Genomic DNA, 72,089 nt, shown 5'->3' with positions numbered 1-72,089 from the left:
TTACAAAGGTGTGGCTGGGATGTAGGAGAATTGCAAAAGATAGTGTCATGACCTAAAGTAGTAATATTAGACCCATCATTACCCATCACATGAAAATAAAACAAAAACAAAAACAATAGTGACATAGAAGGGCTAGTAGAATCTGGAAGGAGAGAATCACATAATGAAATGAAAAGCTACCCTGAGAAAGCCTTGGGCCGAGAGACCAGCCAGCCCTAGACAAGGACCGGCAAGGAGGGGCCTAAAGAATAAATTTTTCTACCACCCTTTTTGTTTCACTCAGGGTGCTCCAGAGAGAAAAAACTGATAGAATAGACAGAAAAAATATATATGAGAAATGATTTATTAGGGGAATTGACTCACTCTATTATGGCGGCTGAGAAGTCCCACGATAGGCCATCTGTAAGTCAGAGAACCGGGGATACCAGTGGGGTGGATCAGTCCAAGTGCGAAGGCCTCAGAACGAAGGTCTGAGAGCCTGACCCGGGGGAGGCTGCTTTCTGGACTCAGGTGCAAGTCCTCAGTCCAAAAGCCAGAGAACCTGGTGTTCTGATGTCCAGCTGCAGGAGAAAAAGAGCATTCAGCCTTCAAAAGAGAAAACCAGAATTCACCTTCTGCCTTTTTGTTCCCTCCTGGTTCCCAGATGATTGGAATGTGCCTGCTCACATTTAGGATGGCTCTTCCTCACACAATTTACCAACTTACACATGGATCTCCTTCAGAAATACCCTCAAAGACACAACATGGGGCAGCCCAATTATTCTAATCAAATGCCAAACCACCTGGGTTTCACTTTCAGTAGAAGAGGGATAGGTTCCGTGCCTGATGAAGCAATGAAAATAATGCAATGATTGAGAATAAATACCGATGGCAGGGTGCGGTGGCTCAAGCCTGTAATACCAGCACTTTGGGAGGTTAAGGCGGGCAGATCACGAGGTCAGGAGTTCGAGACCAGCCTGGCCAATATGTGAAACCCCGTCTCTACTAAAAATACAAAAAAAAAGAGCTGGGCATGGTGGCGCACACCTGTAGTCCCAGCTACTCAGGAGACTGAGGCAGGAGAATTGCTTGAACCCAGGAGGTGGAGGTTGCAGTGAGCCGAGATTGTGGCACTGCACTCCAGCCTGGGTAATAGAGGGAGACTCTGTCTCAAAAAAAAAAAAATGCTTTACCAGCTATCTGAGTATCCCTTAATTCAAATTGACACCCCAAATCAACTATCACACTCTTCTTCCTCCCTCTAATCTCTTGACAGCATTTACAATTTTATGAACCCAATTAGAAACACAAGAGAACCTTCAATGTTTTCCGCACAGTCAGTTTCTAACTGGAGAAAGAGGGTGGAAAGGGATGGAGGATGGATCTAAAGGGCCAAATAGAGGGCAGAAATATATAGAAAACTAAATGAATAAAAAAGAAATCAAATTATTAATGAGGGAGCTTATATAGGAAATCATATAATCATCTATCAGATGTCTTGGCTGTGAACATGATGTATCTAGCCACATTAAATAAACACTAAGCATTGAGATATTGAGATAACTTAACAATTGAGATGAATGTGTAGGGTGGGGGAGAGTAGTAGTATAAAAGTGTAAAATTCTTACTTGACAAACTGGAATTCAATAGATTATCTTAGAAAACTGAAAGAAAGGCCGGGCGCGGTGGCTCACGCTTGTAATCCCAGCACTTTGGGAGGCCGAGGTGGGCGGATCACGAGGTCAGGAGATCGAGACCACGGTGAAACCCCGTCTCTACTAAAAATACAAAAAATTAGCCGGGCGCGGTGGCGGGCGCCTGTAGTCCCAGCTACTCGGAGAGGCTGAGGCAGGAGAATGGCGTGAACCCGGGAGGCGGAGCTTGCAGTGAGCCGAGATCGCGCCACTGCACTCTAGCCTGGGCGACAGAGCGAGACTCCGTCTCAAAAAAAAAAAAAAAAAAAAAAAAAAAAAAAAAAAAAAAAAGAAAACTGAAAGAAAGTAAGTAAATAAGGATGCTTTCCAAATAGATGGAATAAAAAACAGAAAGAACATGAAAATTTTGCGTATGATTGACTTGGGAGAGGAAATCAGGAGGTGAGGAAGACTACATAAAAGATCTTGGTGTCAGCTTTGGCAAGGAATTTATGGCTAAGCTGTCAAAAGCAACAACAACAAAACCAAAAACTGATAAGTGAGACCTAATTAAACAGCTTCTTCAAAGCAAGAGAAACTATCAAAGGAGTAAACAAACAATATACAGAATGGGAGAAAATATTTGCAAACTATGTATCTGACAAAAGTGTAATATCCAGAATCCATAAGGAACTTAAACAATTCAACAGCCAGAAAACAACCTCATTAAAAAGTGGGTAAACAACATGAACAGGCTACCTGTGAAAGAAGACATACATGCAGCATATATGAAAAAATGCTTATCATCACTAATCATCAGAAAAATGCAAATTAAAACCACAATAAGATCTCATACCAGTCAGAATGGCTAGTAATAAAAAGTCAAAAAAATGACAGGTGTTGGCAAGGTTGTGGAGAAAATGGAACACTAATATACTGCTGATGGAAGTGTAAATTAGTCCAGCCACTGTGGAAAGCAGTTTGTAGATTTCTCAAAGAATTAAGAGTTGAACTACTATTCAATCCAGCAATCCCATTACTGGGTATATATTCAAAGAAAAATAAATTATTCTACCATAAGGACACATGCACCTGTATGTTCATCATAATGCTATTCACAATAGAAAAAAATGTGGAATCAACCCTAGTACCTATCAGCAGTGTACTGGATAGAAAAAATGTGTTACCTATATACCATGGAATACTATGCAGCCATAAAAAAGAATACAATCACATCCTTTGACGCAACATCGATGCAGCTGGAGACCATTATTCTGGGAGAACTCATGCAAAAACAGAAAACTAAACCTGTACATTCTCACTTCTAAGTGGGAACCAAACATAAGTTACATGTGAACATAAAGATAAGAACAAGAGACTCTGGGGACTACTAGATGGGGAAGGGGAGGAGGAGGGCAAGGGCTAAAAATCTACCTATTGGGTACTATGCTTACTACCAGGGTTATGGGCTCAATTATACCCCAAATCTCAGCATCAAGCAATATATGTTTGTAATAAACCTGCACATGTACCTCCTTATTCTAAAGCAAAAATAAAAGTTAAAAAATAGGTATTAAAGGAGTAGTAATAGAATATATAAATTTAAAACAGTAGATAAGAGGAAAAGTGAAACGTCATTCGATCCAATGGAAGTCTAGAAAAGATTAAAATGAAAAAAGAAAATAAAAAAAAAAAAATGCTGAAGAACAAAATAACATTGCAAAAATAAAAATATGTCTAAATACATACATAAGGATCATCTGTAGAAGCTGGAATTGCATAGTGCCTGGAGTAAGAGTTCTGGATCCCAGCCAGGAGATGGGGAACCTGGGGCCATAAGAGGTGAAATGATGAATTATACAAGTCATGCAGCTAATTAAGTAGCAGAACTGGGATTAGAACTCAGGTTTCCTGCCTCCTAAGAATGTTAAAATGAACCTTTGGAAGCAAACCTCCAGTGCCTTCTTAAAGCATATCATCAGAAGACAAGTTGTGGTAAAATTAAATCCGAGAGTGAATTATTGAGGGGACCTGGCTTGCCTGGATGACTGCTTGAATATAGCCCTGAGAAGGCAGAGGAATATATAAGTGGACAACCGAAGACTAAGTATGGGTATGCATTTGTGTGAGGAAACAGCATGTCGCACATCAGTACACAGGAGAGAAGGATGTGAAGACACCTGGAGAGCCACACTTTTCAGAGCCGGATATATATTTACACATTTTTTCCTATTTTTGTTATTTTGTGGTATAATTTGTCTTGTTTTTATAATAGTTAATGATTTTTCACTTTTGTAAGATAAATGTATAATATTGTGGATTTAAATGTGAAGTGTTCTTTCACATTTAAGTTTCAGTCATTTACTTTTGCCTCTGTGTCAGTGTATAGAATGATAAAAGAATTTTAGAAGATTATATATATGATAGAGATACATAATAAGAATTATTTAACATGGATTAATCTCATTGAGAGGCAGAGGCTATCAAATTAAATTTTTAAAAAGCAAATCCAGCTGTCTTCTGCTATAAGTGTTATTTTTAAAGCTAAACAGCGTAGAAAGATAAAGATATGAAAGGAAATATATGAAGCATGACTAACCAAAAGAAATATTACATATATAACTTATAAAAAAGAAAGCTGGTATAGAAAGTCAACAATTTTAGATAAAATGAATTCCAGACCAAAAACAAAGATCAAGGCAAAGCCCCACAGTAACTGGAACAAAAAAAGAATGCTGCAACATGAAAAAAGAAACAACTAAAAATAAATAATAATTATGACCTGTATTACTAAAACATGTAATCTTAATATATATAAAGCAAAACCTGAAAGATTTACAACAGGAAATTCATATAACCACAGATCTGGAGACCTTAGTAGAAATCAACTATTAAGTGATGGTCTGAGCAGACAAAATGCTGGAAGTTTTTAACCCATAGAAAAACTCAAAATATTAAAAAAAAAATCTATTGTACAAAATAATTTTTCTGATAATGCCTAAAACTTTGAATACAAAATTAAAAGAAAATAAAGAGCAGTATGTGTTTTGATAGTTAAGAATGTGGAAAAACTTTTCTAAGTAACCTTTGGAGTAAAAAAGCTATCATGTTAGAAATTTTAAAAAGATTTACAATTTATGGCAATTTTACTACACAAGAAATCTATGGTATTCAGGAACATGGTACTTTGAAAATAATTATAGTTTTAAAATTATTTATTCAAAAAACAAGAAAGACCGTGGGTGGGGGTGAGCTAAGTAAAGAAGCTTCTGGTAATAATAGTATAAATCTAAGTAGAATGATGATAAACATAAAAATAGATAACATTTTGATTTTTACTAGTTTGCAGAAAAGCAGATAAACTTTTTCCAGTGTTGACAGAGATAAGAAGAAACAGTCACTCTCATTCACATGGTTGGTAGAAGTATACATTAACTTAATATTCCAGATGGCTGTTTTATAATGTGTGTATTTTAAACCGGATATTTGAGATTATTTTTCTGGAGGAACTTTATATCAAGGAAAAATATCAGACAAGTATATGAAAATGAATCCTCCTTCCCAGATGAGGGCAAAGTGAAAAACGTAATGTCTAGTAAGAAAAAAAATTGGACAGAGTCACTATATAAAATACAATATTACTCAATCACTTAAAATGGTGATATATAGCTCTATTTATTGGCATGGAACTATGTGCAAGATCTATTGCAATACAAAAAACATCAGCTTATAGAATGATACATGTAGTTTCAATTTTGTCAAAAACCAAAACCAATATACAGTCAATAGATAACATATTATTATGTAAGAATTAAAGGGAAGTGGGAAATTGTACTGGCAAAAGTGCCTCTAATACTCATATCATTATGAAAAATCAAACACTCAGAAATAACACCGCATATCTACAACTATCTGATCTTTGACAAACCTCACAAAAACAAGCAATGGGGAAAGGAGTCCGTATTTAATAAATGGTGCTGGGAAAACTGGCTAGCCATATAGAAAGCTGAAACTAGATCCCTTCCTTACACCTTATACACAAATTAATTCAAGATGGTTTAAAGACTCACATGTTAGACCTAAAACCATAAAAACCCTAGAAGAAAACCTAGGCAATACCATTCAGGACATAGGCATGGGCAAGGACTTCATGTCTAAAACACCAAAAGCAATGGCAAAAAAGCCAAAATTGACAAATGGGATCTAAGTAAACTAAAGAGCTTCTGAACAGCAAAAGAAACTACCATCAGAGTGAACAGGCTACCTACAAAATGGGAGAAAATTTTCGCAACCTACTCATCTGACAAAGGGCTAATATCCAGAATCTACAATGAACTCAAACAAATTTACAAGAAAAAAACAAACAACCCCATCAAAAAGTGGGCAGAGGACATGAACAGACACTTCTCAAAAGAAGACATTTATGCAGCCAAAAAACACATGAAAAAATGCTCATCATCACTGGCCATCAGAGAAATGCAAATCAAAACCACAATGAGATACTACCTCACACCAGTTAGAATGGCCATCATTAAAAAGTCAGGAAACAACAGGTGCTGGAGAGGATGTGGAGAAATAGGAACACTTTTACACTGTTGGTGGGACTGTAAACTAGTTCAACCATTGTGGAAGTCAGTGTGGTGGTTCCTCAGGGATCTAGAACTAGAAATACCATTTGACCCAGCCATCCCATTACTGGGTATATACCCAAAGGACTATAAATCATGCTGCTATAAAGACACATGCACACGTATGTTTATTGCAACACTATTCACAATAGCAAAGATTTGGAACCAACCCAAATGTCCAACAACGATAGACTGGATTAAGAAAATGTGGCACATATACACCATGGAATACTATGCAGCCATAAAAAATGATGAGTTCATGTCCTTTCTAGGGACATGGATGAAACTGGAAATCATCATTCTCAGTAAACTATCGCAAGGACAAAAAACCAAACACCGCAATGTTCTCACTCATAGGTGGGAATTGAACAATGAGAACACATGGACACAGGAAGGGGAACATCCCACTCCGGGGACTGTTGTGGGGTGCGGGGGGGCGGGGAGGGATAGTATGAGGAGGTATACCTAATGCTAAATGATGAGTTAATGGGTGCAGCACACCAACATGGCACATGTATACATATGTAACAAACCTGCACATTGTGAACATGTACCCTAAAACTTAAAGTATAATAATAAAATAAAATAAAGAAAAATCAAACACATCAGCTGCACAGAATAACAAGCCCATTATAACTTGCAGTACTTTTTTCTTTTGTCACTTTTTTCTTTTTTTTTTTTTTTTTTTTTTTTTTGAGACAGAGTCTCGCTCTGTCGCCCAGGCTGAAGTGCAGTGGCGCGATCTCGGCTCACTGCAAGCTCCGCCTCCCGGGTTCACGCCATTCTCCTGCCTCAGCCTCTCCGAGTAGCTGGGACTACAGGCGCCCGCCACCACGCCCGGCTAATTTTTTGTATTTTTAGTAGAGACGGGGTTTCACCATGGTCTCGATCTCCTGACCTCGTGATCCGCCCGCCTCGGCCTCCCAAAGTGCTGGGATTACAAGCGTGAGCCACCGCGCCCGGCCTCTTTTGTCACTTTTTTCATATACTCTCCCTTATGTTTATTTGCATTGATGTGAACTGGCTGGATACCTTAGCTATTTTTTGGCCCGGATAGTTAAAAACTGTTTTCAGAGACTTACTCCTTAAGGCAGTCAGATAACCTGTATATTTTTTTTTATCTCAGGCCTTATGAAGTAATTTCTTTTTAATATCTACCACCAAACTCTTTGGGATGCTTCTTTTATGTTTCTGTATAGGGGTTTGTATAGCATTATTCCAGAGCAGAGCGTGGTTGCAGGGTAATGACTTCAAAAATAGATTATAGTTTACTTTGTTCATTGACTAATTTCTCCATATTGGATAGATGTGTTATTTGAAGTCAGAGCTCATACAATACCCGAGTTCTATAGAAAATATATTACAATATTAATAGGGTGACTGAGAGACTGAATGAATGAGCCAATATTTATTGGAGCCCCGATGTTGCTGATATTGTGTTCAATATATTCAAGTTCAAGAGAATGTTTTCAAATACACACACACATACATACACACACACACACACACACACTATATTAACTGATTGATTCTGGGAATCTAAACTCTATGTACCTTGCAAATGGAATGCAGAAGTTCCTTTGAAATCTCTAAATGTTTTTTTTTTCATGAAAATTGTTTCGTGCAAAATCTGGTTGGGGCATGTTGGCATGACACCAAAAGTCAAGGATGCTGAGAAGGTGTGAGCTGTGAGAGTTGTCTGTGCATGTTGGTGGGGCAGGGGTGAGGGTAAAAAAAGAAGAGGATTAGGGGAATAGGGTAAAAGTTGCTGGAAGTTTTTAGTATTTTTTAAAAAGGTCTTCATTGCTTGTCTTTACTATCTTAGAAAAGATTCAAACTTTGCTGAAGTATTAAAGAAAAAATTGTCAAACTATGAAAATCATGCTGTAGTTTACTGTCAGCCCCACTTCTTATATCACTGCTAATAATTGAGAATTAACTGAAAGTATGCTACTAGTCCAGAAAGTTATTACATATGCCTAGGTAATTTTAGTCATATCTTTCCAAAATTAGGTAAGATTTCTCTTGGTGTCTATTTTGACCAACATGGTGGTTGAGCCACCAAATTGAGTATAATTTTTAGTCATCCAAGTGTGGTTAAAATTAGTAAACACCACTGATAATTATCTTAAAGCAAAGAAAAAAAGTGGGTAAAAATTGAGATGAGAGACCTTTCTGCAGGCAGTTCATGAATATTAATACTGGCTATGTTTGTAGGTCAGAAAAGTCAACATTTTATTAAGAGTCCTTCTCTCAATTCTCCTTGTCTTTTTCACCTGGAATGAAATGACTCGTCTGAGGTTATTTCTGCTATGGCTTATCTTTATAGGCCCAAGTACCTAAAACGTCTACCTACTATATATTTTAAGATTTTAAAACTTTATACACAGTTAAATACTGACAACTTGGGGGTATCCTGTTGCCAGCAAAACCCCCAAGGAAGGTAACAGGCTGAACCTAAAGCAATAGGAAACCGGATGGAGATGCAGGTTGCCAAGACACTAAGGTGGAAGCGGTGTATACAGGAGCTAACCCTGGCCTATCAGCATCGTCATGGCTGGTCAGTCAACAGAGCACTGGGACAAGGTCTGGCTCTGCAACATCAAAGTGAAATCACAAACAATACTCCTAAAGCAATGGAGGAGTTTGCAGAGGACAACAATAATATCTGTTCAATGAATATTGGCCAAAAGAATGAATGGCAAGCATAGCTATGATTATGTATATCAAGAAGAAAAAAAGAAAACCTCAAATGGAGTTGGATCTTAAAGTTGCAAGAGAATACTGAACCCAGTAGAGTGGTATCTGGCTATAAATGAGGTGAAAATGATCAAACTTCTGTTTTCAAGCGGGCAAAAATAAGAAGAATGTCCTACCACCAGCTATCAGTGGCATATTGAACTGCCCGTTTATCAAGGGTCTCAGAGTCCTTGTTGGGAGGAAGCTGCTTGTTTGTTTGCTTGCATGTTTCCGTCTTTCTCTTTCATCTCTGACAATGTTAGATGATGTTCAAGTAACATTTGTCTTCTTTGCCCTGTGATATTTTCCATGTCTGAGGATTTCTGGCTAAAACTTTTTTTTTTTTTTAACTTTAGTGGCTCTGGTGACTACAAGATGCTCAGAGGAACAAAAAGCTATCATGAATCTCAGTAGAAATGGCCCTCAGTGGGGCATGTGTGTGGATCTTTAGGGCACAACAGAAACGGGGGGTATCTCAGGTAAGGGCAGGGAAGGGAACAGAGCCACAGAGACTCCATGTTTAAGATCGGGCTGTCAATCATCAAAAGGGACCCATGGCAGAGACGGGGCTTCATGGCAGTCAGGAACATTGTAAAGAATCAACTTCACTTGGCACAAGGTGAATCTTGATGTTTTTCTGTTTCTTTCATTTTGTCCCAGGTTTAATTTAGATAACTTTATTTCCCCTCTTCAAGAAATTCAAAACAATAGAAAAATTGAGTTAGTAAGGAGGAAAAAAGTACCTTCAAAAGCAATTACTTCAGAAATTCTTTTCTTATAGTGGCCTAAGATTTTTTTTTGAGTTTTTGTTTAATTAGGTTTTAAATCTTTCCTTTCTTAATTACTTTTTTTCTGGTATTAACACCTAAATATACTTCTATTCGAAGCACAAACATACAGTGATAACAATTAGCAGAATAATTACACTCTTTCTGTCAGTGTAACCTCATGGCACAGAAAGTATTACAAATCCATTTTAAAACATATTAAATGTTCATATTAATGAGGATAATAGAGAACAAGTACCAGCAAACTAAATATTGTTAATGATTTTGAGCTATTAAATTCATTACCATTTTCTTTCATAATAAAGTGGTTACTTGCTAATTAGACCTTTTTTAACTCATCATTATTGAATTCATTACATTGTGTGCAGTTAACCCTTGGAGGTCTGTGGGTGTGTGTGCACAATTAAAATCGTTTTAATACCATATTAAGGAGATATGGGGAGTTCCTATGGCTTCGCAAATAGTCGTTCCATATACTTCCCTTATGTACACTTCCTTGGCAGGATATGCTTGGAAGTTTCATATCTGTCACTGAATTTTCACCAGTACACATAATATGGAAGCAGCCTGAATTCATTAGGGCTATTACCATTAATATTTAGAATAAAAGTGCATCCTACTTGTTTCATTATAAAAATTAGACATGTATAAAAACTAAACCTAAGCAACTAAGCAAACACTTAAAATAGTTTTAGTGCAGCCTATGATGAAAACCCATAAGGAAATTACCTACCAACTTAAGGTCAAGGAAAAATTAATATTGACCTATGGAAGAATTATAGTCTCAGAATTTTAGGGTTTATTGTTCTATTTAAATATACTACTGCTGTTTTGCCCATACCACTAACCTTGAATAGTCCGATACACACACGCACACACACATACACACACACATACATCATATATACACATAGGTATGCATGTGTTCACACACACACACACTGATATTGACCTGCTACTTTCTTAGATATAGTCACATTAACCTAGCTACCTGCACTTTTTCCTGTTTTTTTCTTATGATCATATATGTATATTATGCCATGGCCGCTAGCCTTAGGAAGACAAGGATGACTAAGGACCAGATTTTTTTTGCTCTATATGAGTATTTAGTACTAAAGTCTAAACTTTTATCTTAGTAGCGATGAGCTCAATTTGAAAACAAAGGTTCAGTGGGGTGGAGGGGGTGGATCAGTGTATGAATGAGACAGGTATTAATCAGCAGACAATGATGCGCTGTGTGTGTGTGCATGCACACACACAACCCAGATGGGCAAGGGATAGTGAGGAGCTTGGTGCTGGGGTGAGTGACAGGTAGAACATTGGCAATGTTTGCATACTTTGAGACACTGATCCGCAAAAAGAGGATAGAAGAAAGAGTTCACTATGGTAGCTTATCTCTAAGATGACTGCCATCAGTTCCTTCCTTTCCAGTACATACATGCCATTCTTCCATTGAGAAGTGGAATCTAATTCTCCCCTCCTCCTGAATCTGGGCTGGCATGAATTATGACTTGCTTAACCAACTCAATGCAGCTGAAATGTTCCTCATTTCCAAATCTAGGTCATAAGAAGATTCACCGTTTTCCCATTGGTTTCTTAGAACTCGAATTCTGGGATAAACCAGCCTCCAAACAAGAAGTCTGACTACCTTGAGACCATAATCTGTAAGAAAGCCCAAGCTCTTCATTTGATGAGGCTACTTGGAGACAGCAATAACAAATCAGTCTTAACTTGTCTCAGTCAATTCAGCTCTGGTGCTGAGGAAAAAGCCTTCAGATTACAGTGGCCTCAGCTGCCCTCCCACTGAAACCATATGAAGGGCCCAACTGAGAATCCCAGCCAGGCTTTCAGTGTCCAGACCTGAGACAGAACAATAAATTGTTGCTTAAAACCAAAAAACAACAGATAACACAACATTAGATAGCCAGACATTGTGCATAGTCTAAGTGTAGACTTTAAACAACTTATTCTGGGGACTTAACCAATTTTCGTTTTCTTCTTTTGTAAATTTAAACAACAACAGCAAACAATTTGCAGAGGCACAGGGATTTCAGAACTCCAATGGAATACCACTGAAATGCAATACAGTGTGATTATGCCCTAGAGCATTTCATGCTCTGTGAATAGTGCCTTCTGAAGCTGTGAGGCCCAACAGTCCTATCGTGGCTAATATTTTTACAGAGCTGTACATTTAACAGATAACATTATCCTTGCATCTCATTTCCTTTCATGACAGGCACTGGTGGTACTTGGAACAAAAACCAAAAGGTCAAAGTGGACTAGCGATTTGCTCAAAGTCACACAGCTGGTAAGTTTCAGAGCCCAGATATGGACCTAGGACCAAAGCACTTTCACTCTACAGTCCTAAGTGCTTGCCTGGAATGAAACAGAATTCTAGGTGAGCCCTAGAGTTTTATTATCCTTCTCTCCTAGCTCTGATATTCAACAAATAGCTGAGCAACCTTGGACCGTCCCTTACTACGTCTCACTTTCTATTTCCTTATCATTAAAATGAGCTTGTAATGCCTCCCTTAAATACAGTGAGATTAAAAATGTGAAGGCACAATGGAAACTTTAAAGCCTTATACAAAGATTGGATGATGATATTATTACTTCTTTCCACTTCTACTATGACCAGAAAATAGTTAATTTTATTATGAAAAGTAAAGTCTAAGAGATGAATTAAATCAGAGAAGAGAGAGTTAGCATGAAAAATAAACAGAGGAAATTCGTGGGTGAGAGGAAGAAATTAGAGGTATGTTTTGGAAGAAGTAAAAATCATTCGAGTAGGTTAATGATGACAGGGAAGGACAAGTCAGGAACATGCAGTAGTCATTGGGGAGGGATGTCTCAGAGGAAGCACTATAGTATGATCTCTGAGCAGGTGCTTAGCAATGGAAGGGTAGTGGGTACTGAGAAAGGGTGTCAAAGAAGTGTGCTTCAAAAGGAGGACACACAGAACATAGTCCATGATACTTAGCACATAAAAAATTAGAATCCATTTCAATAGATCCTCTTTTACCCTGCTATTGTCTTCTTTTCTTCCTACTCCATTAGACCCTACACATTCTTACAAGCCACCACCCCTTCAAATGCCCTGCTAGGCATCTTCACATTGGGTTTCAGGGAAAAAATACTTAATCAAGACATTATTTTAGTTGAAGTCTTGCACAGGAGCTAAACATACACATGCATGAGTGCACACACACACACACACACACACCACCACCACCACCATAGTCACCAGTTATGAGACTAAAATGAGTGATATCTTTGTCTCATGTTTTCATCTTTCAGAGAAGAAACGATGTCCATTTTGTTGATTTGTTTCACTTATTAAACAAATTTTTTATGACAATACGAAATACACTACATCTCATTCTAATAATACAATAACACATAAAACTGATTAGAGGAAAGAACAAGTTTTACTCTGCACACTGCAGAGCTAATAAGTAAAAATATATACTCTCATAAGTAAAAACTGTCATATTCTGTTTATAATGTGTGGAGAATTAAAAGTTGATGTAATTAGTAGCCTCTTTTCTCTATTTGCTTTTTTTTCCCTTAAAGAACTGTAGCACAGAAAATATGTAAGTAAAGACTTGGATTTTGCAAATCAATATACTGAAAGAATGTAGGTCAGGTTGCTAGTCTTCTGAACGTGCTAAATGTCTCTCAAAATTACTTTTTAAAGGATCTGGGGCATGAGTTCTGTCCCTCTGTGCCTGCCCTGATAAAAGGTTATCAACTCTGAATCAAGATGGCTGACTGAACAAACGACTTTCTTCTCTTCTCTCCTCAAATCCCATCGAAACGACAAAAGAAATATAAAAATAAATCTATACCAGTTGTAGGAAGCCCACCAGGGTCCTAGATGAGTGATCAGTTAGGAAATCTGGAAGATATTTAGCAGATGGAAACTGATAGACCACAAAAGGCCCCTAACTATAGGAAATATACAACCCCCACAGATGAAAAAAAGGACCTCCAAGAACGATTTTTTTTTCCAGTTTTATCTCCAACAAAGTTTGAGATTAGAGACAGTTGTGGCAAAAGAAGGAGTAGGTTTGGTAACTTATTATAGGGCAAACAGCTATTCTTAGAGAAACTTTTAAAGTTGGATTTCTTGCCCGGGAAGAGGATTATCCGGGCATCTCAGCTCTGTGAATTAACGAGTAGTCATGAAGAGGTCAAGCCTTTGAGTTCTGGCCTCAGTCAACTTGTGTTTATTTTCTTTTTTCATTCATTGAACAATTTGGCACCACCAGATATTGTGCATAACTACAGGAACCAAAATATTTTCCAGTCTATAAGCGCTGACCCAAATCATGTTACCAGTTTAATCTGCCACTTCTCCTGTGTGGCGTTCATCACATAAGCGAGACTGGTATGGCTTAGAGTGGTATATGTGTGCCCCACTTCATCTCAGAAGAACAGAATGTCACCACATAGAGCTGCTGAAGGCACACCAGCAGATGCAGACACAACTGTGATCTTAGATTTGTTTAATGTGTGTGTTCAAACAGCTAACAAGTCAGTTTTAGAAACATAAATTTTGACTAGCTAAAGATTTCAGAGGCAATCTGAACTTTGAAGGGAACAGGATGGTAGGGTAGGAAGAAAGGATCTGCTGTTTAGCTGGTGGATATATAATTCAAGAACAAATTTAGGGGAGAAGTTATCAACACAGCAAAATAGAAAAACAAGTGTGTCTAGTGCCTTGGATTAAATATGTCTTTGTTCTACTGGAAGTTCAAATTATAATGCATAAAATAATAGGGCTGAATTTATTAAAACATGCATAACCAAAAAAATTGACAATGAAGCCTTTCCTATCAAAAGTTATCATTGGGGGAAGTTTACTCTCATTCCGACTCTCATAGTCCCCCCCGCCCCCCCAAAAAATGTGTAGTATTTTAGATTAGCCTTCAGAGCTCAGGGCACATCTATTTACACATATTCAAGTGTGACACTTTTTTTCTTTTTAGAGTAAATTTGATTTCTTCATGTTGCCAAAAAGCATTTGGCTAAAAGTCTGGCGAATAAGATGGTTGGTTAAGCTGGTAGTAATACTTTTGGTCAAAAATAAGACTGCTTGTGCATGTGGCTTGTAAACCAATTAAAAAGGAAAAGATTACTGCTTAATAACCACCTCTAACTCATGATAACCAATGTTGTAGATGTTCCAATTGCCATTCACAGTTCATAGTGAAGAAATGAAGAATGATCAAATGGATAAGAGGACACGCTAATAAAATTATCTTTATAATCAGGAGCTGGAAGTACCATCCGACATCATTATTAAAGTACAGAATTGCATGGAGTCAAGCATCTTAATGATTGAGTCTTAGAGCTATGTGATATTTGAATAAAATCATGGAACTCACATCACCCCATCCCCCCACTTCCAACATCTCAGCACTGTTTGTGAAAAGGAATGTCATTCCAGTGTTCCATCAAAAATTTGGGACACAATAATTCTCTCTCTCCCCTGCACTCTATCATCTCTCCACTTTTCACACACACATACATGCACACACACACACACTCCTTACAGACGTGCACACATTTCTGCCAGTTACTCTTTTTGTCTTTTATTTCTTGTCCATAAAGAAAAAACAAACTTAGTCTTCTTTTATTCCCTATTGTCTGTTTCCTATTCCAGTAAATTTACTCCATTTAAATTGAACGTCCCATTTGAGACATTTAGTGTGTAATTTCAAACAGCCATTTTTGCCTTTGGTTCTTGAAGCCCAGAAAGTCTGCTTGGGGAGGGAAATTATGCCCCTTTACAAAACATGCAGATAGAAACAACCTATTTCAATTTTTGTCTTTTTTTTTCTAAATATTTTAGTCAATAAGGGCTTGCAAATCAAGTTCAAGGTTCTTTGTTGCTTTGTGTTTCCAAAGATTTATCCAAATGCACATCATCTTTGTATTTAGTTTTGGGGTTTTGTTTGCTTGTTTTGCTCCATGATAAAATCTTCAGGTGAGGGGGCAGGCAATCCTGGCAGATAATCTGAGATTTTGGTGCTTATGCTTGGTATTTTTAAGGTCTTTTCAAGCTTCTGTAAATTCCTTCATTCTTTTAAAACTAGCCACTACATTTGAAAAGATTCACCTCTCTGAGAAGGGTGATGCCTCTCTAAAAGAGTCTACAAAAGTAGTTTACTTCTTCCTGGGACCTTCCATCCAGAAGTCCCTCTATAGATTGGACAACAGTCAAGGGGGAGAAATAAGGTGAAACGGGTAGATGGTCACTTGCTACAAATACCTAGCTAGCTCTCTAGGGCTATTGCTAAGGGCTTGTCTCTGCACTACAAGAACATATTCAGCAAGTGTTAATCTGACTACACATCCTAGTGGGAGGGGATTTATATGGGCAATTCCTTCTGAGCACCATTGTAAACACAGCCTATTATCTCCTGACTTTCCAATTCCTAGTTCTTTTTTTTCTAATGAATGATTCATGTATTAATAATGGTAAAAATAATACTTTGCAATTATAGTATGCTCTTTTTCTCTCCAGGGTGCTCAGTGGACATTAAGTACATAATCATTTTTTCATTCCGACTGCCCTGGGGGATGGTTGGGAGGCATACCACTGAGGATATCAGCCTTATATTATCCTTGCTTTGCAAACACACATTTTTGTGCAAATGCCAATTTTCTGCATTCTTTAGGAGAAGGAATCTAAGATGGTTCCTCACTGCCAGGTACCAGAAAACTGAGGCAGTGTATATTGTTCAAGCTCATTGAATTTTTAGGTTGACAGGTACCTGGGGCTGACCAGTTCAGTCTCTACTGCTGGCTGTTCCTCTACCTACTATGTAAATGCTACAGTGTCTTGGGCCTCAATTCGGCTTCATCCTCTTTCTTGTCTTTCTGTACTCTCTTTTGATCATGTCATCCAGTAACAAAGCCTTAAATGCCATCTCTATACTAATTATTCCCAAGTTAATATACTCTAGTTTTCATTTCTCCTGGCTCATGTTTGGCTTCCAGATTGACCTCTCTTCTTGGACATGAATTGAGCATCTCTGAATTTACAAATTTGATTCTCCCACACACCTCCTACTCCCACATCTACTCAGTTCCTTCCCTAGTGTTCCCTGCCTTAGAGAAAGGTATTGCTATGGTCTAAATGTTTGTGTACCCCCCCACAAATTCATATGTTAAAATCCTAAACTCAATGGTGATGGCATTAGGCGGTGGGGTCTTTGGGAAGTGATTAGGTCATAAGAGTGGAAGCCTCATGAATGGAAGTAGTGCCCTTGTCAAAGAGGCCCCAGAGAGCTGCCTTGCCCCTTCCACTATGTGAGAATGTAGGGAGAAGGTATTATCTTCCATGAACCAGGAAATAGGCCATCACCAGACACCAAATCTGCTGAGACTTGGATCTTGGACTCCCAAGGCCCCACACTGTGAGAAATACATATCTGTTGTCTATAAGCTACCCAGTTTATGGTATTTTGTCAGAGCAGCCCAAATGGACTGATGGGTACCAATATCTGCCTAACTTAGGAGTGTCCTTAGCTCTTCCCTTTCCTTCACCTTCCTGATGTTTTCTCCATCAAGAAGTTCTATCAGTTCTGCTTCCATTGCCCTGCCCACAACTCCTACTGTGACTTACGCCATGACCTTTTGCCTGGAATACTTGAGACATCTCCTAACTGGCCTCCCTGATCCATTCTTGACACTCTGCAAACCATTTTCATAGCAATTACAGTAAATGTTAAAAGTTTTGAAATTTTTCAAAGTGACTCCCCTCTTAAAACACCTCACCCACCTACTTGATTTCCATGGAACCTAGAAGAACATGGGCTTTGAGAATTGCCAAGCCCAGAGTGTGCAGGCCCTGCCCCTCTCTGACCTCAACTCATGCCACCCTGTCCCTGCTCACTCTGCTCAAGCCACACTGCCCACCTTTTTTCTCTGCAACAAAGCAGTCTGATTCATACCTCAAAGCACCTCACCTTCTCTTCCCTCTCCTGGGAATCTTAACCTCCACATCTTCATAGTAATGCCTTTTTCTCATGTTCTGATTTTTTTTAATTCCAAATATCACCTCATAAAGACTTTCTGGATGACTTCCTCTAATTAGTCCCACTTTCCTGTGTACTCTCTTTCATACCAACCTGTTTATTTCATTTTAATTCTTTCTGTCTAAAGTAGTTTAATTTTGTTCCATCTGTCTTCCTTCACGATCCTCTGTGACCTTTTGCATCTTAGTTATCTTTCTGTTTTCATCTTCTCAAACACTGTATGCCTCACACTAAGTTGTCAACAAATACTAACTAAATACTGATTGAATAAATGAATGAATGAATGAATGAATGCAGGTGATGGTGAAAAATACTCACTATTCCAACACAGGAGATTGACCTCATTCCATGTGTGCTCCTTTATGTGGAGTACGACTGGGAAGTGGGGGTGAGACTAGAGGCCAGGAGAACAATTTGAAAACTATTATTGTACTAATCCAGGTAACCAGTGGGGAGGACTTGGGTTAAGGCAACATTGACAGACATGAAGAGGAGGTAAAAGAGATAGATAGGAGGTGAATCGACAGGATCTTAGGAGGAGGCAGAGAGAAAAGAGTGAAGTGTTAGGTCCAGGTTTCGTTTTTGTTTGTTTGGTTTTGTTGTTGTTTTTGAGATGGGGTGTTGCTCTGTCATCCAGGCTGGAGTGCAGTGGTACGATCACGGCTCACTACAGCCTTGATCACACAGACTCAAGAGATCCTCCCTTCTCAGCCTCCCAAGTAGCTGAGACTACAAGGCACATGCCACTATATTCAGCTAATATTTTATTTTATCTATTTATTTAGTGTAAAGATGAGGTCTATGCTGCCCATGCTGCTCTTGAACTTCTGGGCTCAAGTGATCCTCTGTTCAAGTGATCTTCCTGCCTTGGCCTCTCAGTGCTGGGATTATAGGCATGGAACATGGCACCTGGCCTAGGTCTAGGTTTCTAATGCAGCAACCTGAGTGGATGATGACATTCTTGACTAAATTTGAAAATCAATAGAAGTGCCAAAAAATTTGTAATTGATAAAATTTGGGGGAGTCTGACTAGACTATGAAAATCTTTCTTTCCTTTGAATTGGCTCCCTCTCACAAAGATGGTCCCCTAGTTACTGTATTTTTTATGTAACCAGGTCCCTTAGCCTTACCCAGTTGATTCTGGAATGGTCATCTATTCCAAATTGAGCCAATCAGACTCTCTTTAGAATTTGGAATTGGAACTGATTAATACCTAGTCAGTCTCTGGATGTGGCTAATATTGAGGTAACACAAATTTTCAAACCGTGGAGCTTTCCACTCTAAGAAGCAAACAGGAAGTCAGTTTAGGCAGCTAGGCAGAGAGAAACAGGAAGGAGATGCTGACAGAGAACAAGAGCTGCCTGCATTTGCCAGAACTGTTTAGTTTCCACGTAAAATACTCCAGAAGCCTCACTGCCTTTGATTTCATAGAGATACTCCAGAATCCAGCATTCTTCCAACCATTTCCCTTTTCTGTAATTAACTTGTTTTCTTAAACTTCGCATTCAATAAAAATATAATATCTAAGAACATATATATACATATAGTAATACACAAAAATAAAACTCCACAGATATTTTCTTATATATTTTCCCATAAATAAGTAATTGAAATAATTCAGTCCTCTTGCCCTGAGTACTCTATGTCAATCAATACATTCTCTCCTAGACAATGTGTCCCAGACTCTGACGTGTGCTGAGGACAATTCAAAAACAGTATAACATTTGGTCCCTGCCACAGAAAACATAACAAAACGTTTGACACCTGAAAAGTTAAATCCTGTGAGTTTAATAATGATATAATACAGAAGATGTCACAAGGCAGTGCTATACATGATTAATCGACAAATAGTTCACACAATAACACTATGTGAGTTCAGAGGCTGAAGAGAGCCGAGGGCTGGGTGAACAGGGAAACTTCAAAAAGGAGTGAGGACAGAGGTTGGAGCTTGAAGAATGATTAGGATTTGCACAGCCAGACAGAAGTAAGAAGTAAGTGAGAAGCTCTCCACTTTGAGAATGACCATGAACAAAAGCAGTCAGGTAGGGAAATATTTAGAGCCCAGATGCACAAGATCTGAGAAGGATGCTTGATGGATAGAAGGGACAATAAAGAATGCTCTAGTCTGCAGAAAATAATTTAGCATTTTATCTCAAAGGGAAAATGCTCTTTGGCTTCCCAAAGAAAAGACTTTATACCAATCTGTATCATTTTACACCAATCTCTTTTCTACCTGCCTGCCTTTAAATTCAACTTGGCCAAAGGGGCACTTACTCCAATGTCAGCAACTGGTGGAGCTGCTAGGCCAACAATCAGACCCTTGAAAGTTTTGCTTCTGTTGCATTCTGTGGAGCTACCAATCCAAGAAAGCTCCCTAACTGAGGAGTGTGCAGATAGGAAAATGTGCTGGACTCTCTGCGGCAGGACTGAACAGCTTGGAGAACAGGAAGGAATGAGCTGGGGACTTGGCAGCTCAGCCACAGCCAGGGTAAATGGATTGAGAATGTGAGCCATGTGGAGTACATCAGGGCCAGCATGGCTAAATCTGTGCTGGCCTGTGTCTGACCCTGAAAGAAGGAAACCTTCATAAGCTGAGGACCAGCTCAGCTCCCTGACACATGTATAAGCAATACCACCCCCACCTGCTCCTTCACACATAGGGTCAGGATTCTCCCTAACAGAACGCAGATGGGAGAGTCTCCATTTGCCCAGCCAGGACACACCAGCTTGGGCCCCAGCTTCCTCTTCTGAAACAGTAACACATTTCATAATGAATCTTTTAAGACACCAATAGTAAATACAAACAAACTTCAAATCCTGCTCTACTGCTGGAAGCTCGTACAATTAAAATGAAAGGAGAAAAAGAACCCTAATCCTTTGAGATGGATGTTCCAATTCCTGCTCCCCATGCATAATACTAAATTTGTTGTTTATTTTTACTTTTGCACCTACTGTTGGAAGAGACGTTTCCAGTCTTTAGGTGCATTTATTCAAACAACCAATCTCTAATATGAAAAGATCTGTTTTGTCAGCATTTTTCCCCTCTCAGATACTTAGGTCATATTTTATAGGAACTTAAGCCACACAATCATAAACTGTCCATGTCTTGTCCAGACATCAGCATCACTATTTCCATATGAATCTAGGTCAAGGCAATAGCAAAATGTTAAAAACCCAGCATGCCAGGAAGAAAGGAAACAGCCATGGGAGAGCTCAAATTCATCTTATAGTTCAGTCCTACTGCGTCACACAGAGAAATTCAGACCTGAACACACAAAATCAGTCCTTGCTATGATAGGGCCAGCATTTAAGAAACACACAGACTGAAAAGTCCAAATTCAAATTAAATTCTACTCTCCCAAATGCCATAAGTCTTTTTTCTCTCCTCTTTACACCCATTTACACACAGAGAGGGGGAAATGAAGAAAGAGACTTAGGCAAAGCTTAAAAATCAATGAAGCTGCAAAGTCTGTTCTATACAATGAAAAATTAATACAACCTAATTAATTGTGAACCTTAATTAATATTTGCAAAGCACTTTGAGATTCTTAAATGAAAGATGGCATAAATGTATTTGGGTATTGTTTTATGATGTTGTTCTGGCCTGTTGAGTTTAGGTGCCACATAGGGATATTATTAATACCAAGAAGAGTAACTACTATCAATAAAGAACCTCAGATAAACTAGGATTGCTTAAAATTTCTAAATATCAGTTACATTCTGCAGAATACAGTCATTGTGGAGTGGTAGCTGGGGGCATTCTACTATGCCCAGATGGGAACGAACTTACGATAACACCTAAGTCCTTTTGAACTCCTGGGAAAACTGTTAGTACAAGAACCATTCCAAATTAATTGCTAACTAATCCCGTTCTATATTTCTGCTCCAGCTAAACAAAATTATTCTTGTTTCAAATATAATGCCCTACATGTTCTTACCTGTGTACCTTTGTTCGGCTTTTTCCTGCATCCGTAGTGACCTTGATCCCATCTCCCCTTATCTAAATCTTGTCCATTCACTACCATCCTTCTAAAGTGTCACCCTTCTGTGAAGCATTCCTCAAACTACAGAAGTTCTCATTCTTCAGCTTCTTAAAGTCCTTTAACTCTGCATTTATGCAGTTCCATTTTTTTTTTTTTTTTTTTGAGACAGAGTCTCACTCTATCACTATGCTGGAGTGCAGTGGCGCGATCTCGGCTCACTGCAATCTCCGCCTCCTGGGTTCAAGCGATTCTTCTGCCTCAGCTTCCAGAGTAGCTAGGATTACAGGTGTGTGCCACCACACTCAGCTAATTTTTGTATATTTAGTAGACACGGGGTTTCACCATGTTAGCCAGGATGGTCTCGATTTCCTGACCTCGTGATCCGCCCACCTCAGCCTCCAAAGTGCTGGGATTACAGGCGTGAGCCACTGCGCCCAGCCCCATTTATGGAATTCTTAAGAAATGTAGTCTATCAATCAGGATGGCTATGGTTATGCAGCAGTAACTTAAAATTCTTATAATTAAAAATGTTTCTTTTTTGCTTATAGCAGGTGAGCAAGGGAGATGAAATAATTTGCCTAAGGTAGAACCTGTAAGTCACCAGTGCAAAACTTGCCCTGATTAGTATTAGTACTTTGGAGAATATTCTGTATTGACCAAATACAAGAAGTGTAACTAAAAAACTGATTCTTCAAGTTCAATTTCTCTGAGTTTAGAATTGGCAAGATCTTTCTTTCTCCTTGAGGGACCTTTTCTTTTTTTGCTCCTTTGCTTCCCTTTATTGTTATTGCTTTTCAATTTAATGATAGAGACTAAAACATAGTTTCCCTTTTAAATAAAAATAATGAAGGTAAGAATGGCTCAAACTCCTAAAAAATTGTGTTATTTGAATTCTTAAAATTTCATATGGAAATTACTTTTCATAGCACTAAAACTTTTATACTTAGAAAATATACCTTACCAAGTTGACATGTAAAACTAGCTCTCTCTGTAGATTAATAGAAATAAGTGGCAAGTGAATTTTTTGTGTGTTTGTTTTTCTAAATTTACATTTCAGTGATTTTTAAAAAATAACTACCAATGTAACACTTGATCATTGCACATTATTATGTAAAAAACCCCCAGAAATTCATAAAGAAGGAAACTAGTCCTTTGTAATCCTGCTATGCAGTGATACCTTTCTGTGCCCTCACATGCCCTTTTCTCTGCAGGATCACATTCCTGGTGTCCCCTTTTCTTCTTCTAAGGACAGCAGTACTATTTGATTAGAGTCCCACCTTATTGGCCTCATTTTAAATTAATCACTTCTTTGAAGACCCTATTTCCAAATATAGTTATATATATTAGGGCTCAGACATGTGACCTCCTTTAATTAATTCTCTGTTTAAAGGCCTTGTCTCCAAATGTGATCACATTCTAAGTTACTGGGTATTAAGGCTTCAATATATAAATTTTGGGGGAATGCAATTCAGTCCATAGCAGCACTAATACAGACCATTTCCACAAATAAAAGTGATGCTATAATTTTATATAATGTATCTGGTATAAGATTATTGGTTGGTGCAAACGTAATTGCGGTTTTTGCCATTGAAAGTAATGGCAAAAACCGCAATTACGTTTGCACTAACCTAATATATTCTTTTTAACTGTAATCATTATCTGATTTCAGAAACTCCTTTTTATGGAATTTCTCCTTCCCTCCTATCCTTTTTTCCTCTCTCTTGCCCTCTTTTATTTTTATTTATTTATTTTTGAGACGGAGTCTTGCCCTGTCGCCCAGGCTGGAGTGCAATGGTGCGATCTCAGCTCACTGCAACCTCCGCCTCCCGGGTTCAAGCAATTCTCCTTGCCTCAGCCTTCTGAGCAGCTGTGATTACAGATGCCCACCACCATACCAGACTATTTTTTGTATTTTTAGTAGAGACAGGGTTTTGCCATGTTGGCCAGGCTGATCTCGAACTCCTAACCTCAGGTGATCTGCTCGCCTCGGCCCCCTAAAGTTCTGGGATTACAGATGTGTGCCACCGTACCCGGCCCCATGCCTCCTTTTATTCAGTAGAATCTAAATTAGAACAATAACAACAAATAGAAAGTATAATACATGAGATGACACCTCCTATTTTACAGATGTGAAGAAATGAAAACAGAGAGACTCACAGAGATTTGAAGTAGCTTTTGCCCAAGCTGGCATGAGGAGCCTCTCTCAGGGGCTGCTGCCTAAGGATGGGGAAACTGGAGGAGGACAGCAAGCAAGCACAATGGGAGCACATGCTAGCTCTGGGGGCCCCCCAACTGGAAATATAGCTGAGTCAGACTACACCAATCATAATAACAAAACCAGTGACATTTCTGGAACCCAAATCCATACCTTTTCCCCAAGGAGTGCCCAAGGCTTCTCATGAGTGTTCTTCGCATGGTCATTTTCTTGCTCATCTCTTAGAGGCCTTGTCTTGGACCAAAGGCACCCCCAAAAGTTGTTCAGTCTCTTTACTGACATCCATCCTCAAGGCTACACAGAATAGCCTCATTACTTCAATATTAATTTGGGGGTTCTCTTTTTTCCTGCTCAAATAGGCATCACAACAAAGTGAGGAAAAATACACTCTCCCTAAACACCTTATGTTAGCAAATCATGAACAGAGGTGCTGGAGCCCTCAGATTCTTACAGATGTAATTCCACATTTGACTGGCTTTTGACAGCCACTACCACCAGGGTTCTAACAAAGTTCCTAGGAGTTTGGACTCAATGACAAAAGATTTGTGTGATACTGCACAATACCAGGATCCAAATTAAGTCTGTCTTCTAGCCAGCTACTCTCCCTTTTTCAAATCCCCACAGGTAGTTTTCTTCCCAATAAATTATGCTGTTACAGAAGCATATTATTGTTGGTTGGTTCTCATTCCCTAGATTCTCAGTATCTTGGTCTCATGATCAGTTGTTGCATCTAGTTATTATTCTCCCTGAGATTATTAGGGACTATGCCAACAGAATCATTTGCATCCCTGGAAACATGCCAATATATATCCGAAATTGCAATGAGCATGAAGTTTAGGGCATTATTGGAATTCTGCTACATAAAGCCATTTGACAGGTCATATGTGCCCCAGAACAAGGATAAGTACTCTCATTCTAGAAAGTGGTGGCTCTCCATAAAATCCAAGGAAAGTGACAAAACTGCACAAAATGCTGTCTCTTGAAACCTAGCCTCAGATATGTTGGGAGGTTGAATTATCCATCCAGAGATTAATATACAGGACTTATGAAATGTCTAACGCTGAGCAATTGGTGAAACACTAAACACATCAAAATATGATCTCAAAGTGCTCTCTTTGCACAAATTTCCTGCTTATACTTTAACTAGTTTCAAAACTTCACTCTACTTATTATCCTCCCTATATGATTTAGACTGAAGCTCCCCACCACCCATAAACACAATCTCCAAATACTCCTATTATCTCCTCTCCATGTCTCTGGCTCATACCCTAGAGCAAACTCGGCCACTACCTCAGTGGCTAGTTGATAGTAGGTGCTCAATTATATTTGTAGAATGAATAAACATGAAAGCAAGAGAAAGTCAGATCCAGAATACATGACACCTTTCTATCTTGAAGTATAATCAATGGGAAGATGTTTGCTGGCCAGCTAACAGTGTAAAGTGAATGGGGTTTTCAATCTACCCAACTCCCACTAGAGTTAAAAAGGCATCTTAGTTTCCAATTGTATCTTCAGTTAGAGATTATGAATTGAGGTGGACTGGACTCCCCTAAAAGTCACATCCTTCACCTTGTTCTAAGGTACATCTGAGCTGCTGTGGGTGGGGTTGGAGGCTGGAGGATCGGGGGCTGGGTTGTGGGGGGACAATGCGGAGGCGGGTCTCCACCACCTTTCTCTTTCCCCCTTGAGTCCTGGGAGGAGGGTTGTTGGCATAGGTGTCACGAACCTTTTGATTCACAGCTTTCTCATCTAGCTGCACAATGCTTTGGTGCCTTAATAAGATTCAGCTGAAAAGAGACTTCCTTCTTCACAAATTGAAAAAGAAAATCTGTTTGGACATTTTTAAGGGAAATGGGGAAAAAAAACCTCTGGGCTTTTTTGCATTCTTTTTTCTTTTAAAGTTGTTTCTGTCTCTTAGCTGCTCTCCACCTTTATGTTTGTGACAACTAACTAGATCTTGGGGAAATAAAACAAAAGAAATAATGAGAAAATATTTACCTTTTAGATTCACGGGTTTGAAGGTCCAACTAGGACCTCACCCAACTGATGTTTTTTAGCATGGTATTTTTGTTTAATTAGTAATTCTAGGCAAAAGTTAACAGTCTCTTTTTGCTGTTAAAGAAATTTCATTAAAAGCTTATGTATTTCTAAGCTTTACTTTTTATTGAGGTGTAATTTACACATAATAAAAGACAAAGATTTCAACCCTTCAATTCTATGCATTTGATAACTTCATAAATCCATAAGACTCAACCAAAATAAGATAGGGAACATACCTATCAGCCCTTCCCATCCCTTTCTAGTCAATTTCCTCTAACCCTAATGGGGAACTTTCTTATTTCTGTCACTTTAGTTTTACCTGGTCCTGATCTAATTAATATGTAATATATTATGTATTCCTCTATATTTGGCTTTTGTTCAATATGTTTTAGAAATTCATCTACTTGTATCAATAATATGTTCATTTTAACAACTAAGTAGTATTCTATTGTGCAGATATACCACAATTTATTCTCCTGTTGAATATAGTGGGTTGTTCAGGTTTTAGTAGTTATCAATGAGGCTGTTGTGGACATTCTTGCATGAGCCTTTTCTGTGGAACACCTGTCTATAATTCTCTTGGGTAAGTACCTATGAGTGAAATTGGTGAGCTGGAAGGAAGTTATATATTTAGCTTTTAAAAAGCCCTACCAAAACAACTTTTCAAAGTGGTTTTACCATTTTATGCTTCCATCAGCATTGTATGAGCATTCCAGTTGCTCCACATCCTTGAAGCTTTTGGTATGGCTATTATTCTCATTATAAAATACCCATCTCAAAAGACGTAAAATTGTGCATTATTGTGTTCGTTTGTTTAATTTATATTTTTATAATGACTAATGATACTGAGCAACTTTTTATTTATTGACCACTTGTGTATATCCCTTTGTAAAATGTCAGTTCAAATTGTTTGCCACTTCTTAATTAGGATATTTGTCTTCTTATTGTATAATTTTTGGAGTTTTTATACATTCTGAATGAGGTTCTAATTAAGGTAAATGTTTAGGGATATTGTTTTAAGTTTGTGGCTTGTGATTCATTTGCTTAATGGTCTATATATTGAAAGAAAGGTTTTAATTTTGTTAAGGTACAATTTCTAATTTTTGCCTTTTATAGTTTTTGTTTGTTCTCTCATGTTTAAATATTTTTTGCCTAACCCAAAGTCATGAATATATTTTCCTATTCACTTTTTGAAGCTTTATAGTCTTGCCTTTTACTTTAGCACCACAACTTATCTCAATTTAGCTTTTGTGTACGGGTGAGACAAGGGTCTAGGTTCTATTTATGCCCATATAGATATGCAGTTTTTCCAGCACATTTCTTGTGATGGCATCCATCCTGTATTTAAGACTTTCATTTTGAGATAATTATACAGTCACATAATTTTCCACATATGAAATAATATAGAGAGCTCCCATATATCTTTTGCCACATTTTCCCCATTGCTCATATCTTGCAAAGCTGTAGTACAGTATCACAACCAGAATACTGACACTGATACAGTCAAGATTCAGAATATTTCCATCACCACAAAATCCCTCATATTGCCCTTTCAGAGCCACACTTATCTCCCTCTAACACCCTTAACCACTGGCAAGCACTTATCTGTTCTTCATTTCTACAACTTTGTCATTTCAGAAATAATATATAAGTGAAGTCATATAGTACATAATCTTTGAGGATAGACTTCCATAGTATGGGTGTAACACAGTTTGTGTAATCATTCACCTATTGCCAAACATATGGGTTATTTCCAGGTTTTGAGTATTACGAATAAAATTATTATAACATTTGTGTACAGGTTCTTGTGTGAATATAAGTTTTTGTTTCTCTGGGATACATGCCCAGTTGTTTGGTAGTTGCTTGTTTAGATTTTTAAGTAAGTACCAATCTGTTTTCCAAAGTGGCTGTAATATTTTGTATCCCTGCGAGCAATGTATTTGTGATCCAGGTCCTCCACATCCTCTCCAGCACTTGGTGTTGTATTTTTTATTTTATACATTAGATAGATATATAGTGATGTTTCACTGTGGTTTTAATTTATATTTCCATAATGGCTGATAATGTTCATATTTTTATGTATTTGCTTATTTGACATCTGTACATTCTCTTCTGTGAAATGTCTCTTCATGTCTTGTACCAATTTTCTAATTGGATTGTTTGTTTTACTGGTGGTTTTTGAGAATTCTTTATGTATTCTAGCAGTAAGTCCTTTGTTGGATATATGGTTTGAAGGTATTGTCTCCCAGTCTGCACCTATTATTTTTATCCTCTTAACATGGTCTTGTTCAGGATAAAATAAAGTCCAGCTTTATAAGTTTTTGTTTTGCCTTTTATGGATTTTGTTTTAGTGGCAAGTATAAAAATATTCTGCCTAGCATAAGATCCCAAAGGTTTTCTTCCACTTTTAGAAAAATTTTTAGAGTTTTACATTTTTAAGTTCATGATACATTTTTGAGAGTTTTTTGCGTAATGTGTGAGAATTAGGTCAAGGTTTAATTATTTATTTGTTTTGCCTATGGATATCCAATTCCTTCGGCACTGCTTGTCAAAACAACTATCTTCCCTCTATTAAATTATTTTCACCTTTATAAAAAATCAGTTGAGAGTTGAAGTCTGTGGACCTGGTGGCATAGGAACCTCTAAAAGTCCTCTCCTTCATTAAAGCAATAAGGACACGTGAAAAATTATCGAAATCAACTCTCTCAGTACTCTGGAAGTTAACCAAAAGCTTGCAATAATTCCTAGGCATTATTTCAAGAAAAGTGGCTGAATCTCGGTAAGACCAGCACACTTCATGGTGTTTTTAATTGCCTGATTTCTACCTCCCTCTCTCCAGCTGTGCTGTAGCCTTGAAACACAAAAGCTTACAATCACGATGAAACCAGCACACTAGTAGTCACTGATGAGTACAGAATAGGATTGGAGCTTTCCCAAAGCCCTATTTCCAACTTGTAGTGTATGAAAAGCAACAATTCATCTTGTATAATATATGGTGATAGCAACATCATGACTATTTCCCAAGGGCCTGCCTCTGTGTTAGTCTCTGAAGAGACATAAATGAGAAGCCTCCGCTATGTTCTGCAGAGGAATTTGCTGTCTTCAGTGGTTCAGGAAGACACAGACATATTTAAAATCATGTGTTCAGTCTCATCTCTCTTTTCTTTACATTCTCTACATTTTCCCAAGGCAATCATATGATGGGCACATCAGATGATTTCAACTTTCATCTAGATTTTAAGGACTATAAAATCTGTAAGCCTTGCCAACATTTTCCTCTTAGAATTCCAGCCCCATATATCCAACTGGATAGCAGGTAGCAGTAGCTGAGTTTCCCCACAGACAACTTCAATGCAATGTGTCCAAAGCTGAAGTCACCATCTTTCCCTCCCAAATCTGCTTTCCTTCTGCAGGCCCTATCTTGGTACATGTATTTCCTCAAAGTAAGCTTTCTAAAATTTCATTCAGATGACCTCATTAGACTCCTTAAAAACTGTCGCACAGTTCCACAGTAGACAAGCTGCATTTCTGTATCAGCGTCTTTGCACTGGCTAATCCCTCAAATTAGAATGCCCTTCTCTAGATAGCCACATGTCTTACCCTTTCATTTTGTTTAGGCCTTTTTTCGTCAAGTTTTGTCTGGTTAGAGATGACTCCTCTAACTACCTGTATAAAATTATAAAATAATATCCCTCTGTTTTCCTCATCTTTCATGGCATTTATCATTCACATCGTGTGTCCGTGTGTGTTTGTGTATGTGTTTGTGTGTCTGTATGGTTTCCTTCTATTTATTTTTCTCTCTCCACCAGAATATAAGCTCCTTAGGAACAAGTCTTTATTTTGTTCTCTTGTACCTCCAGTGTTATGAAAGTTCTCATCACACAGAGGCCTTTGATTAATATTTTTAAATATTTACATAGCCCCAGCCTAGACTCTTTCTTTTCTTTTTAATAGGAACACAAAACCTTTCCCACAAGTCCCTTGAAATATTCCTCTTTTGTTTCATAGGCCAAAAATGTGTTACATGGCATCCCTACAATAAAGAGAGGCTGATAAACTTTGAGCTTTTGTCCTCTATAGTTAAAGGAGGCAAGGGAGAAGGAATTGGGAATAGACTTGGGGTAGTCATTCATTGGTGCCCACCATTCCAATCCCATTCCTCACCTAGTTGGGTCTTGCCATTGTCTTTTAAATCTTTTAGTTCAAACATCATTGCCTTAAGAGTCTCTCCCCTGACCACCTCATCTACAATGTTCACTTCAGGTTTTTTCATTAAAAAACTTCACTGAACAATTTTTCAGTTATGATTTATAATTGTCACTTCTGCTCCCTCTTCCTGGAATTATCTTTTGCAGTTTTTCATCTAGCTGACTTCTCAGCTCAAATGTACAAGAAGCCTTCCTATGCCATCCCCCGTAAAATACTACCACCTCCCAACCATGTAACTTTTGATTTCATTGACTGATTTTCTTAATAGCATTTATAGATATCTGAAATAATTTATTAGTTTATTTTCTGTTTTCTCCAGTAGAGTATAATATTGATAAGATAAAGTGATTTTCTGCTTTAGACCACACGACTGAAAATAGTGAGTGGCCTTTGTTAAAACTAAGCCTTCTTTAATCCCAAAAAGTTAAATTTTGAAGACATGTTAGTAAATAAACCAAAAGCAAAATGTATGCTATCATGAGCACTTCTACCTCATTCCAAATAAGTGATTGAGTAACATGGGTTCTGAGACTTTTCTGACCTAAAGTCTGATGATAAAAGGTCAAAGTCAAGAGACATTAAAATCTAGGGCTATAGTATTCAACTCTGAAAACTGCCAAAAGGAGTCAGAAAACTGGGTTGAACATTTATCACAATTTGATAATATCTTGATTCATACAGAAATGTATAAAATTCCAAATACAGATATTCAACAAATGTGGAATGGCTCCAAGAACCATATCAAATCTTTGATAAATTTATCCAATTCCTGACATATAAAGAATCAGGTTAAATAGGGTTATATTTTTTAATTGGGGAAATTGACCATCATAATGTGTAACTCATCAGGATTGAAGTCATTCTGAGGTCATGCTTAATGTAGTTTGGATGTTGCCCCCCACAAATCTCATGTTGAAACGTAGTCTCTAGTGTTGGAGGTAGGGCCTGGGAGGTGCTTGAATCATAGGGATGGAGCTCTCATGAATGGCTTAGCACTGTCCCCTTAGTGATGAGTAAGTTCTCATTCTGGTAGTTCACACAAGATCTGGCTGTTTAGAAGAGTATGGCACTACCCTCTACCCCCACCCTCCCTCGGCCCTACTCCCTCTTGCTCCAGCTCCTATCATGTGACATGTCAGTTCCCCTTCCTCTTCTGCCATGACTGTAAGCTTCCTGAAACCCTTGCCAGAAGCAGATGCTGGAACCATGCTTGTACAGCCTGCAGAACTGTGAGCCAGTTAAGCCTCTTTTCTTTATAAATTATCCAGCCTCAGGTATTTCTTTATAGCAATGCAAAAGCAGACTAACACGTGATCATTTGGTTTTTTTTTTTTCTGAAGTTACATTTTTTTCTCTCCCCAAATATGAAAAAAGAAAACTTAGTTTCCAAAATATCTAATTATAAAGTCACATTATAACTGAGAATAATTTTCCAGTTTGAGCTGTGAGCTGGGAGCTTAAAGTACCCAGCAATTTCAAGGCTCTCAACCTCTCTCCAACTCAATTTATCATACTCCAGTAAGGGACAATATAGGAGTTTAATCAAGAGGGAAAATGGGGGGGGACACTGTCAAAATGTAGCATCAATAGATTTCAAGCTGAGTAGTAAGAAGCACTGCCATTACAGCATCATGTGTCCTCTAACTGCAGACAACTGTTCTTGATTCTGAAAAGGAACATGGTCCAGAGAGCAACTGATAATCCCTGGGAACATTTATTTATTTATTTATTTATGAGATGGAGTCTCGCTCTGTCACCCAGGCTGGAGTGCAGTGGCTTGATCTTGGCTCACTGCAAGCTCCGCCTCATCCCTGGGAACTTTTTAACTGTCAATGCCTCAGATATGGCAGGGGCAAATGATACCTGTGTACTCAGCTACTTCACTATCATGACCACCAGGAAGTTTTATCAGATGCGAACCCTCCAGCCTCGTTTCCCATTTCAGAAATACAGATTTCAAGCATGGCCCCTCTCCCCTAAGTACTCCATATGATAGAATTCCCACAATAGCTATGGAAACTCTGGTTTTCAACTGCAAACACCAGACATCCATTAGGATTCCAGGAATTCCTGCTAGATTTATTTCAAAAAGTACAAAAGTTCTAGGAGAAAGAAAGCTTATAAAATATTTTTTATAACTTTTTTCCTGAATGAAGAAGGAAGAGGAGGAGGAGGAGGAAGAGAGAAGGGCCACCTGTATTTGAAGGTTATTACCCTCTCTCTTTCTATACTCTAGGACCAATAGAACTAAAGCCTAATTTGAACGTCTTCTCTTCCTAGTGTCCTTGCCTCCTTACAAACTTAGTAAATATTTATGTGGCCCCTTATACCACTTTTTATTATTATCAGAATTTTCTGTTAATTTACACTCATGACCCTTTGTCTTATTGCTACTAGAAATATTTGCTCTTTCCCCCATTAGCATGTGGCATGGTTCTAGGATCACAGAATGTTCTCCATGAAGACTTTCCCATTCATTGATGGATTAATTGACTGGTTGTCCTTCATATCCTGAATTAATCTCTATTATGGCATGGAGAGCTACTTTTGCTTCTCTGTCCCACTGCTGCAACCCCTTCCCCTCACCTCTCATGGCTTCTCAGTAGAAAAAGACCAAACTTAGACAGGTTCCCATGTCTGAATTGTAGACATGTCAGGAAAGGGCAGCCAGGAAAAAAAAAAAAAAAAAAAAAACAAAAACAGTAGTTTTTTATTTGTCTCTTCGTGGTTTTGATATGTTGGAATGTATTCTCTGGAGACCTTTACCCAATGAATTAAAAGATCTGAAATTCCCTCATCAGAGTAACTCTTAGTCCCTTTCCATCATTTAGCCTCAGTGCAAAAGCTATGAAGAATAATTAAATTATCCCTTCCCCATATACCTTTAACACCTTTGAGGGGCATCTCAGTGTTCTAGGGAACTTATTTCAGAAAGACATCTATAGATAGGTAGATTGTTTCTCTGATTTTGCCATCAGCAATAAAAGAATCAACTTCATTTTTCAAATAGATGCTCTGGTTTTTATTTTTTGAGACAAGGATGGAAAAGAAAGACTTGGAAAAACCCCAGGAAGGTATTCATGCTTTTTATAAGGGTTTGGCTGCCTGGCTTTAAAACGTGACTTGGCCCATAGTAGCTTCTCAATAAATGTTGTTGACTGAAGCAGATTTTTATAATATTTGCTTTTGGTAAAAATTGTCTTAGTACCTTTTAAGAGCAAAGATTTATGATAGCCTATTCTGTTGCCTGCTATTTTTGAGCAATCCATGACATTCTTTCAATAGTATAAAACCAGCAGCCTTGAGGGTAAGGTTTTGCATGTACCAAAATTTCCAGTTTTCAGCCCTAATATATTTGTATACCCTCAGCTTATCTAATTCCCCATGAAAGTTTGTCAAGCTAATCACTAGCTCTTATGATCAAAGACTATGTGGGCATTCAATTCCTATTCTATCATACTAAAGTTAAAGAGGCAAAATTCAGCTAAGTATGGCTTTAGGGGGCTGGGTGTGGTGGCGCATGCCTGTAATTTCAGCGCTTTGGGAGGCCGAGGCAGGTGGATAGCTTGAGGTCAGGAGTTCAAGACCAGCCTGAACAACATGGTGAAACCCCGTCTTTACTAAAAATACAAAAATTAGCCGGGCATGGTGGCAGGTGCCTGTAATCCCAGCTACTTAGGAGGCTGAGTAAGGAGAATTGCTGGAACCTGGGAGGTGGAGGTTGCAGTGAGCCAAGATTGTACCACTGCACTCCAGGCTAGGTGACAAAGTGAGACTCTGACTCAAAAAAAAATATATATATATATATGTATATATATATATATATGGCTTTAGAGAATGTGCTAGGGATTAATTTGTAGGGCTGTAAAGACACAAATGTATACATCTAACCTGTGTTTCTCCCCTAGGAATTCTACCTGTGAATCTTACATGGTGAGGCTCTTCCAGCTTGGCTTATGGTGACTTTCAGCTCTTGGTAGAGAGCTGAGAAAGCCAATCCATAAATATTTACCACATCTGTAATTTTCAGCATTCCTATTGGTCCACTCTTTGCATCTGTCTAATTTTTCCATTTTCATGACTGCCTGTAACTGAAAGAATAAACACTTTTGTCTTCAGCTTGACAGCCATGCCCAAGACATCTACCCTTCTTTCTCTGGGATCAGTTCAAATAATCATTTCAATTCTAAGATTCAGTAACCTCAGTCTCTCAATTCTTAAGCATCGTGCTTACATTCAGTCTTCTCAATGCTCAAAGAGGAGTGTGTGATAAACAGAAAGTTTGGTATTGTTTTTCATCCCCAGGTATATGAAAAAAAAGTTGCTCAATGCTAAGATTAGATGAGTTCAATTAGACATAGAAAAACCATGAAGTGGATGAAGTTTCTCCAACGCACCTCCTCCCCATCATGTTCCTTCTCTGCTTCCTTCATTTTAATATCTTTTGCTTCAGAAGAAACCACAAAATGATGAGGACCTACCCCTGCCTGTTTCAACAGACACAGTCTATTCACAGAACACACATTATTATTTTAGTCACTATGTTATCTACTTCTAAGCTGCCTTCATTTTGAAAACACAGTATAAATCTGACCTCTCCAAATTGTCTCTGGGAAAAGGAATTGAGAGAAAAAAACATCTCCTCTCTTGAGTTTTCTTACACTTTTCTTTTCCCCTGTAGGGTTTTGTCACACTTATTCCTAATGGTCTCAGCTCTCCTCCCTCACTGGGGTTCCTTACCGCCCTTCTCCCTGACCCACCATAGACAAAGATTCCTGGATATTCTTAGCACAACAGAGGCAGCCTCAGGCTCTCAACAAAACTTTACCAAAATGTAAAATAAAAACCATGAAAGAAAATGATGGTGGAAAATACAGATAACTTTAAAAATAGCCACATTTTCAACCCGTACGTTTTTTATTTCAAGCATTCTAATAAAAGGAAACCAGGGTCTTACTTACTAAGTACAAAGAAGGGCTCCTCCTTGGATAAGAACATACTAGTCTGGGAATTGCTGAGGTAACTCCAAAGGTAGTTTTTATTCTCTCCCCGATTTGGAGGCCTATTGCCTATAAGTTCTGTTTTGTTTTCTCATGTTTAAAGTTGGGCCTATTTAAACTCTTCAAAGTGGCACAGTGTCTTGGTTCTACCCTCCTGACCAGAAAGTTACATATACCATTTCCAGTTTTCAGTTGGAAGAAAATCACCTTTGAAATGCAAGACAGTCATGACTGACAATATAGAGATATAGGATAATGCAGTGATTCATTTCCTAGCTATGTCATATAGTAGCAGTGTGACCTTCAGCATATTACTTCCTTTCTGTGCCTCAGTTTCCTTATCTATAAAATGGGAATAATAGTACTTACTTCACAGCAGTTTTTTGTTTGTTTTTCAGGATTAAATTACTTAATTCAAATGAAATATTTTGAAAAGACAATTTTATTGTTGTTGTTGATATTGACATGCTAAAGAACAAAATAATTATTTATCCCTTCTTGGCCCATCTCCAGCCATCAGTAAATTTTTTATATCATTGTATCATATTTAATTCAGGTCTACTCTAACTCATTCCCAGGGAAATAGCTTGCAAACATGTGCCTATGACAATTTCATAGTGTAATAATTCCTTAGCCTTTCAGTAACAGTTCATTTAAAAATTTTTTGATTTATCACCAGTTCCAAAGATGGTCTCCAGTCAACTATGACTTTAGGTGTTTATGCCTTTGTGCATTTACCCCCAACATAGGGGCTACACTGGCCCATGATTCACTTTAACCAATAGAATATAGTAAAAGTAACACCATGACAATTTATGGCCAACGCCTTTAGAAAGCTTGGCAGGTCCTGCTTTTATGCTCTGTGGGGGACTTTTAGCTGCCATGTAAGTGGTCCACCTACCCTGCTAGAGAGACCCCATGAAAAGGCCATGCAGAGGAGAGACCCCAAAATTACATGGAGAGAATCCCAGCACTGCTTGCATCCCAGCTGAGCTCAGCCTTACAGCCAACTTCACCAAGGCCCCAGACATGAGAGTGAGGGCTTCTCGGGTACTCCAACTCTGAAGCAAAACAGTGGCTCAGCACAATCCAGCCAATCCACAGATTCAGGAGAGGTAATACAATGGTTATTGTTTTAGGCCACAAAGTTTCAGGATAGGTTGTTATGCATCAATAGAAAGACTATCCGTATAGGAACTCCTTGTCTGCCATTTGTAGACGAATAACCTTGAGGGAGTTATTGAACCTTCATAAGGCTCAGTTTCCTCCGTTCTAACATGGGACAGTAGTAGTACTTCACAGAGCTGCTGTAAGCACCAGCTACAATATATGCAAAACTCTTGGAATTTTTTAATAAATGGTAGTAATTATAAGCAGTTAGAGGTTGTTAGTTTTCTGATACATTCCTAAAGGGAGTTTTATTTCAAATAGGTAACCTGATGACCATAAGTCTTAACCTAAGTTGCTATTCATGTTTGCGGAGGCTGCTTCCTCCCTGTGTTTGCATAAAGTAGGGATGAATGTGAACATCTTTTTCTTCACCCATAAAATTCAGGAGATAAGAACCATAACCTATCTGACATATTCTGTATTTTTAAACAATGGTCCTGCTTTATTTTGTATAAGCAAAATATGTATTTGTTATGTCAACAGGTAATTAAAATGGTTAAACATGGCATCACAAAGTTCTAACCCTAGCTTCCAGTTTAATGCTTCCTGAGAAGCTGTGGAAGATTTGTAAAATAAATGGTGTAAAACATGGGATGTTTTGGGTATGATGAATCTCATTTATTTTCACTGTCATCACTCACCCTCGTATATAATACCTGCTCCCTGCAGACTGAAATATTGCAGATGTTTTCAAAATAATATTAAGCCATGGAGAGACCACCAGAAATTTTCATCTGGTCACTTTCAGTTTAAATTCTCATCTACAAAGTTTCTTCATGTGTGTATTTCAAAAGCTTAAGCTTTCTTGGGCACTTGTTCCTGGAGCCAGTTGCCTACCCAACATCCAGCTGCAGAGAACTTGAAAGGAGTTCCTGGCATTCCATGAAGCACGTAGGATTGAAGAACAAGGAGGCGAGAGATAAAACTAGTTATAACTATTCATTAGTTTTTGGTACATCAGATAATTTGCGTGATGGCTTCAGGGCTCTAATTGAATCACTTTTCCCACCTTGTCTTAATTTTAATTATGCAGCAATCATTTTTACCAACCTGTGCAAAGGAGCCATATGAAAATGTGACATATGACAATATACATTTACCTAAGCTCCAGGACTACAGTGACCTACAGGCAATTAGCTACTGCCTCTAGCACTGAAACGACCAATTAAAGAGTTAACGAAATGCCCTCCAAATCACCTACATGTTCAGGTTTTTTGGACTGCCAGGAACATTGCACTTCAACTGATATAATTTTTGACTGACTGATTTAGTAAGTCTACATCTGCTAAAATTCCAGACTCATGCCTGTAAAACTGAGGAGTCAGGTTTTATGAGGTGCTTTGACTGTCATTAAAGAGAATCCCACCTTAGCCCTTCTCCTAACAAGACAATCTTGCAACCGTCATTATGAGATGTGATCCTAGCGTGTCATCATGGAAAAAAGTGGCTTGCTAGGTCAATAAGGATAGAACTGAGTTCATCTCATGGATGTAAGACATTCATTGTAGTGGCTATAAGCCAGGAACTGAATATAAAGGAAGGAAGGAAGGGAAGGAAGGGAGGAAGGAAGTGAAGAAAGAATGAGGAAAGAAAAGAAAGAAAAGGAAGGAAGGAAGGAAGGAAGGAAGGAAGGAAGGAAGGAAGGAAGGCAGGCAGGCTTGATATTTTAAACTATACTTTTAATGTGTCATAGCTATCCTAAAATTTAGATATGGAATAAGCTAAGGAGAAAGGGAAGCAACAGCCATCATCATGAAACTTTTTGAATTGTTCCAGACTTTCCTTGAGATAATATATGTCCAAATGCAAAATCCATACTAAGAGTTGAATAGGTTGGGTTCCCTGGGTATAGTCCCTGAAATAAGAATTTATTAAATAAGTGATCCCACAAAGGCCCAGGAGTGGTGTGAAAAAGCAGACAAGAAAGGGAAGAAGCCAACACAGGATGTGTTAGTAAGCCTATTACCCCTGTGGTCAACTGCAGCTGAAGCCTGCTGGGGACAACTGAATGACAGGGTTGAACAAGTAGAGCTGTCCCACCTGAGGGACAAAATAGCTGCCTTATTTATCCGTCAACTCCTGTCAGTCATTGTCCTGCTCCATAGGAAGGCTGGACGTACTCCAACAGCCAGAGAAAGCTTTCGGGCAGAGAGTTGAGGTGCTTACAGTAGAAAGCCTTCAGCATGCACAGGATGGTGGATATTGAGATTATCTGTGTAAGGACATCAAGAGTTTACTATAAATATTAACCCAAAATCAATGAGTGTTTGAGCAACAACAAATTTCCTTGTGGGGCTTGCTTGAACTGGTCCAGTCCACATGGCTCATTCATTGTATCTTGGATGTAAAGGTAATCTGTTTGTCTGTTGTGACCCAGTTTAATCCCTAAGATCTGTCTTTGGGATAGAACACCTCAGGGCACCACTCTTGCCCTTTGGGATGTAATAGAATGAAAGGACTGGTGAGGAAGAAGGAGTAACATAAGATCTATGAAAAAGCTCATTACTTCTCTGCAAATCACATATTTTATTTGGCTGGGCACCTGACTGGGGTAAGCCCATAGAAAATATGTTTGCTAAATTCAAATAAATTGGGACACAGGCCTAATAACTAAATATGTTACAAGAAAACAAAGAATATAATTTAAAAAGGGATCTAATGAAAATCTGAACCAAATTATAACCAGTGATCAGAACCTTCCTCTAAACTACTTTAACTGTGATCTAGACATGCACATTAAACATTATAAAGATAAAGACAAAAAAATCGGGAAACGCATAGGGAGTTATATTGAGTCTGTTTTTTGGAACAAATCAAATAACCTAAAATGAACTCTATTGTCATTCTTACTCGAAGAGTTAGTTTTAAGGGGATGTCCAGATATCACAAAAAGAAAATACTCTTTTTCAGATGTCTTCTTCCTGATTTCATGGCAGAAATCCCAAGGAGTTATCAGTCAGTCAGTCAATATACATGCAGCACTTGTATCAAGTCAAGAAATATCCACTAGGTACCTACTAACATTCCAGAAGTGAGCTCATGACTGAAGCTGAGAGAAACCAAACTGTAGGGCTCTGCCCTTTCACATCTGCCAGAGATGGGCTGATGGATGACAGATGCATGAATGCATTCATTGGTTAAGTGATTGAACTAATGAATGAATGAACTCCTTCATTCCAACCTCTTTGTGGATAGTAACCTTGTCTTTTCTACTCTGTAAACTATGTACCCCCTTTGATGCTTCATGCATGTTGTAGCCACTTTTTGTCTTCATATTTATCTTCATATTTCAACATTCCATTTATTACATTTTTGTGAATAAAGTCTTCCCACTGCCCTTCTGCTGCCTTTACACTTTCTCTTGAGTGTTCATTTGTACGCAAATTAGTGCAGTCAAGCAGGCATATATATTAGGCATTTTACTGATCAGTTCTTCACTTTTGTCTGAAAGTTTGAAAAAATTTTGTTCAATTTTAGTGCATGCTTTGGGCTTGAACAAATACAAATAATTTTATGAATAGGTCAATTTTTTATAGCTGTCATTATCCTCTATTCTGTTTTATTAAGCCATTGTTGATGTTTTAGATTAAAACTTTCCAGATGACAGGGATTGTGAACACCACCTTAATTACCCATAGACAGAGTAAAGATTTGTTACCTTGTCTCAGGGTTAAAAGACGTATTTGACATTGTGTTGTCCAAGTGGCCCACTTGCTGCTCCCATCTTTTCAATAACATTGCTGTGTCTACCTTCTGATCATCAATGTGAATAAATTGCTTCAAGATAGTATAAAGCCTGGCATTTCATAGTGGGAGTATATATTTAAAATATTAATTCATAGCAAATAAGTAGCCTATTGACTTAGTATCTATTCACATTAAATCTGGCAGAAATCAGAAAGTTTCTTGAGAGCAGAATTTAGAAAAGTGTGATTAATAGACACTGAAGAGTAAAGAGAAAGACAGGAGGCAAGTGGACTTAAGGACAACTGTGTTGGTTATCTCTCATTGCAATTATACAGCATAACAAACAGCACAGCAACTTGGTGGCATGCAATGATAGACTTTAATTTTTGCTGTAAGTCTATGTCTTGGTTAGGTGCCTCTGCCTGTCTGAGCTTGGCTTGCTTATTCTCCTGTAGTCAGCAGGTAGGTCAGCTGAGGATCTGGCTAGTCTAGCAGGGACTCAGTTGGGATGACCTGCCTCTGGTCCATGTGGTGTCTCTTCCTCCAGCAGAAAAATCAGGAAACATTCTCATGGCAGGATAGGAGTCCAAGAGAGAACAGAAGAATACAAGTGCTCTTGAGGGCTATGGTCAGAGCAGGCACACCCATAGCATCATTTACACCACATTCCATTGGTCCGAAGTAGTGATAAGACCAACCAAAATTCAAGGGGTGAAGAAATTTACCACATCTTTTGCTGAGAGGAGGTGCAAGTCCCATTGCAAAGGAAGAAAATCTATAAAACAAGGCCACTAACCTGCGCCATCAATCTAATCTACCATTAACTAAACAATTCAGTGAATAAAAAGGGAATTACAACAAAGAAAAAAAAGTGGCCAGGTGCGGTGGCTCACACCTGTAATCCCAGCACTTTGAGAGGCCAAAGCAGCAGATCACTTGAGGTCAGGAGTTCGAGACCAGCCTGGCCAACATGGTGAAACCTCATCTCTACTAAAAATACAAAAACTAGCTGGGTGTGGTGGCAGGCACCTGTAATCCCAGCTACTGGGAGGCTGAGGCAGGAGAAACACTTGAACCCAGGAGGCAGAGGTTGCAGTGAGCTAAGATGGAGCCACCACACTCCAGCCTGGGTGACAGAGCAGGACTCTGTCTCAAAACAAAACAAACAAACCAAGAGCAACCGATCCTCTTAAATAAATTAAAAACTAATGGGAGAGAGAGAAGAAACAATTATTTATTCAATTATTCAGTAGATATTTACCAGTTGTCTACATTCAAGCTTCCTACTGGGTAGACATATGATTCAAATATAGCCCCTATTCTCAAATAGTTCAGGATCTCAAGCATTTGCATGGAGCAAGCATCATTTTGATGGTGTTTTGCACATTGTTATAGATAATGAATATTTATTGGCCAGTGGTAGGATTAATGCTAAACAAAGCATAAAGTTTTCAGAAAACATTATCTTAGATTCCATAAGACTATTAGACTGTTTTTGGATGGCAATCCTTCAGTGTTTAGAATATGCTAAAAAATGAAGAAAATGTAAATGTCTAAGAGAGATTGATAGGTACACTTAAATTCCCTGTGTAATCGTTCCCTGTTTTTTGTGGTTTTTTTTGTTTTTTAAGGGGGCTAGGGTTGCACTCAGCTGGCAGAGTCAAAACACGAGTTAATGGACCTTCCTAATCACAAGGCAAGCACTACTAGTACGACATAGGAGCCTCTCAGCAATAACTGACCTGACAGCCCAGATCGGGGCAGGAGCCCTAAGTCAGACAGGTCCTGTATCCTCAGGTCCTCTAATTTCCAGGTCAATGAAGACAGAGGACAGCTAGGCTATGACAGGTGTTCTCTCTTCCATGTTTCATGAAGGACAGGTAAGAGGAGTAAGAAACTGACAATTCAAACTTACCTATATTTTAATGTGTATGTACACACACATACACATGACACATCATACATTCACACACACACACGCATTATACACATATACGTTGAACCAATCAATACACACTGAAAAATCCTTGGCCTTGGGTTTGTTCTTATAGACATCTTTACCTCACTGTGGAGGCCAAGAAAGCTGTATGAAGAGAGAAAGGCTGTGAGCTGGAGCTGAGGGCTTCCTTGATTTGAAAAGTGAATTTCAAGATGAAAATAATCAGGAAGAACCAATACCACACGGTTGTTTATGTGTGCGTGTGATTGTGTGGACGTGAATGCATGTGATTATGCCTCAGTGTGTCTGTGTGTAATGGGGCATTAACACCAGCTCACATAAGCTGCTCTGCTTTATAAGTTGGTATTTTTTTTTTTTTTTAAAGAAAATCAAGCCATTTTTTTCCTTCTCGTTCTCAAAGATGAAGCAGTTTACAGATGCTGAATCCTTTTTTAGGAATAATTCTCAATGCATCATTCAAATATCCTTTGAGCTGAGCACACGATATGCACATCATGAATACATATAATCACCGTGCAATACTTTGTGAAGATTTTGAAAATAGCATCTAAAAGAGCCGACCGTGGGTCTCCATCTGAGGATGTGCATTTGGTGAGTGTGGCTGAGCTGATTCTGGCCACTTATTTCCTCTTTAATGGGCCCCGTTGCATCTCCTGTGGTTTGAAACACTGAAAATTTCAGTGGTTCTGGTAGTTTAAAAGTAAATCACAATTTCTGGACCTTTATAAGAATTGTTTTGCAAGTCTGTCCATATCAAAGAGTACTTGTGGAATTTCAAAACAAGGCATACAAATAGATATATATTTTTAAAAGATCATCACCCTAAAATTAGCTAATTCCATCCTCTTCTAGGCCTGCTTGAGGCTGATGTGATTGAATTTCCAAAGCCTCATGTGGCAAGCTATATTGCTAGTATTTATCTACTGGAAACATTTACAAATGCTCAAAGTGCAATTTAACAACAACAATCCAGTTAGAAAGCATTTTTCTTGCTATCATGGTGACTCATTGTTCACAATGTTGAGGACTCTTTTCTTCACCTTCTTCCTCAGAAATATGTAACAAAGATTTTAAGAAAATGGTATTTACTAGAGGTCATAAAACTTAGCCTAGAGGACTGCATATCCTTCTCTCTTATCCAGACTGAGATATAAGGAAGGTCTGAAGTCACTTACTTGTTGTCCCTCTTTCTTACCACTCCCCATCCTGAAACCTGTGATTTAAAACACCAGACCTATAAAGTAAAAATATTATATTCTCCAGTTTGGAGAACATAAGGTTTTCTGATAAATTCTTTTATGTAAACCTGAAGTTCATTTGTACAAGGTGGCACTCTAAATGACTTCAACTGCCCCAACCCCTTTTCCAGATTCTAGTTGTCTTTAGCTATTTTTGATCTGTGAAATCTGATATTCAAAATCACGTGTTACTTGAAATATAAAACCAACCAGTGGTGGTGGATCATACCTGTAATCCCAGCACTTTGGGAGGCCAATGTGGGGATATCACTTGGGTCTAGGAGTTCAAGACCCGCCTGGGCAACAGGGCAAAGCCCCATCTCTCGAAAAAATACAAAATATTAGCTGAGTGTGTTGGTGTGCACCTGTAGTCTCAGCTACTTGGGAGGCTGAGATGGGAGGATCACTTGAGCCTGGGAGGCGGAGGTTGCAGTGAGCCAAGATCAGGCTACTGCACTCCAGTCTGAGCAACAGAGCAAGATCCTGTCTCAAAAAAAAAAAAAAAAAAGGAAACATAAAACCAAACATGAGACATTTGCTTCTCATTATTATTTTATAAAGATAGCCTCTGAAATTTAGAAGGTAAAAGAGTTGTTAACAGGGCAGTGGCCTATGTAGTCCTCCAACTCCATAGACTAATAACTTCTGAGTAAATATAATAACATAGTTTATTTATATAAAATGTCTATTTACTCAAAAAGCTTTCACATATATGTCTGTCTGTTACAGGTAATTCAAAAACAATATACATTATTACCTAGCCCCTAAATTCCAAAATTTATTTCTCAGTTTGAATGCAATTATCAAGTGCCTTCTCTGCATTTAACACAATGCTCATATTTTAAGCCAGTGTGTTTCAAAAGAAATTGTAAAACAACTTTATTGTATTGAAAGGTTAGCATAAACAAACATTAAAATACACTTGAAAACAAGATCAATTCATAAGGAACTTTGTCATTTGCATGGTTATCAACAAACTAATAATGGGCATTTCTGGAGAACATGCACTGTGGTGAGTTACAGAGGAAATCTAAGGTTTACTCCTTAACTTTGTGTATCTTACAATAAGGTTTGGGAGAAAACAGCAGAAGAGTAGAGAGGAAAGGAGAAGTCAATAGGGGCTTGAGAGGACATATTAAGCCATTATTGAAACTAGCTGGAAAGATTAAGCAAGAATCTGCTGAAGCACTTCTGTTTTTTTTTCCCCCCGTAGACAAGCGAATGGCGAGAACAGGGAGAGGGCTCTGATGAACCTCCTCCTTCCGCCTTCGAAAGCCCTGGGATGCAGTTGTGCATCTCACATAGAGGCAGACCCTTGAGCAGTTGTGAAGAGAAGGAGGGAAAAATACAGAATCTCTCTTCAATGTTTTCTTTAGTCAAAGAATGTTATTATCTTTTGAAAATCAAACAACCTCTTCTTACCTCTCTAGCTTCATGTCTCATCCACAGCCCCTTCATCAACCGGTTAGTTCATCCAGTATTTTAGTTAATTTCAATCTGAAATATATATCATGCCCTCAGTTCCTGAAATACTGCTATTCTGGTTCCTCCTGCCTGGAGTGTACTGCTTAGCCTTTTTTGGGACTGATTAACTGCTGCTTTAAATTCTACCTTCAGTGTGGCACGTTCGGTGCCCCAAAAGCCTGAGTTAGTTGATCCCCCAGTAAGTTCCCCCATTTCAGCCTATATGGACCATTCTGTACATTTCTTACATTTCTTTATAGGAAGTAAATACTTTGGCACATAGTAAACACTCAGATTTCTATCTAGCATATAATACTAAATAAATGTTAGCTATTATTATTCTCTTACTATTTTGTAGTTATCTGATTCCTTGATATTCCCCCTCACCAAAATCTCAGCTAGATTCTGTCTTGTTCACCAATGCAATCCATTACCTAGCGCAGTTCCAGGCACATGGTATTTCAGTTATTACACATATCCATTGGTATTTTCATTTAATAGTTTCTATTCTCCCCATTAAGACACCCCATCAAAACCCCAAACAAAATTCTTCTTTCAAAAGTACAAAACAAAGGAAAAGTGGGAAGAAGAAGATGAGACAAGACCTGGTGCAAGTAGAAAACTGTGAGACTTCCCATTACCATAAACAATGGAGAGGTAGTTTTGATTTTGTGGAGCCTGTTATAGATTACTGTGTGTGTGGTTCTTTTTAATACCACAGTTTTGAGTGTATTGTTTGATCTGAGTTCCTGTTTGTGTTTCACAAGAGGATATACATACTTCAAGAATATTTAGGTCTATAATTTAAATAGGATACTCTTTGTTTTTAGAATTTGTGTTTAAGAGTTTCCTTTTCAAGGCTTTCGGGTGAATCCCAGAGATAACTGATATAAATTGAGATCTCCTTCCAGTTTCTCATCCATAAAAGGGGAAAATGTTAATAATTATTTCATGGAGTTCTTAAGAAGTATGGTAGGCTAGGCCAGGCGTAGTGGCTCATGCCTGTAATCCCAGCACTTTGGGAGGCTCAGGTGGGTGGATCACTTTAGGTCATGAGTTCGAGTCCAGCCTGTCCAACATGGTGAAACCTTATCTCTATTAAAAAAAAAAAAAAAAAAAAAAAGCCAGGTGTGGTGGCAGGCGCCTGTAATCCCAGCTACTCCAGAGGCTAAGGCAGGAGAACAGCAGGGACCTGGGAGGCAGAGGTTGCAGTGAGCTGAGATCGCACCACCACACTCCAGCCTGGGCAATAGAGCGAGACTCCATCTCAAAAAAAGAGGAGGCTGAAAATGGTCCCCCAAACGATACCCACATTATGTTCCTGGAAACAGTGAATGTTACTTTATTCGGAAGAAGAGTATTTCCAGATGTGATTCAGTTAAGGATCTTAAAATGAGATAATCCTGGATTATCCATCCAGATGGGCCCTAAATCCAATGCAAGTAACCTTACAAGAGAAAGGCAGAGGGAGGTTAGAGACCAAGAGAAGAAGGGAAGAGACAGAAACATACAGAGAATGCCATGTGAAGATTGAAACAGAGACTGGAGTGATGCAGCCACACGCCAAGAAACTCCTGCTGGAAAAGGTAAGAAGGGATTATTCCCGGGAGCCTCTGGAGGGAGCACAGTCCTGCAGATACTTTGATTTCAGACTTCCGGCCCCCAGAGCTGTGATAGAATAAATTTCTGTTGTTTTAAACCAGGAAGTTTGTGGTGGTTTGTTACAGCAGCTGAAGGAAACTACTACAGAAGGTCCAGTGAATTAATACACACAGGGCACAGCACCAGTTCGTGGAATATTCTCATTCATATACTCATTCATTCAACAAATATAAGTATCTCCCAAGTCCTAGGCCTATTCTTATATTAAGAATATAGGAACAGAGAAAGGGGAATTAACTCTGAGGAAATTATACTCATAATTTTATACAGCATTTTGTGAGATGGAGAGTTTCTCCACCCGATTGACTAGCCCTACTTTGTGTTGCTATTGAAATGCTTTTCTTTCTGTGGTGAAACCCACCCCTCCCTGCCCCTGACACATTCATTTGCAATTTCTACACACACCCACATTCTAAAGCTTCTCCTCTTCACATCCTCACCAACCCCCATTTCCAGGGCAATCCCCAACTTGCCCCCATAGATACGAACCTCTAAAGATGTGGCAAATACGAAGAGGCTACTGCTCCTTACAAAGCATTTGTAGGGTTTCTCTCAACAGAAAAGCAAGCTAGCCTTTCTTCTAATTGTGCCCAGTCTCTCTACATTCTGGAACATCATTTTTAAACTGGATATAGGTACTTGATCCTTGTTCACATTTATCAGTTATATATATTTTTGGACTTTAGTCCATATAAATGACTCCTTCCCATGGGAAAGAGCAGAGGTTTTAGTACTTTTATCACGGGAACACCCTCCTCAGCAACTGAGACTGACTCTAATGCAATCCACCTCATGAAAGAAAGGTCATTTTCTTGTTTCATGTGATGCTGAAATGAGGCATGTTTGTTGTGAGCTAACAAGAAAAACTAACAGAAAATGAAAAATAGACGTATACTTCGTGCTAAAATAGCACATCACGTTGCACGTCACGTCCTAGCAAGCAAGCACTCTAATTTTTTTAAACGCAGAAAGAAGTCATTTAAAAAATTATTTTAAAAATCCTTATAAAAGAAAGTAGAAAACAAAGTTTGAAACACTATGGATGGTACCTGCTACAGTGTTGAACATAACATCTTGCCCCAAGTAGGATTTAGATTACGATAACCCATAGCATCCATATCATATTTACCTGTGTCGCTGCAATAGATGTGTCCTGTTCTTTTGTTGTTTAAACTTATTCCTTACTTTTATAAAATATATTTTTCATCAGCAGTTTCTTCTTCTACCTATATTTTGTAAGGAGCCCTGGAAGAGACGTTTCTTTCAGGAAGTGACTGTTATGACAGAATTATAAACAGCCAAATGTATCTAGATTAATATAAATGTCCTGCATGTGACAATTTGCCCCCACCAGAAGTGATTTTTTACTAAGATTGAGCAATTTACCTGAGAAAAACATCTGACAGAGACAGAAACTGCATCACTTGTCCAAAGGGAGGACACAGATAAATATTTTCATCTGGCTCTTGCTCAGTGACTCTGAGCTACACATCATTCACATCATTCATGTTTCTGTTCATCACCTCACTATTTGAGCCAACATGAGCAAACTGCAAAGCTCAGGAGGGTGCACTCAGGCTCACCTAGTGGACAGTTGATCCGATGGACACCAAGGACCTGGACAAATGGATTCATTCAGTTCAGGAAGAAAAGTGAGTCAGAAGAAAGTAATAGTTATTGACTACCAAGCAATGCTAGGGTGGGTAGCTCTGACTTTTTCTAAATCTTGGAATCAGACTGGGGTCATTGATTCTAATTAGCAACAGACCAGCTCCTTATCCCACGCAGGTCCTGTGGAGCTGAAGAAAATGAACCTGATTTGCCAAGTCAGAGCTTGCATTTAATTTGGAGAGGGAAATGTGGAGACTACACTTGGCCAAATCCCCCTGCCAAGCTCTGTCTAGGGCATCAGACAGCCAAAAGAGGGTAGAGGATGGGTAAAAAGTAAGGCAGAATAGTCAGGGAGGAGATATAAGTTATGAAGCTAGACAAAGCTGCAGGGAAATGTATGATAAGAAAAAGGTGAAAGAGGTAGGGAAGCACCAGAAAATCCAAGGTGATAAAATCAAAGACAACTTTTCAAAGGACATCACTTTGTTCCCTGCTATTGTCTTGGGCTTCCTACTTTCATAGCAATCTGCAGATCATTTAATCACTCAACATTTACCAAACACCTACAACAGGCCACGCACTGTAAGAGGAACTTTGCTTTTACCATTTTGCTTAATTCTTGCAGTAATCCTCTGTGCTTGGCTATTTTACATATAAGTCTGAGGTTTAGAAAAAAAGTAAGTCCCACCTCTAGTTAATGGCAAGGTCATAATTTAGCTCTAGGTTTGTCTGACTCCAAAGCTCATACATTTTCCACTATACCAGTAGAGTAAAAATAGTAAGAGAGTGCCTCATCAACTTCTGCAAGGGGGAAATATTTTTAATCAATACTTTAATGGAAAAGCCAGTGCTGGAACAATGTATCACTTAAGGGAAAATCCCTCTGACATGGAGGTCCAGAAGAACAGGCTGCTCATTTTAATACCACTTGTGAAATTTCCAGCAGGGGAAATATGGGGGGCTCTATTTCTCAAAAGTTTCATGTGATAGAACACCTGAAAATAGGAATGTTCATTGTGAGCTAACAAAAAACTAACGTAGAAAATGCAAAATAAATGTATACTTCATGCTAAAATAGGCATGATTGCACATCACATCGTAGCTAGCAAGCACTGTTCCTAATTGTAAAGAATGCAGAAAAAAAAAAACAAAATCTAGAAAATAATGCATTGAGTTTACTCTATCCCACTTTAGGATACCAGGTTTTCACGCAAAATTTGGGAACCCGTACTTAAAAGAATGGCTTGTCCTACAGTCGGCTTGAAGTTTTGAAATGCAGGGTGAGCAGGTAGTGATAGGAAAAATTACCAAAATTCTCAATTCCCAGAAGTTTCTAATTACCAGAAGTTTGAAATTTGAAATTCTCACAAAGAAGCACAAATCCTCATTTGACTGAACATGGTTAGAAATCTGAACTTACTAAAATTTATAGATAATTAGAGTATAATAGAGCACGGAGAGAATGTAGCAGAGCAACTAGAAAAAAAAATCTATCTTGTTAATACTTCTTAAGTTCCATGTTGTTTTTGAGTTTCCTATGTATATCTCAGTGGCTCTAATTTTTCTCTCAAACTTTTAACACACATGCCTTTTGATGATTCTAAATGTTTTCATTTGAACTAAGAAAAACTCCAACATTCATATTTACGATACCTTCATTCTGAAGTGTGTTCCCCACCAAAATCACTAACAACTGGAAGCTTCGAATTACCTTTGCACTCCCTTTACCAATAATGACATATTGTAAAGTTTTGACTTTTAGAAACTGAGTTATAAAGAAATATTTATTGTGTCGCTGTCGTGTCCAATATTCTCCATTTTGCATATAAATTCTTTTCTTCTCTGTTCCATATCCCAAAGCCTGGTGTCCTCAAATTCCCTTATAGGGGCTCTCTTGCTCCTAGTTTCTAGTGTGGTTCGGCCAATGAGAGGCATCCAGTGGGAAATCAGAGAGTGGGAGGAGGGATAGGCTGTGCTCCATGTTGGCCTTGCTTCCTCTCCATGAGCTGTGTTGGCCGTGGCTTTTCCCTGGAGCCCACTGTCCAATGGTGTATTTGTTTCTGAGGGTTGCCACAACAAATTACCACAAACTAGGAGGCTCAAAACAATGGTAATATACTCTTTTCAAGTTCTGAAGGCTAGGAGTCTGGAATCAAGGTATCAGGAGGTCTGTGCTCCCAACAAAGGCTCTGGAGAGAGTCCTTCTTTGCTCTTTCAGCTTCTGGTGGTTCCAGGCATTTCTTGGCCTGTGGCTACATAACTCCCACCTTTGTCTCTGTCTTCACGTGGACTTCTCCTCTCCTTTCTAAGCACGTGTATTCTCTTCTTTTATAAGGACAGCTGTCATTGGATTTAGGGCCCACTTGGATAATATAGGATGATCCCACCTTGAGAACCTTAATTACATCTTCAAAGACTTTTTCCAGGTAAAGTCACATTTACAGGTTTCAGGTGAACATATCTGTCAAGGATCCTCCATTCAACCCACTATAAATGACTATAGCTCTGACGAGTCCTGGTCTTTGTTGTCTCTTCCTCTCCTCTGGGCTCCCTGCTGTTGCCAGGTCCTCCATACTTCATCATTCCTTGTTGAGAGACCCCCTTAACTCTTCCCAGAGCTATGAAAAGAAATGCCTGCACGAAACTTTCTTCTACTTGCATTAAACTAATTATTTTAAGTATACATGGACCCTGACTAAGATAGTAATATAAATTATATATTACAGTGCTGAGGATGCATTTGAAAAACTAAACCCAATCTTATCAACCGAGATTATGACATTATTTCCCAGTCTCAGCCAGAGACCCTCCCAGACCACCCTGCCCTGAATGGAGTACATCTTCCATGACTCATTCAGTAGAATTCACCACTTAGAATTTGGGAAAGCACCTATAAAAAAAGCCAAAGTGGCAGAGCTTCTGCTGTATTACAGTGAGATATTTTCCATTTGGGCACATGGTAGGAAAAAAGGGGATAATCTTTATAATCAAACTCTCCCCCACCCTCCAAAGCATAATGAACTTCCATGAATATATTTACATATGTTTTAACCACCCCCCACCTCATAACAGAAAAATTTAGGCAACTAAATGCTAGCAAAATGGATTGTTTGGCACCATGAAGATCAATCACCTTATCTATAAGGTTGGTGCAAAAGTAATTGCAGTTTTTGCCATTAGAAGTAATGACAAAAAAATGCAGTTACTTTTACTTCAACCTGATATCACCCTTCACAACTTTAAAATTATCTCCTTAATTCTGTGAGAAGTGAAACTTATACTCATTTGCGTTTTCACTCCTTTTTGGTGGTTAAACGTTCAATGTTTTTCTCTCATTGCGATATCAGCTCTATAGAAACACATATTCGATGCATTTTATTTGCCAAATTAAAAAAAATTCTGGCATAATACTTCCTTTAGAAATTATCTTTTTAGAAAAAAATACTAATTTTCTCAGTTTTAGAATAAACGAGTTGATGAGTTGGACTAGACGATTTGATCTATAAGGCTGCTTTCTGGAGTATCTTGGGATTTACATAAATTGGCCCATGGAACTAAGCTCCTCTATCATGTCATTACCATGATGTCACAAGGACTCCTAAGGCCCTGAGGGCTCCCATTGAATAAGACAAAGTTGTTTAACTTTCCAACTAAACTTAAAAAGTGTTGTATGTGTCTGGATTAAATTCTATTCATGGAATCTGCCTCCTGCTGATAAAGGCCAAAACTAGTCTAAAACTCCCTGTGGCCACTGCTTCAGCAAGTTCCAATCAAACATCCCACCACACCAGTATAAAAACAAGCAAATGCACAGAGATAGGCCTTATGACTACCCCTGGATTTCCCCTGTTCTGTGGTACTTAACCCTATCAAATTCCATTTGCTTCACATTCCAGGCCACGCTTCTTCCTGACAGGTGTGTGTACCTGAAGAAACCGGGTGCAAATAATCTATTTAAACTATGCTGTTAGCAGAAGGTCTATGTCATCATTCATTCATTCATGCCAAATCTCCCAAGCATGTCATTTGTATCTTCAGAAATAATGCTTACTATTTCCTAGACAAACTTCCAATATGGTATCATCTCTTAAAAATATCTAAATTGAATCCTCCCTATATGGTTTTCACATAACAACTTATAGGGAGTAGTGAAAGAAAAATGATATTTAGCAAATGGAGAAAACGCATACACAAATGTGCATATCCATGCATATACATATGCATGTGTGAAATATGTGTGTATATATTTAAAATTATGGTTTGAAGGGTGTTTGCCAAAATTCAGGGCTTTGTGTAAAAATAGCTCTATGTCTGCATCAGTTAGTTTCTCTTGGAAACTTTAAAAAAATATAATATTTTTTGATGGCTTTACCCTGCACTGGCCAGCTACATTAAGATAACAGTAAACTACATTCTTATGGCTGTCATAACATTTAGCTTGGTGCTGCTTGCAATGTGAGTAATCTATTAAGATATATAAGGTGCAAAATGCTGCCTTTGTGTCTTGGAGTTCTAGCTATCAGCTGTAAAAACCAAGTGCAATTACTGCCAGTGTGGGGCCTGGCTGCTTTCCACCACAGACCTCATTGGCCAAAGGGTTTGCAGCAGTGACCCCTGGCAGCCTTGGCCACTGCCACTGGGGCCGCCCAGAGCTCCTTCTCCTCGTCTCTGTTCCCTCCACTCCCTCCCCTTTCCTCTTTCTTGCCTGTCATCAATCTTACTAAAATGACAGCAGACAGATGTTAGCCTTTGCAAAGATCAAATGAAATCTATGGCTCTGGGGCTGTTCACCAAGGAGCAAAGCAGTCTATACCTGATGTAGGCACTCACACCGGCAACAACCCACCTAGAATCAATTTGCTAGTAACTGCAAGTGTCTCTCCACAGGCATGGGCCATTCAGAAATGGATTTTGACAAAATGTTGTGCTTTGGTTGCTTCAGAGAGGTTTGGAGATGGACGGTCAGAGTTTCTTACAAGAGTGTGTGTGTGTGTGGACATGCATTTGAAAACAATTGCTAATGCTCAACTTCAAGAAGACAGTATTTAGTTTGGCCACAAACTCATGGTTTTTAACCCCTTCTTCCAAAAGTTGAACTGTACCAAGGGCCCTCCTGCCACGTGCCCTTGAGTTTTCAGATTTCTCTTACTGAGAAAACATTACTCCATAGTGTAACTATGCTGAATGTGCCCTTGTCTCATGCAATTTCTTTACATCAATGTACAGGACTATTTATCCCCAATAGAAATGTTTAGCTAATCTGGAAAATGTCAGGCCATATGGTGTACATTGCATGAATTTCATCCATTCTTTTTAACTCTTTCTGAAAGTCTTTTTCTCCCTGCTGCCCCTTTGTTGTTGACCAGGCAGAAATGATTAAAGGGGGATAGAAATCAGAAGAGAGGGGGCAGGATGGAAAGGAAGCTGGGGGAGGCACAGATGGGCATGGGGGAGGCTTCTCGCTTTGCTGAATGCCACATCTCATAGACCAAAGGCCAAAGAAGTGTCAGGATTGAAGCAACCTTTGTATGAAGTTAGAGCAAATCTAGAATAAGAAAACAAATCACATCACCAGTGACCTAAAGATAAATATGATACATTATTAACAACAACAATCCCACAGGCTGCCTGAAATTTAGAAAGATCAAATCACCTTCAGGCTATTTCCCTCATCACTTCCTAGAAATAATGAAGTCGTAACTGCATGAAGAAAAGAGCAACCCTCCGGTACTTTGAGCTGAAGCAAATGTTTCTGTAACGTATCTTTCAACAGTATCTTGGTAAAAGATAGATAGCTATTTAAAATAAGCGATATCAAGGAAGAATAAACTATTATGTTTGTGCCAATGCTTATTCATGGTTTTATAACAAGACATATCTGTTTTCTTCATATAAATCTTGACTCTATATTTAGAGTTTGCAAACAATGATTCTAGTTTTTGGCTGCCTGCCACTTCTGATAGAAAGCTGGGATAGCCGTACTACATTACTATAACATCAAAAAAATTCCCAAAATTCCATGTGCAGAACTTCCTAACAGGCAAGAGAAAAATATAAAGTATTCATATGTGTACAGAAGAGAAAGGAGGGCAAAGGGTTTCAAATTTCAAGGTGGGGCCTGAGCATATTACTTTTTAGTCAATCTTCCTAAACCAAGGGTATCTTCCCCAACTGTAGACACTGAGTAGGAATTACCACCTCAGTTCTTTTCTGACCTTCATATCACTTTCATGACCTCTACTCTGTACTAGCCACTCAATTCTTAAACGATGATTCAGCACCCACAAAACACTCAGCAAAGAGTGCCAATTTTAATAGTGTCAATAATAATGTCAAGCAATCTGATACATTTTAGAAGCTCAAGCTCCCTTTAAAACGTTCTTGTCTCCTCTTTTGTTTAACATCTAATAGTTCTGAAAACATTTAGGGGATACCAGAAAATTATTATTAGCTTTTGTTGTTGTTGTTGTTGTTATTGTTCTAGGGAAAGGGAAGAAGAAAGCAATAATCTCCAGGACAGGAAATTCTGTGGACTCTGTAATCTAGCAGTGTTTTTGGAAGTGTGGAGTTAGCTTAGGAGAGTTCATTCATTCAATTATAGTTTGCTCATTCATATATTTACTCAACACAGAAATGCATGCTGCTTTCCCCAAGCACTCTGCTGAGTACTGAGGATACAAAGCTCAAAAGCAGGATCTCTCCCTCAAGGATTTCCCAGTAGGAAAAAGACACCCAAATAAACAGGCTACTGCAGCCTATTGATAGGTAGCACAGCCAGTGCGATAGGTAGCACGAGATGGATGCTTGGGGACTGGTAATCTCAGTGACCAAGAAAACCTAACTCTGCCTTGGAGTGTCAGGGAAGGATATTGAGAGGTGGTATCTCCTAAGCTACATTAAAAAAAGAAAAGGCAACTGTGGCAATCCAGAACAAGGACACAAGCATGTGAGTAGCTTGGTGTGGTCACATGATGCAAAAGGTGGTGGGATGGTTGGAGAAGATTGTGGTAGCAGATGAGGCCAGTGAAGTAGACAGTTAAATCCTGAAAAGCCTTGGTCGTCTAGAATACTGTGGCTGAGGTGAAAAGACTTCAACAGCTGTTATGGAGCCACCAAAATTCCGAGCAGAAAAATGCCGATGGGAATTATAGGAAAGCCATGAAAGGCCAATTATAGGAAATTATAGAAAAGACCAATCTTTCTTAACCTGCAAAAGACTTACATAGATACAAGAACTAAATGCAGTGGCTGAATTGTAGCACAGTGCCAAGATTCAAAAGTAAGCCCATACTTTTACATCATATCAAAGTGAAAGATACCAGCGTCCCTCAGTCTTGAGATTAATTCAGGAAAACACAACTGACTCAGGCAAAACGAGAAAGGAAATTTTAGAAAAGGAGAAAAAAAATAGAGTGGGTAAGAAGTCTCAACGAACCAGATTTTAGGAAAACCTTTATATTAGTCTGAATGAACTCCAGTCACTAAATTGGATGTATTACTAGTAAATTGTTTCTTACTGTAAAGGAGGAAAGGAAAGCAAGGGCAGCTGATGTAGAACCAGTCACTCTGGCGAGAGTGAATTACCAACCTAGGTTATTTTAGACACCACAATTTCTAAATCACATCTAGGGAAGAAAAAATCAAATGCATTAGTCCCATTTACAACCAATGTTGTTCAGCATATCAATTAAAGGCACGAAGTGCTTTCCCACATTCCTTCCACCCAATTTTCAAATATTTATTGGTGCATTATACTGAACATTTCATCACAATTAGTGTGGAAGTGATACAAGGCCCATAGAACACACTGAGCTTTTCATTATGAAAGTGGATTTAGCAGGACAAAGACTAAATTGTTAATATCTTAAAAACAAGAGCATTAATTATTAAACAGAAGTAGTAATATATGGAATTATCTGAAAGAGAAATGGAATGTGCCATTTAGCCAGTTTTAAATTCCCCATTAGTGTATTTCTAATAACAGCCTTATTAAGCTATTAGATAGTTGAGAAATATATCACCAACTCAGATGTCATAAATAAGAGATTGTCAATAGACTCACAAGTCAGAATTAGAATTCCACTTGGGTACCTTGATCCTTGTTTTGAATGACTCGGAATGAGGTGAAATTGAAAACAAAGAATAACTACAGTAAATTTTGAAATGTAGACTGATCTTCACAGCTAGATTAAATCCTGATACATAAAAAGAAGGAAGAAACGAATGGAGGAAGGAAGAAGAGAAAGAAAGAGAAACAGAGAAGGAGAGAAAGAATAGAGAGAGAAGGAAAGAGAGGAAAAAAAAGAAAGGGAGAGAAAGTGAAAGAGAATGAAAGAGGAAGGAAGGAAGACAGAAGGGAGAAAAGGAGGGAGGAAAGGGGAGAAAAGGAAGGAAGGAAGGAAAGAAAGAAGGGAGGGAGGAAGACAGGCATGCAGTCTCTGGTTCCCGGGTACTCTCAGCTCATAGATCTAATTGCCATGAAAATAGCTATTTATGGAACCATTAAAATAGACAATGAAGAGTTGTGTATGTGTGTGTTTTAAATTCAATTAAACTGTTTATTATCTCTCAATGACTGTTTAAGGACCAAACACTAATGTTAACAAAGATAAAACCCATCTTTTAAAAATCCTTTTTGTCCACCCAGTACCTCTATAAGATGCTCAGATATCTCAGGAGAAATTACACAAGAGTGTAAGTCACCCTCTTTCAATGTGTAAAAGCTTCCTTGTGAGTCTTTCTTTGCCCCCATCTGCCTGTTGCTGTTTGTTCCTTAATAGATCTGGCTCTTGGAGCCAGAGGCAGAAGGGAGGAGCTGGGGAAGAAGGGAGGAGCTGGGGAAGACAAGAAGGAAGCAGTAGAAAAAGCCTCTCTCTCCTAAATATTTGCAAACATTAAGTGTTTAGTCATTCTTATGATGGAAAGGAACACTACTGAGATCTTCATCTCAAATATATCAAACTGCCTTACCCAATTTATGTTACCAACTTAAACTTAGTTCTAGTCTCGTTTTTCCAATATGCTACACATCAGAATGACTGCAAGCTATTTGACTTTAAATTTGCCTCCTCATATCATTTTAAAATTTACTCTATTGAGGTGCTTTAGAACAAAAAGGTTTTTTCTTTATCAGTGTCCTTAAAGTTTGAAAAAGATCTCAAAATTTTACATTCTCATAATGGATTAAACATTGCCACCTATAGCTGAGATCAGATTTTCTAAAAATGGTATGTAAAAGAACACTAATACCTCCAGAAAAATAACAAAAATGTCTAATTCAGTTCCTTCTTATTACTCAAGATGAGAACAAAATAATGATAATGAAGAAGTAACAATAATTATGGAGCACAATATTTACTGAGCCAATCACTTCACGTGCATTAGCTTATTTAATTATCATAGCTTCCGTAAGTGCTACTCTCTCTCGGATCAGCAGCTAGCCTGTTGCTACAGGAGCATCTGGAGGCTGCATAAAACTTCTAGGGTGGAATAAATGTCCCATCATGGGCTCTGGGCTCTGCACTGCAGTTCCTCAGGGGTTAATCCATGCCATTCCAAAGTTCAGTGAAGGGACAATCAGAACTGAACAATGAGGATTTTAGAATGTTAATCGTTGGCTCTCCTCCGATGGGCCCAGAACAAATGCAGTGTACAGTAAATTGTCCTTGTCAGCTCAGCTCACATGATGATATGCTTTATTTCTAGACATGCCTTGAATCTGTCCCCTGAATTTATGTTCAGAAAATAAACACTTCCAGACGGCAATAAAGCATTCAGTTGTGGCTGGCAATTGCACAGCCTCAGACCAACCAAAGTTCTTTTCTTGGGAGGTTTTAAGGGTTTGAGCAGTCTAGGTTCCAAAATCATATTTCCTCCACTTACCAGCCTGGCACGAAAATGTGCTATTACAACCAGGACCCCAATGTCAGGATTGTTCCCCTTTTTGCTTTCCCATTTCTACTCTTTTTTTTTTCCCCCTCACTCTCGCCTTTAAAATTTTTTTGCTGCAAAGACTTACACTTTGGGACCCATTCAGGCAAAAATTTCCTTTACGGCCAAGTATTCAAATTTAAAGGAAGTTGCTTAACAGTTAAGCAATTAATCTATTTTATTTATCAATTGTCATAAACCAAGATATGAGTAGGAAATATAATCATGCTTTCCAGAATTTAGATAGCCACTTAGCACATTTATAATTTTCATCTATATATGAGTAGTATTTCTATTGTTATTTACTCTTTCATAAAAATTACTTAAAACTAGGGCCAGGAACGGTGGCTCACACCTGTAATCCTAGCACTTTGGGAGGCCAAGTCAGGAGAGGCCCAGGAATTTGAGACCAGCTTGTGCAACACTGGGAGACACTGAATATATTTTTTTAAAAAAATTACTTGAAATCAACTCCCATTTTATTGCGTAATCTTGTTCTAAGATATAAATCAGGGATTTGATAGCTGTGTATATGTTTTCTAATACACCTAAAAATATATACCACTATTACATTATTTTAAACTCATTAATATATCCCTAAAGTCATTGCCCACCTCACCAGTATGCATGTCATGCACTTGAAGAAATACAATTCCAGAACAATGCAAAGATTCCAGAGAAGATAAAATAACCACAAGATAAATAAATTATAATAGTAATAAAGATATCAAAGATTCAGGATATGAGTTAATTTCATAGAAGCTAAATTAAACAGCTGTTTTATTTTCACCTAAGGTGGCCAATGGGACAGCTTGTATTTAGGTGATTTGCTGATTAGATTGTGTGTGATGGTCTCTGGGTGTTACTGATAAACACCCAGCCAGACTGCAGTATTTGTTTGCACCTTGTAATTCTTATGATCACACTCTAACTCTGCCTTAGTATCCTTGGATGACATCTCCTTGCAGCATGACGCCTCTGAGACTTTGGCAAAACTAAATGGAATGGAAACAAACTCTGACAGAAGAAATAGAGAGGGCAATGCCAAGGGGAAAAGAATAGGGCCTCATTGCAGATTTGAGATTTTGGGGATTGAACTAGGATTGACATCTGTCTTTTAAACTTGCATAAAGGAAATCCAGTGACTTCTGGTCCTAGGTGAAACTCTATAAGAGCCATGATAAGTAATTAAAACCATGTGGTTTGACAAAGAATAAGTTGCATCAGATGTTAGTGTTTCAGCTATTAATACAGATTGCTACTGAACCATAAAGAGCCATTCCCCTTCATGGATTCTCTCTTTTATTGTAGTAACATTGCATATCCTCTCCTCTTCCAGAGAGTTCTACAGAAACCCATCAGAAGGGATTCATAGAACCTTCTTATATTCTGCACCAAGAAACTATGACATCATTCAGCTCACACATGGAACAACTTTAGGGTAAACAATAAGTTAAGATCTTACTTGCCTCAAATAAACAGTTGAAGACTCTGTTCCTACACTGCAACTTTCTTTTAACTGTCTCTCTGCTTTTTAATTAATCTTATTATCCTAATATCACTTATGTTAAGCCTGACCTAAACTTCTCACTTCAGGAAGCTAAAGAAGGTTTTGTGTTTTCTTGGTCTGGCCTCCTTGATCACTGTTGTCCATAAGCAAAGATTTTCTAATTAAGATACGAAAAAGGTGTGGGGTTAGAGAAATTAAACTTTAAGTTAGAAAGGGTTAAGAGGAAGTTGGTCATGGTGGCTCATGCCTGAAATTCCAGCAATTTGGGAGGGTGAGGTGGGTGGTTCACCTGAGGTCAGGAGTTCGAGACCAGCCTGGCCAACATGGTGAAACTCCATCTCTACTAAAAAATACAAAAATTAGCTGGGCGTGGTGGTGCGCACCTATAATCCCAGCTACTCAGGAGGATGGGGCAGGAGAATTGCTTGAACCCGAGAGGTGGAGGTTGTCGTGAGCCAAGATCATGTCATTACACTCTAACCTGGGTGACAGAATGAGATCTGTCTCAAAAAAAGAAAAAAAAACAAAACAGAAAGGTTAAGAGGAATATTAAAATAAGTTGCAAATTATGACAGCTGTCCAAATAAATTAGAAAGAAAGGCATAGAATTTTATTATTCTTTACTTATTCAATTAACTAATATTTATTGAGCATCAACCACATATCAGGTACTGGTGATACAATGGTGCACAAGATAGATAAAGTCCCTGGCCTCCAGGAGATTATGTTCTAATAGAGGAAAAAGACAAAGAAAGTAGAAAAAAAAAAGAAATATAACAAAAAATTTCCAAGTTTCATGAAGTAGAGAATAAAAGAAGTCCACTTTAGTGTGGTTAAAAAAAATCCTGAGGGAGTCTAAGACCCAAAGGAAAAGGAGCTTACCACAGAAAGAATATTCTAGACAGTGACAATTTGTGTTAAGATTATGAGCAGAAAGATGATTGGCAGAGTCAAGGATTTGAAGGGAGACCAGTGTGACTGGAGGGTTAGGGAGGCCACAGTGGAACAAGTGAAACTGGAGAGTTAGGTAGGATGCAATCCCAGAGGACCTTGTAGGCTTTGAGAATGGGTTTAGAAGTGTTTTTTGTTTGTTTTTTGATACATGTATTAATAGTCAAAGAAGAATTTTAATCGAGACAAATTTTTTTGCAATTTGAAGTTGAAGAAAACTAGAGTGCCTGCTATATAGAGGGTGGATGGCTGAGATAAGAATAGAAATAGGAAGCTATGTTGGAGGCTGTGTTCCAGATGAGAGATGATGGTGGTCAGGCTAGAGGGAAGGCATGGAAGAGAGAAAAGTGATTCAATTCAAAAATATATATTAAAAGTGGTCTTGGTGAATTTGCTCACGGGTTAGAAGTGAGGATTATATGGGGAAAAGGAGGGCACCAAGGATAATTCCTAGAGTTGTGACTGATCAGCTAGAACCATAATTGTGTTTACTGATATGTGAAAAACTAAGAAGAAAGCAGATGAGAGAAACAACAAGCTGGATCATAATTTTAACTTTGAACAAGTTATGGTTGGGTCAATAGTGAGGCACCTGGACTGCGGTCTTAAGCAGAAAGTTGAATGAGTGAGCCCAGAGCTGGGGATAGACTTCGAGAAATCATTAGCATAGGAATTTTTTTTTAGTGGTATGTGGTAAGACTCTGTCCTCCATCTTATATTGTTCTACATTTTTATTTGTAAACATTAAAAGGACAGATATTAACAGAACATACATTTATTGTTTGTACGTTTTAATCCCAATTGCACTTATTTCATGAAATATTTCAACACCCTGCTCATCCAATTTAAAAATGGCACACTATACAGAATGAATGTCAAGTAATTTGAAAAGCCGACTCAATATTTAAAATCTCTTTGACATGCTGTATTGGTAGCCTATAGCTAATAATTACCATATATTTGTGACAGAGATCTAACCACCAAATATCTTAGGTTAGTTATCTATTGCCCAAATAATGCTATGTAAAAGTCACCATAAAATCTCAGTGGAGGTCGGGAGTTCGAGACCAACCTGACCAACATGGAGAAATCCCATGTCATTGGGTTAGCTTACTGGTTCCAAGAGGAAAATGAGATGAGGTGAAATTTGGGAAATTCTGAATGATCTAGTGCGTTGTTAGAAATTGATGATGACCATTAGTATATCAGAAATTTTAGGATGATACCAAGGAAGAAATGTTTTTAATTTTGCTTGGCTTAGCATTGCCTAACCATATTCAAACACAGCCAAGGGAAGAAAAAGTATGAACCATGTAGAACCCAGAAGAGGTACATCACTTCTGCCCACATGCCATTGGCCAGAACTCAGCCATATGGTCACACCTAACAATAAAGGAGGCCAGAAAATAAAATCTAGCTGTGCCCAAAAGGGAAAGGAATTGTATTCTTGGGAACAACTAGTTTTTGCCACAAATACCAATTAATAACATCTTGAAGAACAAATGTTGCACAAACCAGCCTGAATTGTATGCCATATTCTTTACCTATTTGAAATATGATTAGAGACTTTCTAAATTCCAATTCTAACACCTACAAGTTTATCTTTAAGGTATGATTAGGTAATGCAGTAGACAGTTGCTCTGCTCTAATTCGATACAGTAAAATAAATGCTCTGAAAGATTTTATTTCTCTCAATTATAACATTGAAGAAGCAATATCAAATCTTAATTCAGAAGTAGAAAGAAAAGAGTATGAGACTATAAAGCTTAGGTCTAGATCCCTCTACTCTTTTAGATTAACACAGAAATAGAGGTTAGAGATTTGAAAGAAAGGGGTTGTTCATGACCCATTTGACAGTCTTTCTTATATATCAGATGTCTCAAACAAGCTTTGGATTAGTAATGGCTCAAATTCAATTAATGGTTGAATCATCTAATGAATATTTGAAATGTTGATATCCATGCTTTGAGTTGAAAAAGTATGAACATGATTTGGTGTTTAGGCAGGCAAGAAGTAGACTGGCATTTGAGTGTGAAAGTTCTGAAACCTGGCCTGCTTCTTCTCCAAGGCACACAGTCAGCTACCAGCCTAAGAATAGGTCACAGGGCTATCCTGCTTGAGGGTAGAATCAGGAAGTTCCTGGAAAAGAAGTAATGAGTTAACTCTAGCACTGTGAGATTCACAGAGGTGATACCCTAGTGTTCTGAATCCATCATGTGGATTTGGAAAAACAGTAAAGACAGTTTTACTAATAGTTGTATTGTCTATAAAGGAACCTAAATACATGTGGAATAAATGACTTTCCAAAGAAGACTTGGGTCTCCGTGGGCCCTCCAGGTTGAATTAAATCAAAACCTATCTTGAAAAGTTTAACTGATCAGTTCACAATTATCCCATTTATAGAATTAGAACATATCTTGGAACTAATCTAATTTCCACATTTTTTAGGAGAGAAACTTAAAGTCCACATATGCAAAGTTTCCTGGCAAAAATTACATGTAATTTGTGGCAGAACTGACCATAAACCTTATGTATCTAACGGAATAGCACAGTACCTAACCGATACATTATTTCAAAGTATTTCAATGAGCTATTTACACTGCTATTTACCTAGCAAAGATGAATATAAAAAACATAAATTTGGGTTTTCTTCAAAACTTACTGAGTGCTGTGATAGGTATTGGTTTTACAGCAAGTAATAAAAAAAAGATGTTGTAAGGACTAAATGAGCTAATATGGTGTACACTTAGAATAGGGTTTGGTGAATAATAGATGATCAACAGATGTTTGCTGCTGTTGTTTGTTGTTGTTATTCCTGTTTTTATGGAGTTTCAGTAAGACAAGAAAACATATCCTGGTTGGTTTCTTCTTTGTAAAGTCTCATGTACTGTGTTTGTGGCTTCATGAAATTTATTCCTTAAGAACACCTGACGCAAGCCCCCTATTTTTCATGGACTTCTTTCCTGTGTAATTGCAATCCAGAGCTTGTTTGGTAAGGTGTTTCCTCAGAATATTTATATTTAGCAGCTGATTTGGAGCAAACAAATTTGTATTAATACTTTTTACTACATTTTCTGAATTCACTAAGTGTGCAGTTGTAGCAGCTACTAATCTTTGCCAACAAAAGACAAGAAAGGAGGGAGGGAGAGAGATCAAATGATGATGATTCAGATTCTTTAATTTATAAATGCTAAGGAGGGTGAATGTTGGTATTGCTGGGACTACATAAATGAAGGAGATTCATATTTTTCCTTAGCGGGCTTTACTTACTAATGTAATGGGGATAAAGAAAGGGCACAGATAACAAGACTCAGGTGAGAATGGAGAAGCAGAAAGTTCTCTAAGGGAACCAAACAAACTCAGAAGAAAGTCAGAGGAGGCAATGCCACTTGCCTTTGAAATAATCAAGAGCAGTGACCGTTGGGTCAAAGAGGAAGGTGTTAAACTCATGATGAAACAGCACTTCTTCACATATTCTAATTGCACAGTTTGTTTGTTATAAAAAGATATGTTCCAAACTGCCTACTATTCTATTACTATTTATCTGCCAATCACTGAATGTGCACTTTATGCTTGAGTGAATTTCACTTCAAATGTTTCAGGTAGATCAAAGGTGCGAAGGGGCATAAACTCAGAGATAATATTGTTATGAAAGATAAAAATTCAATGCTGAGTGACAGTGAAGGATTCAAAGGTATAAGACAGAAATATAACTTGAAAGAAGAAGGGGCTTATTTTGGGGATAGAGAGATGTCCCAGTGACAACTAGAGTTGTTTCAGGCTTTAGAAATTTTTACAAGTCAACGTATGTTCTCAAACTTGGTCAACAAAACTGTTAAAAAATGTTTCCCCACTAAAGATAGGGAGCAACCTAGATACATTTCATTTAATGGAGATCATCAGCTTCACCAATCAGCAATTGAGAGCCACAGGATTTTCCTCCACACAGCAATCATGGCAAGCCAATAATGTAGTTCAAATTATTAACTGTAAGTTAAATGTGGAAATGGGCTAAGAAGGACACTCAATTGATATCAAATATCTATTTTAAAAAACTAAGTCAAATTAATCTGATCTTTAGCCAAACACTTTGGTTTTTTTTTTGTTCAATTTGTCTATCTAGACTCTTGATAAGAGCTAATTGGTTATTTTGACTATATTAAACTCTTACATATAACATTTTAGAAAAACATCATTAGAAAATAACAATCTATTTTACATCTCTATTAACTTCCCTGTATTTTGAGAACCATGTTAATAACATAAAAAATCAGTGTCCAGAGATTTCCAACTATTTGGGCATGCTAAACTATTTTTAGACAACTTACTACTTTTGTCTACCTCTGTTCATTCATGCTTTCATTCCATTGGCATTGATTATCTATTACATGCCAGATACTCTTAAGTCTGGGATATGAAAAAAGACTGACAAAGACACGTGCTGGTCCTCTTTGCTACTCTTCCAGATTCAATCTACTTTTCTCCTCCTTGCTCTATTTAATGGAAGTATGATTCTTACGGACTTTATCAACAGGCGCCTTTGAGCTCTGCACCAATGGGATGCACTGAAAGGAAAGAAGGATTGGGGTGGGGTCATTATTGCCCCTGGTCCCCTCTCAGATCGCTTGGTGCTGATTGTGTCCTTGTATGAAGGGCGCACTCCTACAAAAAGGTGTTTCCCGGCCAGGCGCAGTGGCTCACGCCTGTAATCCCAGCACTTTGGGAGGCTGAGGCGGACAGATCACGAGGTCAAGAGATCGAGACCATCCTGGCTAACATGGTGAAATCCCGTCTCTACTAAAAATAAAAAAAAATTAGCCAGGCGTGGTGGCGGAGCTCGCAGTGAGCCGAGATCACACCACTGCACTCCATCCTGGGTGACAGTACAAGACTGTCTTAAAAAAAAAAAAAAAAAAGATGTTTCCTATGTGGCATGGCTACACTTTCTAGATTCTGATGTCTGCTCTAACACCAAGATGTTTTTGTAGGCCCATAGTACTACACTATTTTTTTAATACAAAATTTAAATAGCTCCTTTCTTAAACTGCTAAAATACTCAGTTTGAGAATGGCTCGTTTTTTTTCCAGGACTCCAACTGATACACCATGTTTCTTTCCTTCAAGGAATGGACACTGGTGGGTAAAATATACTCTGAATGAACATCCAACAATGTTAATAGTCACAAATTTTCTAAGCCTCATTGGATTCAAATATTTGTAATGTTGTCCTAGCTGATAAAAGTAACCGATGACACTAACTCTCTGTTGGAAATGTGCTCATAGAATTTTTTCATCATTTCTAGATGCAAATATATTTCCTGTCAAGCATTCCTATGGAATCTTAATTGTTATAAATACTCTCCTTTCTTTTTAGAATATATAACAAAGACATTGCAATGGTTTACAATGGATTGGTGTGGGAATGCCATGCAAGGCTTATGTGTGTGTTCTGTCTAAACAGGACCCATGGTAAAAATCCATCCTCTATTTCACATCTTCCATGCTAGCATATCCACATATCCACATATAATCAGGAAACAATAAAAAATCCACATTGGGATGGAGCTGGAGGCCATTATCCTAAGCCAACTAACACAGAAACAGAAAACCAAATATCACATGTTCTCACTTATAAGTGGGAGCTAAACACTGACTACAGATGGACACTCAAAAGGGAGCAACAGACACTGGGGCCTACCTGAGGATGAAGGAGGGAAGAGGATGAGGACAGATAAACTACCTATCAGGTACTATACTTATTACCCGGGTGACGAAATAATTTGTACACCAAATCCCCATGACACACAATTTACCTATGTAACAATACTACACATGTACCCAGAACCTAAAATAAATTTAAAAACCACATTGGCCTTTCTTTTCCCATTCACAATCTTTTCTTTTCTCACTGTTTCATTTTCTCTACCAAAGACATGAAATCTCTCATGCCTCCTGTATGGAATTCTAACAAATTTTTGATGGTCTTACTATTCTCCTTGGGTTTCCCCCATGTTTCCCTTTTATCTTTTTAAACAGATGAAGTCTTCCTAACTAAAGGCAACATTCAAGGTGACTTTTTAATTCCCTGTTTCCTGAACGACTATTAAGATGTTTTAATATATAACGAAGACATACTATTTTTCACATTATCCTTGATTTCCTTCTCAATACAACCCAATATCTTATTTATTTAAAAAATTTTTTCCTATATGTCACGTCAACATATTCTTTGAGCCGTCGACTGTGGCTTCTCAATTTCTTTCTTGAGAGGCTGTAGGTAATTCAGAAGCCATTAGTGTACTGTGTAAGAGTAGTTTGAATTGGTTCTTCCACTGTGTCTTACCTTGAACTTGCAACACTGAATTCTATTCACTATTGTGGAGCTCGATTACTTAAATGCCTTTGGTCTTTCTGAAGTTCTCCCCACCCCTTATTCTTGACTATATCTATGTTTAGTATCTGAATAATTATGTGGTTAAATAAATTTTCTGCCCTGCCACTTCACCCCGTCTTTCAGGTTGTTAATAAACTTACGGAACACCAGTGTCATTTGTGATCCAGAGGCCATCAACTAATTTCTGAGCTGATAACTAGTAATTTTTTGCAGCATCCTTCCTTTTAACCAGTTTTCAATTCAATGCTGCTAGAATTCAATAGTTTTATTTCCTTAAAGACACTTAAAAAGTCCATTATTATTCGGCAAAAATAAAAATAAAACTATTACAAAGACACAGTCTATGTATTATCCTGACTTAACATTTGATAGCCTTCTTAAGATCTCAGCCCATGGCCACTAATGTAGAAAAATAAATATGAATGATTTCCCAGTTATTTCTTATCGAAAAAGTTTTTTTTTTTTTAATAATCAAGAGGTAAGGCATCATGGGATATAAGTTAATATTAAAGGCAATGTTCCAACTTATTGAGACTCATCAAACTATGCATTTATTAATATTTACATGTGGAATGCACTGTACTAGGTATTCTCATCCAAATAAAGAAGTTTAAAGGCTACATTTCTTACTTGCCTTAGGGGAAATAAAACATAAGCAAAAACTTCACAAATGTGCCTTGAAAGAGTTATGTAAGAGGACGGGCGTGGTGGCTCACACCTGTAATCCTAACACTTTAGGAGGCTGAGGCAGGTGGATCACAAGGTCAGGAGTTCAAGACCAGCTGGGACAAGATGGTGAAACCCCGTTTCTACTAATAATACAAAAATTAGCTGGGTGTGGTGGTAGGCGCCTGTAATCCCAGCTACTCAGGAGGCTGACGCAGAGAATTGCTGAACCTGGGAAGTAGAGGTTGCAGTGAGCTGAGATTGTGCCACTGCACTCCAGCCTGGGTGACAGAGTGAGACTCTGTCTCAAAAAGAAAAAAAGAAAAAGAGTTATGTAAGAATACATGTAGCAATATGGCAGAATTCCAAGGAATAAATTAAAAGCAATTTAATGTTAATTGTCAAATTAATGTTAGAAGCAATAAATACTAAGGGTTCTCTGAAGGTAAAATCTTACTTGATAGGTTTCGTCGTGGTGTGGAAAGAACATGGACTTTGGAATCAGACTTTGGCTTGAATTTTCTCTGTCACTAATAAACACATTTGATCTTAGCAAGTCATACACTTTCTGAATCTCAGTTTTCTCAGAGAAAACAATGCCCAAATTATTTTAAAAATTGAATGAAAGGACATATGCAAGGCCCCTAGCAGAGTGGCAGCATAGTGTTCAATGCATTAATTCCATATGCTTTCTCTGAACTAAGAGAAAGCACATAAACTGAACATTAAATTATATGTAGGATGATTGAGTGGAATTTTGACAGGAGTGGGTTCTTTGAACAGATGCACAAGGTGAGACAATAATATGTAAATCTAAACACAACAAACACATAGACTAATTTCACTAGAGCTGAAATGTTCTTAGGGGTATACATGAATGAACAAGATTAGGTATCTAGGTTTTTGCCAGATTTTGGAAGACCTTGAATCACAGTCTAATGAGATGAATCTTGAACAAGAAATGCATAAAGTAACCCCAAGTATAATATTTTTTCTCCAGAAATATTGATTCTCATACCCTCACTTCCATGCGGTGAGTATACTTTCTCACTCTACTGAGATTAGTCTTGCTCATGTTACTTGCTTTGGCTTCACAATGGGTGGTTGTTCTTCCTCATTCTTTTCTTCATATCTGGGTTTGGCCATGTGACTCTCTTTGGCCAGAGGAGCATGACACACAGGATGAAAGAAGAGACTTGTAAAGTATTTGTAAGTTAGGCTCTTGAGTCTGTCTCATTGCTGTAAGAGACTGTGCTTGGGTTAGCTTACTGGTTTCAAGAGGAAAACGAGAGTCAAACGCAGCAAAGACATCCCTGACAAGTTTCCTTGGGTCAATCAAGCCAAATCAGCATTCCTAGAGATTTGTGACAGTGCCCAGACAAGATCAGTACAGCCTCCCAGCTGACTCCAGCCCAGATCAGCCAACTTCCAGCCAAACCAAAGACATGGCAGCTAACAAAATATATTTTGTTATATTCCACTGAGTGGTTTTTTTTTTTTTTTTTTTTTTTTTTTGAGATGGAGTTTCACTCTTGTTGCCCAGGCTGGAGTGCAATGGTGTGATCTTGGTTCACTGCAACCTCCACCTCCCAGATGAAAGTGATTCTCCCACCTCAGCCTCCTGAGTAGCTGGGATTACAGGCATGCACCACCATGGCCAGCTAATTTTGTATTTTTAGTAGACACAGTGTTTCTTCATGTTGGTCAGGCTGGTCTCGAACTCCCAACCTCGTCACCTCATCCTGAAAGTGATCCCTAAAGTTCATTTTAGCACAAATATATACAATTCTGAAACACGATACTATCAAATGTAGATGTTCAGGACTTGAGTCTTATCTTCCTGGGAAAGATGCTAATTCCAATATATCATGTTCATGTGGCAGAGATTGCCTTCATTTTACAACCACACTGTAGAGTGTACAATATGAAACATGGTAATGCTGAAGCCTTATTAGCTGCTTTATTAGCAAACCATTAAGGGAAAAATGTTAGTCTAGGAACTGCTTTTGAGCATTCCATCCTTTGTGTGAACCTAGTACACATCTGAATCATCCACATTTATTTGGATGGAATTATCTGATGCTTCAAAAATAAATCTTGTGTCCAAAATTCAAGACTTTTCTTTCTTTATCTGTTTCTATACTTCTATAGATTTCCAGTTGTTCTGTGTAAATTACCATACCAGCTTCCCCAACTTACTAATCCCTTTGCCTGTGTACCATAAACAGGGAGGCAAGGTAATGGTGCTGGTAACAATAGCTACCGCATCTACAAGATTCTTGGCGTACACTGGACAATACTCCAAGCACTTTATATACACAGGATCAACTCACTGAATCCTCACGAAAATCCTTCAAGTGTTATTATTCCCATTTTACAGATAAGGTAACTGAGACATAGATAGTTAAGGGACTGACCCAAAAGATCTCATAGCCAGTGAAGAATAGAGCTGAGACAGAGGCCCAGTGCTTTAGACTTGTTTCCTGGAATCACAGTAGGTTGAAATTTGTTTCTATCCTTTCTCACTATTTGACCTTGGGAAAGATATTTGATTGTTCTTGGTTTCAGCTTCCTCATCTGGAACATAAAGATAATTATCCATGTTTTATATTTTTCTTTCTTTGTGTTTGGTGAGGAATAAAAAAGATACTGTATATAAAACACCTGGCATCAATTAAATACTCAATAAATGATAGCTACTATTATTAAATATGGCCTCCTAACAATTGGAAGCAATCTCATGAAAAGTTAAAATGTTTGGAGAGAATTGTAAGCCAAGGTCCAGTGTGGCAAAGGGGGAGTAAGAAGAAGGAGGGCAGGGAGGGCACTCAAAGTTAAAAAATGGCTGTCTTTGCTCTCAAAATTGATTTGCACAGCTTTCAAGAAGCTGACACCTAGATATTCAACCTCAGGATCCAGAATGCCCCCTGGTGGCCTGGGGGCCCTCTAGCCCTCTGACTTGGGGTAAATGGGAGTAGCTTTCTCTTATTGCATAGGTGGGTCTCCAGAGCCACTCAGAGGAAGGGGCTAAAAAGGAGCCTGCTTCTCAGAGAGCAGCCACCTGAGCACTCTGTTTCTATTCAACACTAACTTTATTAAGATATCAGAGCTGGCGCAGGTAGGTGGCTGCAGGGGAAACCATGAGCGGGTAAAAAGGTAGGGGGAGGCAAGCACTTAATAAAAGATATTTCTTTTCCTTTTTTTAATCTAAGTCTGGCAGAAACACCGTTAAAGGCTGATTGGGAGTTGGTGATTTTTTTTTTTTTTTTTTTAAGAAAAAGCACTTTCTCTCTCTAAAGAGAAAGAAAGATGCCCATTTTCCCCAATTCACTTAGTGCACAGAATGTTTTCCTCTAGGTATTCATCCAATTAACTGGTCAGACAGCTGGAATCTGATACAGGGAATAAACAATTCTTCAAAGAGAAACCACTCAGCGCTTTTCTTTGGAGAACTCTCTCCAGCCAAATACAACCCCCCGCCCTCCCCCTTTTCTTTTTTCCCCTTGTTCCCTATAATCCCGGGTCTGGCCTGGATGTCACAGCTTCAGAACTGAGAACTGTCATCTGCGGTCTGCCACTCTCCCTACCCTGCCATGAATGACACTTTAGTTCTGTGTTAATTGCCCTACTGCAGCTCGGCTATCAGCCAGGGCCTGTCTCAGATTTACCGATTGCAGACGTGAATAGAGTGAGTAAGCAAGCATGCAGGGGTCGGGGCTCAGAGGAACCAAGTTCAAGGGCACCAAATGGTACAGACGCATAAACAAGGGAATGGTATATAAGCAATAAAGACATAAAGGTTAGGATCAGGACTAGCAGTACAATAAACAGCTGTGATAACCCAGTTTGTTTACAGATAAAGAATTTACAGTAAAATCCTCAACTTGAAGCCTACATTTGTTAACACTTTAGCAGACATACACTGTCTTTACATCTTTTCTTGCTCCATCTCTGCACTCTGCAAACATCTGTGGCCATCTCAGGGATTTTTCTCCCCTTTTTTTTCCAATATTAGAAGTGTATAGTCATCACATCAGCCAGAAATAGATTCTGAACCCAAAAATCTCAGTGTTTGGTAGCAGTTGAAATATCACAGCAGCTACAAATTCCAAAAGACAGCTACTTCTAGCTGCTACCGCTCTAGTGTCCCATTAAAAATCTCTATTTTTCAAGCTGCAAAGTGTTCTTTTGCACTCCATTTTTCCTAATTTGATTTTAATATACGTGAGTAAGTAACATTTCATTAGAATGCCTATAAATTTGGCTCTGTGTATGTTGTGATAACTTTCTTTTTAAAAATAGATTCTTGAGCATAATCAAGTATTTGGTGAAATCACCACAGTGCTTCTTAATCATCCTAGGAGGCCCCTATCAGAAGTACAATATATTGTACTGTAACTATTGATCCAAATGGCTACATTTCTAAAGCAGAAAATGATTGTGTAGTGAGAGCAGTGCAGAGGTGCAGTAAAATGCCCTCCAGTATATAAAGACATAAAGATTAAAGTCACCCTGTAGATTCCCTTTAACTCCTCCAAATCCACTGTGGAATGTGTTCTTTTAGGATAAATCAGAAATGTGGTA

Source organism: Symphalangus syndactylus, chromosome 14 (genome assembly GCF_028878055.3).
Source record: "Symphalangus syndactylus isolate Jambi chromosome 14, NHGRI_mSymSyn1-v2.1_pri, whole genome shotgun sequence".
NCBI lineage: Eukaryota > Metazoa > Chordata > Mammalia > Primates > Hylobatidae > Symphalangus > Symphalangus syndactylus.
The sequence above is the reverse complement of the archived record's forward strand: the minus strand, read 5'-3'. Positions refer to the sequence as shown.